Here is a 72,089-nt window from a genome sequence, read left to right as displayed (position 1 = left end):
ACACGTCGCACGCGCGAGGAGAAAGAATGATAAATGCAAGTGAATTGGCGTATAAAAATGCAAGTAATGAGCATAACAATGCGAGATAGATGTGCATAATCAATGCAATGAATGGGTATAATAATGCTAGTGAAGTGGGTGCATAACAACGCAACTGGAACGTGCATCACAATGCAAGCATGAGAAGTGCATAACAATGCGGGTGGAAGGATGCATAACAATGCAAGTGGAATGTGCGTGACAACGCATATTTGAGACAAAATGCCGAATAAGGGCATACAAGCCTTAACGAGACCAGATAAAAACGCGACCTCCGATTTACCTTTCGGAGGGGTTTGTAACACATTCAGCTCAAAAACGGGCACACCCTGTTCATATTAGAGAGAGATAACATCTGTTGCTGCTTTAATTGCCATTCTGACTTGAAGCAGGCTTAAGCTTAGGGTCGAGATACACTCATACTTCGGAGTAGTGACAAGGCCTGAAGAGGTACATCCGGAGTACAATCACAGAATCCGCTGAAGGTGAAATACACTCAGGTGCTTCGATTTTCCCTCTTTTCTTTTGCTTTGCAGTCCAGAACCTATATAGCTTCAGATAGGCCCTGATTTCACTGTTCTCACATGACCTAGGTTAAACCCTGCAGTTTTCGAAAGAACAAATCTCGTTTTGCACAGATGTGGAGAACGGCACGGCACTCTGAGCACAAGATGATTTTTTTGAAATTGAGAAATGAGTTCTCGACCGAGTATTGAGCCTACAATTGAACACAGCAAAACGACTCAACAAGGAAATAAAAGGCACACAACCTAGACACATCGAGTAACACTCGAAACGACTCAAAACAAGAATCGAGATAAAACAAAAAGACACGACACTCAGACGTGCACAAGGAGCCTGTTTCACCGGGTAGTGTTTCCACCCTTTCTCATTTGTGGTTCTCACATCACTCGGCCCTCAAGCTCTGTTTTTCTGAAAAAGCCCTCTTCTCACTTTTCCTCTCATCGCACGTCTCTTTATTCTTCAATCTCTCATTTTTCATCCCTCCCCTGGGTGGTTGATGGATAAACAGCAAATTGTGGGCTCGTGCCCCTAGCATTCTACTAGATTCTCTTTCTTCCACTCATAGCTAGTGAATTCCTCCCACGAAAGGTTGCGCTACAACTGGATGTGTAGCAAATCTGCAGCTAACATCAGTTGATGATGCTTTGCTGGGGAGTTTGGACGTGATAAGATCTATCCAGATGATGGAGTGGAATATCTTGCCCCATTCTAGTTTGTGCTTCGCACTTTGCTTGATACCTCGTTGCTTGGAGGATGTGAGAGCTTTCTGCCCTTTGTTGTGCCCTTTTCTGGCGAATACGGTGCCCTTTCCGACAAGTAGAGTGCCCTTTCTGGCAAGTATTTTGACAAAAGGGAAAAGACAGAACACCTGACTCAACTGTGCCCCTAGTTCATCATTTTGACCATTTTTTGTTTTTGCTTTCTGCTAAAACAGTTTTGACCAACATGAGAGTTAGATTAACGCGCTTGTTCGATTATCTAATTTAAAATCATGCAAGTTGGGCTATGAGCACTGAGAGTTTTCCTTTTTTGGGTCCGAGAAATGGTCCAGTTTTGAAAAATGGAGTACTTTTCGAGAAGATTAGTCAACCTCAGTAAAAATTCTCAAAAACTATTTTTGCAAACAACCACTGCTCAACGAGCACGGAACCTACTCTCGAGATGCACAACCTCGGATTCGAAGGAAAATTGCCCCTTGCTTGAGGGGAACTGCATGGCAATGGAAAGTTGCTCCTTGTTTGAACGGCACCGCGGCGCGTCGAATGGTAACGGAAAGTTGCCCCTTGTTTGAACAGCGCCACGGTGCATTGAATGGCGACGGAAAGTTGCCCCTTGTCTGAATGGCCCCGCAGCGCATCGAATGGCAACGGAAAGTTGCCCCTTGTTTGGATGGCACTGCAGCGCATTGTAGGCAGTCCTCAGAGCGACGAACACAACCAAATCCTCAGATACAGAGAAGACAAAGATGACTAGAACCATCACATGGACACAATCGAATTGTTTTACGATTGGACTTCAGAATGAAATTGCCTACGTATCCCAAAAATGGGAATCAAGCCTTACGTAGTTCAGGGTTAAGGTACACTCGGGTATTAACCTCTCCTTTTTAGGCTCTAATTTTGCCAAGGCGCCCGCTGCGGGTTTTCGACCTTGCGAGCTTTGTTCTTCTTTTTTTGTTTCAATTTTTGTATCTTTTCATTCTTTTTTTTTTTGATTTTCTTTTTTTTTGTTCTTTTCTTTGCATCTTTCTTTTTTGTTCTTTTTCTTCTTTTCTTGCTCTAACTTTTGCCTGGGCCGCCCTTCCGGGTTTTCGGCCCAGCGAGCCTCTCAAAGGGTAAAAGTGTAGCTTTGTCCATGTCAAATGGTTTTGAGATCCTTAAGTCGTCTGAATCTAGGAGAATGGCTGTTATATCGATTTGCAGAAGGATCCATCTTCGGCTCTTCGAGCACATCGGACGTTTTCGCCCCTAGTTCGAGGGGTGTTTCTGTTCTAGCTTCGCAAGCTTCTTCTGATGAGGTCTGATCTTCTTGATCTGACTTTGGTGCCTCTTGTTCGAGGGCTGTTTCAAATCTGGCCACACAGGCCTCATAGTGCGGTTGACCGTTGAACACTCTGAATCCAAGGTCAAGGTTTGAAAGCAAGGGCTCAAGTCTCAAGGCTGAGAGCAATCCTAAGCTGCACAATCTCAAGAGCGATTCCACACAAGTCTTCGCAGGACCGCACAAAACATTTTGTTTTTGAAAATTTTTAAGAAAGTGACAAATCGCTCGCGCTGAAGATAGTGTGAAACCAGTCTGGATCAAGCCAGGGTCCTTCTCAGTACTCACGCTAACAAGTATGATTTCATTCATTAAGGGGATTAGCACGCCTCTCTTTCTCTCAATTGATCAAAATTTTGCAAAACCCGAGGAATTCCTTCCTCTTCGTTTTCACCGCAGTGTTCAAAAAGTTTTCGAAAACTTAGGTCGATGCAATGAATTCAAGGCACAGAAAAGACACAGCTTCTAGTCAGATACTGCCATCTCATTTGGGATTTCTGGCACAACTGGCATAAGGCAGAAGCGAACATAAGAATGTGAAAATTACTGCTGTTTCATTTCAGATCTGTTGGCACAACTGGCTCTGTAGCAGAAACAGACTCAAGACAAAACAAAAAGACAAACACAAAACAAGATAGTGATGACCGAGGTAACACCCCCGGAGTCACCTGACTCCTACATAACAAGACTGACCCGATACAACAAGACAGACTCAACAGGACTGACTCGACACAACGAGACAGACTCAACAGGATTGACTCGACACAACGAGACAGACTCGACAGGACTGACCCGATATAACAAGATAGACTCAACAGGACTGACTCGATACAACAAGACAGACTCAAAAAGACTGACTTGATACAACAAGACAGACTCAATACCCAAGTCAGAAAGCAGAATAAACAGCATTCACAAATGCTCAAAATAGTGCGTGCCATCCATCACATCTGGAGTAAACTGAGCACCGCCAGCAAGTGGTTCATCCCCCGATCACATAACAACACAAGTCCAGAGTACCCGGGGGATATCAGACCCTTCTGATGCTATGGTTCCAAGACTACTTAGCAAAAGGGAAAACAGACAGCATCTCAGCCCGATTTCACCAAAACAGATACGAGTGTAACAGGATGACTGTGCCCTCTACTGAATTCTGCCCCAAATCTCTGCCCCTACAAACTGATACCCTCAAGTAAACTGACTTCCAAAATCCTGAACTGGTGCCCGCAGGCCTGATGCCCAAACTACTAAACTGGTGCCCGCAGGCCTGATGCCCAAACTTGTAGACTGATACATGCATTCCTATAGAGACGCACTCTAAAAGCACATAACAAGCAAGTGAGAGCCAAAACACCCCTATGTTGGGGTAGGGTTTCCCTGTCCTATTTTGTCAGGAGCTAGGGTTTTACTACGCACGCAGCGGTTTCAAACAACCTACAATCGGGTAAGCAACCTGTCCTAGTTTGGAATGGTCACTATGGATTCCGAATTTGCACTAGGTCGAATGGTCAAAAGGGTGCCCCGGTAAAACCGGGGCTTGTGTTCCCATACTGGCAGAGCCCACAACCGGTCAGCCTTATGGTCATGTCTTGACAAGACAAGCCTCCGGCAAACCGTTCAGGAATAGCAGATGGCAAACACGGTGTCCTAGGCGCACCAATGCAAATGCAATGCAAAGAAACACATAAGTGTAGTCAAAACAAGATATCATGAGTTCGAGTCAAGTTCTCTAAATCCCCAGCAGAGTCGCCAGAAACTGTAGACGTCCCCCGAACGCCCCGGGAGGGTAAGTCCCGTTCTGTTCATTTAGGGTCACTACAGCTCAGGACTCTCAAATTGTCACGGTTCTAAATCTGAACCAAAGAGTCCAAATCCGGCAAATTGTTTTGAGAAAACAGATTTTGAAAGAAGTTCCAAACATGGACTGCTTTGCCAGATACAGAGTCGCCACCTAAATATTTTATTTTGGGAAATTTAGGAAACCCCGGCTTGTTTGCCTAAGGCCACGTGTCCGTCATCACCAAAGTTGCCTCGGCTCGGGAACTTGGGTACGATTGGGGAAGGTCACTTCGTGAGCACCCCCGCTCGCCCGATCAAAGATCGGCCTCTACTAACCATGATATCTAGTTTTGAAAACTTTATGTGTTCTTATTCCGGTTATTAGCCTAGATTACTATGTGATGCGCACAGCATACAAGTATAGACTGGATCGCCTGAATTGGAACAAAACATTTCATGTTTGTTTATTTGAAAATGGTTTGATAGTGCTACTCGCAAGTAGGCTAAGACGTGGATTTGCCACCCTCGGGTGGGCTTAGAAAAACATGATTTTGCCACTATCTAGTGGGCTTAAAACACACATTTGATGAATTGTTCCAATTCAAATAACCCAACCTTCACCCACAGGCATTCAGGCAGATATATCACATAAGCAAATAGCCTCATGGTAAGCATGCTATTCATAGCAGTCACTCACACGCATGCAAGGATGCTAAAGCATAAAACTCACCGAGTACTCCAAGCCAAAACAAAAACTCATTAGAAATCATGCATGAATCCTAAGTATACAGAAATGCCTAATGCAACACATGCAAAAATGCAAACTATAGCAGGCTCGACTATTCTAAACATGGCATATGGAATGCTACAGCTAACAAGTATTCAACTTTGAAATTGAAATATAAATGCAGTTAGTATGATGCGCCGAGCCTGGTGCATGCAAAACAGATGAATGAATGCAAACATGCTATCATACTGTATGCTAATTGAAATATGCCCTAATCTAACCATCATAAGCAAGTAAATAAAAGGGAAGAAAGACGTGGGGTTGGAAGACATACATCACACTCACGCACACTTATTACAACGTTGCCCTCGCGCAGAGGGTCCGAATAAATATACAGTCCCAAATAAAAGAATATTACAGTCCAAATAATACAGTCCAAATAATGTACAAATTCCTAACTAATTAACAAATTAACTAAGAAAATAAATAAACTGGCATGCAAGCCAGGGACTGCCTTGATTCCATTCCGGATGATGAATGATGCATGCCCGGGTTGCCTTTGTGCGGAAATCCATGACGATGCCCCAATTAGTGTAGACGCGCCCGTGTGGGGCCCTTCGCTACAGTTTGGACTCGATTTGTGTCACGGTTCTTAATCTTGAACCAAAGAGTTCAAATCCGGCAAATTGTTTTGAGAAACAGATTTTTTGAAAAGAAGTGCCAAACATGGACTGCTTTGCCAGATACAGAGTCGCCACCTAAATATTTTTTAATGGGGAAATTTAGGAAACCCTGACTCGGTGCCGAAGGCCACATGTCCGTCATCACCGGAGTTGTCTCGGCTCGGGAGCTTGGGTACGATCGGGGAAGGTCAGTTATGAGCACCCCCTTTCGCCCGGTCCGAAGACCGGCCTCTACTAACCATGATATCCGTTTTTGAAAGCTTTACGTGTTCTTATTCCGGTTATTAGCCTAGAATTACTATGTTATGCGCGCAGCAAACAAGTATAGACTAGATTGCTTAATTTGGAAATAAGCATTGCATATCCGTTTGATTTTGAAAAGCGCTTTGGAATTTGCTACTCGCGAGTAGGCTAAAATACGGATTTCAACGAGTTTTTCCAACTCAAACAATCCAACCTCCACCCACAGGCATTAAAACAATTTAACACATAAGCACTTAGCCGCATGGCAGGCATACTGTCATGGCAACACTCACACGCATGCGGGATGCTAAAGCATAAATACTTACATCGTACTCCGTGCCAAAACAACAAACTAGTTAGCAAACACGCATGTCCTAGTTCATGTTAAAAATGGCTAATGCATCACATGCAAAACTGCAATCTAGGCAGGCTCGGCTAACCCTAAACATGGCATGTGAAATACGATTAATCGATGCACGTATTCAATTTGGGATTGAAGTGCAAATGCAGTTAGCATGATGTACCGAGCCTAATGTATGCAATACAAATGCATGAATGCACGCATGCATAGCATAAAGTATGCTAAATTAAACGTGCCCTAATACTAACCATCAAAGCAGGTAAGTAAAAGGGAAGAAAGAAGTGGGGATTGGAAGACATACACACCACTTACGCACACTTATTACAGATTTGCCCTCACTCGGAGGGACCGAATAAATATAACAAATAATTAACTACGTAAGCTAATTAAAGATTACAAATTGCCTAATCAACTAAGCAAATTAATTAATCTAGGAAAAGCAATAAACCGCCTCGAGAGGAGAGCCAAATGCAGCGCATGCCCGGATCTTGCTCGGAAATGCACCGCCATGCATAGGCTGCCTCTGTTTTCCTTCCTTTACTCCTCTGGAGGCTGCCAAAATCCCAGGACTGCTTCCTTGGACAATGGGGATCACCACCGGCTGAATGGAATTGCCACCGGCAGTGTGGTGTTGTCACCGGCACAAAACAAAGCTATCGGCTGGTGATTTACTGCCGGTCGTCAATATATATTGCCGGTCGGCAAGGAAAGTCTGCAGAACCTGCAACTCACAGCAACAGAGGGCAAGACAAAGCATGGCAGCACAATTCAAGGCATATATGCACCAACTATGTCCCTTATCATGGTAATGACTCAAAGGGGCATGTGCCTCGATTCTCGGACCACCAATCACGCATTTCCATGCATGATGGCCCAAGGAATCAAGTATGCATCTTTCATGTCAAATGAAATGCAAACCAATCAAACAAACTAAGACCCAATTCCTATCATCAAGTCAAGGAACAGGGCATGCATGCAAGATGCAATGCAACCTAGGCATGCAAGCTAAGGATGCAACATGGCATGGCAACAAACTTATGCAAGCATACAAGCAAACATGGGGCCATGCAAATGGATGCGAAGATGGACTTAAACATGATTTAGGCAGCTCTAATTAGGCCTAAAACAAGGGCCAAAGTGCTATAAAATGAGGGCTAAATGGCATGCAAACACACATGCACACAAGGACCAACACTTAAGCATGAAAAGGCAACTCTCAAACACATTTGAAAGGAGGTAATCATGGACAACTAACATGCAACATAAGCATTGAAAACCATGTTAGGATGGTGCCAAACCAAGCAACAAATCATGCTAAACATGCAACAAATGGTCCAAACATTCAAAGCAAACCAATGGAACATTGAACTACACTTAGCAAGACGAAACATGGGATGAACTAAATGACTAAAAATAGAGTTTTAGCACATAAAATAAAGCCCAAAAGACCACTTAGATGGCATCTAAATGACTCAAATTCAAAGGCATGCACAAGTGCCAAAACAAGGAGCATGCAAGACAAGCTTTCAAAGCATTAAAGATGCGTCCAAGGTAAACATATAGGCATGCAAATGGGACTGAAATGACATGGTATATGGTTCCAAATCACCAAATCAATGCAAAAATGTCATGCTATACATTCACACACTTAAGGCCAACAAGCCAAAATGCAAAGGGGCTATATGATGCATGCCAAATCTGACCCAAACAACCATGGACAGACCTAAAACATGGCAAAATATGCACAAATGCTTCACAAGACTAAGCCTAAAACATGCTCTAACAAGGGCTAACAACCTAAGGCACATTGAGGCAATAACATGGCATTACGTGGTAGTTATGCTAAGCATGCATGGTGTACCAAAACCAACGAAAAACAGAGGCATAACATGACATATTAAGAACAAAAAACAACTAAGGCATGGTCAACACACACTTTAACATGATGCTCTCTCAAGAGGCCAAAAATGGTCCTTTTCAAGGACAACAAGGAGAGGAGGTGGCCCTCTCCTTTTGGGGACTTCAAGGAACCATCTCCACCACTGAAATCCCTCAAGATTTCAGTGGTGAAGAGGCCCAAACACCAAAGTCCCGAAACTAGCACAAAATAGCACAAAATGAGGCCTTTCAAGGCCTAAGAGGGGTCAAACACCCTCAAACCATAAAACACTCTTAATAAACAATCAAGAGGGCTAAAAAACAGAACTTTTTTGTATTATACACTAAGCACAAAAACAGTTCTAAGATAGGTAGAAATAAGGTACAAAAATGGGGAATAAAGGGGTGAGATTCTTACCCTTGAAGACCTCTTCAACAATAGTACTCCAATGGCCCTCCTTAGCTTGAATCCAACACCAAAACTTCAAAACCAGTCCCTTAGACCCTCAAGAGCCAAAGGAAGGTGAAACACTAGGTGTTTGTGTGCAATAGTAAGACACAAGTGCACTAAAACACACACAAGAGGGGGAAATAGAGATAGAAAGTGTATGGTTTCTAACCCTAGAACTCAAAACCCTAAAAATGGCTGTCTAATAATATCCTAAGTCTCTCCAGTCTCTAACCTTAAGGCCAAGAGACAAGGCTCTCTCTTATAGAGGCTTATTGTCTTGTAAAGCTTACAAGACAAGCTTCCAAGAGAGAGATCCCTCCATACATGGAGGGGAGCCAAAAGCAAGACAGCTGTCTTAAAATATCTGCAAAAGCAGATGCACAGTAGTCGGCCGGCCAAAAATGCTATTTTGGCAAAAAAGAGTGCCGACCGGCACTAAATAGTGCTGACCGGCAACAAATAGTGCCGGATTGCCGGTGGCAGCAAAAACCAGCCGGTGGCCTCTAGCCACTGCCGGTGATGAGTGGGGATGTCTCACAAGGCATTCCCTGCCCCTCCAAGGCAAAACACAAGTGTTTGGTGCAAAACCAGACACTAAACGGTCAAGTTCGGAGATCCTGAGGCAAGGCGCGCGAGCCGAGGCCTCCGGGAACTCCAAACGAACACAAACATGGATAATCACCGAGTGTTCAAACGGTGACGTCCAAGTCTTGAGGACGGTCAAAAATGGGGTGTCTACAATTAGCCTCTGTTTGCACCTGTTCTTGAAATGCGTGCCAAGTCTCGGGAGACCGCTGATTCTTGATTTGCTGCAACAGAGAGCAGGAAAGGGGCATAGCAATGTATTTTCACAAATGTATGCATATCTTGATCCTCGTGCCACCAATCACGCATCTCGATGCATGATGGCCGAGGAGTCGACTTGCACAATTTAATATGAAATGAATGCACATGAAAACACAACAAGACCTAACTCTATCATGGACGATCCGGAGTGTCGGTGACTAGGGAATTGAGACACGTTCCGTCACTCGGAGCATGGAACGTACCTCGTTTGCCGTGCTCAGGCTAACTCCTATCCCAAGCACAATGCAATATGCATGACATGCATGAAATGCAACTAAGATACAATCCTAACATACACAATGTTATGGAATGGCATACAAGCTGCACGAGATAATACACAACCGAGCATACACAATGCTATGGATGAAATGGCATACGCAATGCAATAATGGGCTTACACCAACATGAGAGAGCCTCAGCTACACTCACATAGGAGGCCATCAGATGAAAACAAGACAACTGGAAATGCGTGCACGCGTGTACGCAAACCGAGGACCGAACTTACGGCACGGAATGCCACTCTAACCAGACATGGCAAGGCATGGAATATGATATGCTAGCATGCAAATTTCAGCGCTGAAATATGACCCAAAACAGTCCCGAATCATAAAAGCATGGCTCCCGATGCATGAAATGAAACCGAAATGCAAAACTAGGCCTATGCATTGGCCTATAGCTATACAAAACATGTATTATTTGATCATGACATGTGAATACAGATTCAAGGCAGCCCCAAAAAAAGCATGTTTTCAGTTCTAAGCGAGGTCAAACAGCAAACACAAATAGGGCAAAACTAGCATGCAAAAATGGCCCTAAATGTGAGATTATGAAGCAAGTCACAGCTGCTGGCCACAAACAGCTTAGGGTCCTTCTACAATGTTGAAGAGGGACCCAAAATATGATATTTTACAGTTCTGAAAAGAGCCCAAAAACAAACACAAGTATGGCTAAGCTCTCATGCAAGAAATGGGCCAAAAGATGGACAAAGAAGCAAGTAGTGGTTTTTGGCCTTCAACACAAAGAGGCCCTTGAACAATGTTGAAGAGGGGCCAAAAATATTTCACTTTACAGTTGATGGCCGGACCCAAAACAGTATGCAAGAATGCTCAAAATGCTATGCAAAATAGGGCCAAAATGAGAGATATAACACAAAGTGTATAAAGGATGCCTCAAACCATGAAAGACCCTCAATGAAACATGAAGAGGTGGTCAAAATAAGACTGTTTTTAGTTCTGAAAAGAGCCCAAAAATAGAAGCATCCGAGGCTAACAAATCATGCAAAAATATGGCCAAAAGAGAGATATAATGGCAAGTAGTAAATGGAGGCCACAAAAAGCAATGAGCCCTTCAACAATATTGAAGAAGGGCCCAAAATAAGAAACTCTTCAGTTTATGACATGCCTCAAAACAGATTATACATAAGCCAAAATACTACGCAAGAAATAGGCATACAAGAGGGATAATGAAGCAAGTGCAAGATGGGGACCTCAAATGACAAAACTCCCTTAATGAAACATGAAATAGAGCTCAAAAAAAAACTACTTTCAGTTATGGCCGGAGCTCAGATATACAAGAAAGAGATGCTAAGAAATGTTGCAAAAAATGAGCTAGAAAGAGGAAAATGGTAACTCACCCTTGTAGACCAATCTTTAGCAACTTCTTGGACCAAATTTGCTGCCTCCTAGCCTCTGAGAAGACCTCCAAGCTGCTGGAAATGGAAGTGGTGGTGTGGTGCTAGGTGATGGTGTGTAAAAATGGTTAAGAACTTAAGGGGTTTTGAGGTTTAGAGTAGAGAGAGAGAGAGAAATTTAATGTGAGAGGCTTATACAAAAATCTATATCCCTCAAACACAGCTAGGAGCTGCTGGTTTTATAAGCAAAAAAGTTGGAAAAGAGGGGGGAAAAAAAGGGGGGGAAAACAATTCAAGTTTCCCCCCAAAAAGGCCAAAAAGTGGGATATAAAGGCAAGTGGTAGCTTCTGGATCCAAATGGCCGAGAGCCCTTCAACAAAGTTGAAGAGGGGCTCAAAACAAGACACTTTATAGTTTATGACCAAGTCTGAAACAGCTCACAAGTAAGCCTAAAATACTGTGCAAAAATAGGCCTAAAAGAGCGTTAAAGAAGTAAGTGATAGAAGGAGACCTCAAACAGCAAAAGGTCCTTAATCAAATATGAAAAGGACCTCAAAATATGACTATCTCAAGTTCGGGTCGGAGCCCAAAAATGTAGAATGAAGGTTCGGGAGCCAAAACACGCAGTTCGGGGCCCCGAAAGTGGGCTGTTAGGCACCGGAAGTGGTGTCCGACCACGAAGTTGGTCTCTCAGACCGCAGTGTCCCTCAAAAGGGAGTATATAAGATGCATGCCAAAAATTGGAGCAAACGGAGGTGGTTAAGCGGTCCCGAACCGAGGCACACGGCCAACGGCTCCGAAAAACCGGAAACCGGACTCCAAACGGGCAAAACGGCCTACGACCACGAAACGTAGCCTACGGCCACTGAGAGATGATCTACGAGACCTCTCCCCCCCTTTGGGAAGAGAAAACAGAGAAAACGGAGCCTGGTTCGCAAACCGAGGCAAAGCACAAAAGAGTCCGGAAGTCCGGAGGCAAGGCTCGCAGCCGAGACTCTAAAACTTCTGAACGAGCACAATATGCAATATCACCGAGCGTTCAACTGGTGACGTCTGAGTCTTAAGGTCGGTCAAAAATGGGGTGTCTACAGTAGCCCCTTTACCTTACTTTAACTACATGACATTAGCAATTATTAGGAGAAGAATGATGAAAAAACCACATAAGTACAATCTGAATTCAAATTTCAAATTCCAATCTAAATAGCATGCCCTTTATGAAAAAACTCACTTATAGCATTGTCATCATAACTTAGTACTTGATATGAATCAACGAACTAAACTTCTATAGAATTACAATTGTCAACATTGAAAGAACTTTCTTAGAACCAAAGAGAGTATTAAAAGTCAACTCTAGAAAAGATTTATAATCTTTTATTTTCTGTTTATCCTATAATGGCAACAGAAAAATAATACATCTTAGATGCCAGTTTTAATAATTACGTGTAAGAATAACATATAGTCTTCAGAAGTTTATCTGAATATAAGGTGAGCTAGAAAAGAAAACAAATAAACAAAGTTAGTGGCACTACTTTAGCAACCCTTTAACTTAAAATAGAAACAAATGTGACAATACAAGGTTTGTAATGAAGTCAATTCACTTAATTCAAAATGATAGCATGAACTAACTACGAATAACTAATGCAATTAAATGGGAAGGGGAGGGAAGATATAGACCAAGGAAGAATAATTAATTTCAATTAACTTTGTTAAAATGGAAATTCTTAACTAAAAAATATAGTATATCATTTCATAGAGTTTTAATTAAGGAAAAGATTAGCCTTTAAGAAAGACTTAATTACACTTGTGATTATGTGCTTAATATGAATTTGGATGCTAAGTAAGTGATTATATGCTTTTTTGAATTTATATCAGTTCATCATAGGAAAATCTGTTATGTGTTTTGTAATAAACTGAAATTGAGGACTGTAAAGGCGACAGAAACCAAAATTGACCACTGTTACGATTAGCATAATTTTTAGAGCCTACGGTGAAATTTGATTAAAAATTTATTCGAATCAAAATAATTAGAATAAAGTGATTAACATAAGTGTAATTGCTTAACCTTAATCAAGATTAATTAGTCTAAGCTAATCACCTACTATATATAGGACTAATTAATGTTTGAGCTCATATATTTGAGCTCATCTTCAAGTCTTGGTTGAGATTATACCATTTAGAGAGAGAGAGAGAGAGAGAGAGAGAGAGAGAGTGCGTGTGTGTGAGAAATGAAGGGAAATGAGGGGAAAGCTTGAGAGATTGAACTCAAAGCTTGGAGATTAGGAAGATTCACTCAAGTTCTAGCTAACTTTGGTATAGTTGAAGGCTCTAGGTTAGTAATTGAACCTCAAATTGTAAATTGAAACCATATAATGTGAGAATTCAAGAAGAATTGGTGACTTAGTGTGAGATATGAACTTAACACGAAGAATTTGGTACTGAATCACACAAGCATGCGTAATTATGGCGAGTCTCATGAATATGAGTATCATTTATACCATTTGAGATGAAATTAGAGACTACCTTTCATATGCATGCATGATTGACAAAGCTTTGGAGCTCAATTGCATGAATTAGATGTCTTGAAAAAGAATATGAAACAAAATGAGTCTTGCATGATGAATTCATAATGTTTTGAGCATCAATCTTGTAAATTGGCTCTTGTATTCATATTAGTAGTTGTATGGTTGAAATGTAGAAAATAACATGCAAGTTGTATCTTTTAAAAACATGTTTTGAAACTCAAACAACATTTTGGAAATTTCAAAATTCGAGCCGTTTGCTCGAGCAATGGAACTGTGGCTCGAGCGTACATTTCGAGCTCCCAGTACTTTTACAAACATTGGAGGTTAGCTTGAGCGACCAAAAGACCGCTCGAGCGACGACCGTTTATTTTTAGTCTTGGCTCGAGTGACTAAAAAGTTGGCTTGACCATAAAATGAGAGCATTCAACACTTTTGCAAACCAAGGGGTTTTCTCGAGCGACCAATATTGCGCTCGAGTGAAGTGCCCTATTTTAGGAAACTTTGAAAAGTTGTTTTGTGTCTCAGTTTCCATTCTTTTGCATTTCTAAGCACTCTTAGACATACATTGAGCATGATAAATGAACTAAAGAGTTAAAAAGAAGCCTAAGAAAGAGAAATAAATTAAAGAACGGATTGAATTATATTGTGTGACCCGATTTTCGTATGTGTTATGAATTGTGTAGGGTCAATCGCGAGGACGAATCAACCATCTTAGCACTGTGAGTAATATCTTAGTAAAGATATTTTCAGTTATGTTATTTTCTAAATACTACCTATGTGATAAGTTTTTTTGAACTCATGAATTTGTATTATGAATGAGTATTATACCTGTATGATTTGTAAAAGACTTGAAACGTAACTGATGTACACAAAATTATAAGATTGGACCATAGGTCATTTTGTACGAATACAGAATGGGCCCATGGTCGTTTTCTATGTTTGATGAGAATATGAAATGGGCCCAAGGCCGTTTGGTATACTTGATAAGGACACAGAATGGGCCTAAGAACATTTAGAATGTTTGACAAGATAGACGTAAGGTCATCTTGTATATGTATTTGACCGAAAGTCAATTTGTATGTTTGTTAGATACACCAAAGGTCATTTTGAATAAGGAATTGAGTGGACCAAAGGTAGCTTGAATGTGAATACGAATGTCAACATGATCTTGATTATCAATGAGCGTATGAATATGTTGGACTGAAGGTCGTTTTGATTATGAATGAATGTTTTGGACCGAGGGTTGTTTTAATTATAAATGTATTGGATCGAAGGTCAGTTTGAATATGCATGTATTGGACCAAAGGTCGTTTTGTATATGAATATGTTGTACTCAAAATCGTTTCGTCCTTTTGATACATTCTGAGTATAATGGATTGGAGTCGAGGTCGTTCCGTTATGATTTGTTTAAGTCTGTTATGAATGAGAATTGTGCTTCATACGTATTTAGTACTAGTATTATTTGTGTTTATCCGAATCTCATTTATTAACCTCTTTACTTTGATATTATTCACTGGGAATTAGCTCACTCTATATTTATATGTATGTAGGTGAGCAACGAGATGTCCAGCCTTAGCCCTAGTGAAATTGTGAAAGAGTACTGAGTTTTTGAAGTCAGCCAAGTTTGCCTCATGTATGAGGCTTTTGATTTTCCTTTTTGTTTTCTTTTGTGATCATGTATGACCAAGTTTGTATATAACCTTGATTTTTTCTAAGACTATTTTTTTGGTTTATGACATGACAATTTCTAAATGTTCCTAGTCATGTATGAATTGATTATTATATGATATATGAGTTATTATATATGTGTGAAAGGTTTTTATTTTGCCACGTACGCACAACTTATTGGACAATCTTTGGCTCTGTTTGGTTGTGATTTGTAATCAATTTTCTACACGTGTGTTTCAGTATGATGTTTGGTTATGGTTTTGAAATCAATTTTCCACACTCTCTGCAGAGAACTCTGATGCACAGGCTGCGTTTTTTGTCAAAATTTTGCCTGAGGAAGTCCACCCGGATGACCTTGGGGACGTCCACCCGGATGTCCTCTGAATTCCAGATTTTTTTTTTTTTTTTGGCAATTGATTTACATACTCGGGAAAAATATTTTCTGAATTTTTTTAAATTTTTTATGTGTTTTAAAATAATTTTGAGTTGTATGTTTAGTTATGAGTTGTAAATTTTTGTATCACATATCAAATGTCACATCAACAATTCCCCACTCAAATCAAACCTCTTTTCCAAAACTATTTTCTAAACTCTTTACTAAACAAATTTTCTACACTAAAATCATAATTCTACAACACACAAACTCAAAATAAAACTCATACTCTCAAATTACATTTACAAAACACAACCAAACGCAGGCTTTGTGTTTTTGCTTCCGCTTGATTTTCTGTCTAAGGCCGAAGGTAATCTCTTGATTACTAGTCGGTTATGATCCTAACTTCTAGGGGCAGGTTCGAGTCATGACAATTTTGGATTAATTGAGTTTTGTGCTAACCTTGATTAGTTAAGGCTACTTGTGTTTGATTAAAATGATGAATGATTAGTACCTAATCTAATCATATTCATGATCCACAATGTGATTAAGTGTATGATGTGCTAAGGCATTTTGTAATGTTGGGTGTCGAGGATTAATATCCTTGAGTGAGTACATGCTGAGAAATCTATGTGGGTGCACTAATAAATCTAAGTTGGGGCTGGTTCAATGCCGATGATGAGATCTTCTTTGATAAAGGAAAATGCTAATCAATGTAGAGTATTTGCACTCGTCCCAAAAAATACTCGGAACACTAGGGCTGCTATCCCAGGTACCTTTACTGTTGTGAATGAATACCTATGCGTTAATTGACTTTGGACTTATATATACACCATTGCTCGGAATGATTGTTTTATTACTTGTTCCTATCGATTAGACTATCGAAACCATGATTTTATGATTATGTGATTTGTTTGAATACCTTGGATAGCGAACTCTATATTATGTGTGACTGTGTACCTTACTTATTTAAAGATTGACTAGACTATTTGACTACACTATGGGAACTAGGATTTTATGATTCTATCACTTGTTTGGAACTCTCACATGACGAACCCTATGCTATGTACAACTGAGGAACCATGTATGATGTGTTACTATGTACCTATATACCTACATATGCGACTTATTTGGGAACTACTATATTGAACATGACATGATGCCTCCTGGTATGAACTACCTTAACATGACTTTGAGAACTAATGAACTTAGAACAATTGTGAAATTATTGACTATGTACCTAAGCGAATGGAATGAGACCTGTAGAACCAAATGTGCTTTGTTTGATGATGATGGAGTGGAACCTTTATATGCTTTGATCTGATAGAACCATTATCTGATCTGATTATGTTTATGGGGGGATTATGAATTGCTTACGAATAGCTGATCGGGTTATGTTTGCTAATGGGATTGATAGACCGAGAACTTGAGTCTGATTTGAACACTTACTCTATCTTCAAAACTTTATGTGGGCTATCAACAACAGATTGATTTGATTGTGAACAGTATTAAAACATTTACCTTTGACTGATTGGGAGTATATATTGCTAGTTATTGGTTGCTTAGGTGTTATTAACTTTTGCAATTCGATGTTATGAGATTTGTTAGTAGCGGATTGTTTTGATTATGAACACTATTTGGGAATAAAAATCTCAACCACTTGGAAGTATATAATTAAACTAATATAATTATGATATGCATGATGGGGTTATTACAAGGGCTTTATTCTGTATTCGAGTGTTGAACACTCAGCGGTGTTGTGCGTGTTGTTGGTGGTTGAGGCGTGGTAAACGTTCTTGGGATGCAAGTTATAGTTGTTGTTCGAAAGTCTTTGCGGCTCCGATATGTTTGACCAAGATTCGGGAAGTTATCCCAAATCTGGGTCTAGTTTTGAGTTTATGGTTGTCTTTCTATTGGTGATTGAGTTGTCTTTGTGTTAACTTTTTCTGTAATTTTGGGATCAAAATTGCCTAAGATGGAGAGGTTGTAGCACTCTGGGAAAAAAAATATTTTGTTTCTTCTTTTTCGCTCGATCGATGGATTGTTCGCTCAAGTGGTCTAGCGGGTCATCCAGTACTTTTGCAGGTCTGAGATTCTGCGAGATGTTGAAGTTCGCTAGAGGGCAAGTTTGGTAGCCCGAGTGGTTTTCCTTGTTTGATCTGAAGTTCTAGGAGCGTGCATTTTGCACTCGAGCGAACGTTTTATTGCTCGAGCGATGTGATGTCTTTGATGCTCAAGTGTAAAAATGGTCGCTCGAGCAATCTGTTAGAGATTAGCAAGTATAAAACCCACCTTTTGTTCATTTTCTCACTTTTCTCCCTTTACTCTCCCTCACCTATTTATGTCCAAAACCCTAGACACTAAACCCTTGATTTCACCTCATTACACCAAGGATCCACCATAGATCATGAAAGATTAGTGAAGGAGAAGTGGAGATCTTTCTTTTAACCGATTGAATCGCAGTTTCGTAGGGGTTTTTCTTAGGTCTTCCTATGTAGCTCTCATCTTTGAGATAGGGAGTTCTCTTAACTCTAATTATGTATGATTTTGTTTCATTATGTTGTATTATGGGAAGTATAGGTTAATTTGAGTTTGAAATCTTTGATTAAAAGATGGGTTACATTCAAAACTGGGGTTTTCACTCAAATTTTTGAAGTATTTTGAATGTTTCGAGATATTGATGAGAAATATTTGATGATTACTGGATTTGATGATGAAATGACGAAAATTCCAAATTTTCTTGAAACCCTAGATTTGAGATTTTGATTTTAAATGAGGGTTTGAATTAAATTGGTACTTTATGTTGAAATTTCAATTAATCTTCTTGAGTATCCGTATGTGGAATAAAATTTGTGTTCTGACGATGTTAATGGAGGATTCAAGAAAGTTGTTTTGGGTGGAAATCCGGAAATGTTGAAAGGCTTAATGTGAATTGGTATATAATTAAAATTAATGGTGGGGAATGACTTGGAGATATGGAAATATATATGTATTTCATATCATAATTATTTGTTGATTTTGTGTGTGATTGAATTGGACTTCAGTTAAGTTACAATATTGTGAACTCTTGCATTCTATTGCATCTACAGGGTGATGGATCAAGTGTTGGGTTATGTAATTGGGCGTGTGTAATCTTAGTATATGTTATGTGTGTTGAGGTGCGCAAATGCCCTTACCGTGCTTGGAGGCCAGAGAACTTAGAAAAGTTTCAAGTTAAGTCAAATTTTCGACAGGAACCCTTTTTAATACACTATCTTTATACGAAAAGAAATAGGGGCTAGGTCTTGACCCGAGCTGTTAGAGTAATCTCTTTGTAAAGTTACGTTTGAAAGTATAATTTGAAAATTTCTTTGAGAATGATGTATTAAGAAATTCTTATTTTGTATAATGAATGAATGTCATTTTTGTTAAATGTATTCGTGGCATTTTGTTAAATGAATGAATGTCCATTTCTTATTAAGAAATTCTTATTTTGGATGTACCACGTATCATGTTTTAAGAATGGAATTTGTTCATGATAAATACCATGCTTTGTAAATAAGATATGTGTTTCTAATTATATGTTTGAACTTCATTTATTTAACCACCTTACTTTAATGTTACTCATTGGGCCTTAGCTCACCCCATTCCCCTATATGTACATAGGTATTCAGCAAGAGGTTCCAGCTTGGAGTTTTGCTTGCGTTATCCCTTTGTGAAACTTTTGGAGATGTCACTTTGATCCGAGGCTTTTGTTTGCCTACTATTGGAAAGTTTGAGAAGTCAAGAATTGAGAACTTGTGAATGAGAATGTTTGCCTAATGTAAATAAAGTTACGTGTGTGTAATAATATGTATTTGTCATTTCTATATCATTTATGCACTGCTCATTGGACATGTTTATTTTCTGACAGCTTCCGCTTTATGCCCCATTATAATTAAATATTTTTGTGAATTGTCAGGAAGGTCGTACATAATATATGATTACTGGCTGGTCACCATTCTAACCTCTAAGGGCAGGTTGGGGTCATGATAGTTTTGGTTTGTTTTTAGTATCTTAGAGAGTCCTTTTTTCTCTTTTCTGTTAGTGTTTTTATGTGTGTCTTGATTTCATTGTATTTTTGCATTTATAGAGTTGTTTTCCGTTTGTTGTTTGTTTTGTTGACTTATCATCTTATTCAAAAGCCTGTGAAATGTGAACCCTTTCTTTTTTCAATAAAATCAAAATGCTTTCTATGTTCGTTTGAAGTGATGTGCTAATGAATGCATCACGTGCAAAACTGTTTAAACCCAATCAGTTTTTTCTTTACAAAAAGTTTTGAAAAAGAAGATAAGCAAGTGTTGTACAATGGTTCTCCTAACTGCTAAAGCAACAGAGAGAGAGAGAGAGAGAGAGAGTCCTCTGAAATCACTCTACACCTCTTCGGTGGTGCAGAAGAAGAGTCGGGATGTCAGGAGAAGGCTAGTCTCAGTTGCTTGCATCTCCATTCCCACCATCATCAGTCTTACCATCGTCAACCTTGTCATCGATTGGAGGAGTCTCCTCTCTTATAGGAGTAAGAGGATGTGATGGAGGAACTACTGGAGCCTACAATTACAGTTGTCAAAATTGGGGCATGTCATTTCACTTTCCAATATTATTTTTCATTCTAATCAAATGGGCTATGAATTTCTGAAGGTAAAAACCAAGTACGTAAAAGAAACAAAACTTTAACTCTTATTTTATTGAAAAAAAAGTTATAAAAATTGATAATTAGATCAGATCAGATTTTTTCATATCCGATCCATTTAATAATTAGATTAAACAAATTATCAGATCTTTTCTTTAACGAATTTAGATTTTTAGCGAAAATTCGGATCCGATTCAGATAAAATCAATCCTCTGACAAGTCTAATGCCAATAAGGGTTATCGAAGAAACCAAAGTCCAAGACCATATTCAAAGATCCTAATCTGTCATCATCTTGTATATTTATAAGCAAAATGAACAAGAATTTTGAAGAAAAAAAAGAAGACCATCAATCAAAACAACATTTACAAAAATGTTCTCAACAGCCCTCTCTAGTTTGTTACTTTAGACTTTCTCGAACAACTAATCTTGTCCCAACCTTCTATTGAATTTAGTATGTTCCTGTTAATCCAAGGAAAACACACAAAAAGAAAATACATTATAATTATAATCACATTGTCTATTTGAATTAGGTCCATAGTTTTTCCAAATATATACCTGACAAGTTTTCAGTCATTGATGATGTGCTTGAGTAACTTTTTGAGCTCTCACATCCTGATTGTATAAGCAGAGGGTCGCTCATCACCTCCTGCATATATAAACACTGTTATTATTATGTTAAACCTTCTATATCCCTAACTATCTATATTGTGAACCTCAATCTTAAGAGTTTGGCATGCATGGTTGTTTAGTTTTCTTTCCATTAAGGAAGTCCAAGGATCCAGGTTAAACGCCACTGCAGAATTATGTTGTCAGTTGTGAACCAACAATCAACTGATATGTCTCTAACACTACTGACATCAATGATTCTTTTGATAGGTTCTTTCCTTGTATTTTCAAAGAATTCTAAAAGATTTTTCACTTATGATTTTTAATAATGGAGAAAAATTCCATTAAAGTGCTAAATAAATGACAATATGATATATATATATAGGAAAGTATATATGGACAATGCTGCTTCATATATATGAGATTGTCTACTAAATTTCCAAATTCTAAATAATTATGAACTTTCTTTAGTTGCACTAACACTAACCTGTGCCATGGAAACATCGTTATGTTTGGGGGATAGGATTGCACTAGCAGTCCCACTAGCACCCAACAAGAAATGGCTCATCTGTTCTTCACCAAAGTCTCTTAATCTATCAAGCTCTGGCATAACAACCTTGCCAAGATCTGGTCTGTCTTTCCGCCTTAACTCTGCACATTGAACTGCTATCTTTGCAAAACATAGGACCTCTTTGATAGGCCAATCTGGGACAGTAGGGTCTAACATCTCAACAAATGTTCCATTCTCTATAGACCGTCCAACTTGGTGAGCCAAGCCCATAGCTGGCTTTGCTGTTATCAGTTGTAAAAGCATGACCCCTAGTGAATATACATCAGATTTAATACCAAGCATTCCAGTTTGTTGATACTCTGGATCAATGTAGCAAAAGGTTCCAGCAGTTGATGTCATTCGATACTGTGTTACATCGTCAGCTACAGAGGGAGGAACAAGCCTAGCTAATCCAACATCACTAATCTTACTAACGTAGTTGTGATCCAACAAAATATTGGCAGGTTTGAGGTCACGGTGCACCAATGGCTCTGGCTTGGTCTGGTGGAGAAATAGCATGCCTGTGGCAATCTCTGCTGCAATTCGAAACCTAAGTTGCCAAGACAAAGAAGGGGTGTTCCCCCGTCTGAAGATACGGTCTTCTAAACTACCATTAGCCATGTACTCATAGACTAGACAACCATATTCTGGACAAGCTCCTAGGAGTAGTACCATGTTGGGATGTCGCATGCAGCTTAGTACTTCAACCTACAATATTAATATTAATTTAATTTGACAAGGAAAAAGAAAGAACACATTAATTCTAAAGTAGAGCTTGTTGCTTGATTTTCCACTCATTAATTTAAGCCGTGTTTGGATTTCTATCATGAAAGTATCTGATCAATTTTATTTTGGAGTTCATTTTATGTATAAATTACTAAGTTTTGTTTTTCTTATCATCACCTCTTGTTGAAATTGCTCTCTCCCTTGAGCAGCGTCTGGACGTAAAACCTTTACTGCAACAGGTGTATGATCAAGATAACATTTAAAAACTGGGCCATAGCCTCCTTCCCCAATCTTGCGAGATTCATCAAAAAAATCTGTTGCTACTTCAATCTCCTCAATAGTGTATTTCCTATACCTAACATCATTTGGGACCAATCTATCAAATACATTCTTCTTATACTCTGCTTCCCCAATGATATTCATTTCAACATTTATTCTTCGTTGTGATTCCAATTCTGCAATCCTTTGAGCTGTTTCAGTTGTCTCCATGGCTGCCGTACACTTCGCTTTCTCCTTCTCTACAATTGCCAATGCAGCTTCCTCAGAAAGCCGAGCCTCTTCTAATCTTCGTTCTTCCTCAAGTCGCCAACGTTGGAGCTCCATTGCCTATGTTAGATTCTTATTTCATTAGCATTAACACTAGCAACTGTGATTTTTAAAATTTTAAAATGCATAAAAAATATACATGTATTTTTAGAAATTATCCAGTACTCTTGGGGTACCACTGTGATATGTACACATGGTACTCCTGATCAATAAAGGCACACAAAATAAGATAAATGAAGCCAACCTTTGTCTCTTACCCAACCAACAAGGTGGGTCAGATCGGCTTCACTCATCTTATTACTAGTGCTCTTGTTGATTTAGGAGTACCACATCAACGCGCTTTGTTAGTAATTTGGAAATACTGAATGATTACTTGTGGGTTGTTTTAGTGGCTACCTTTTGTTTTGCACAAAGTGCTTCTTTGCAAGCTGTACTATACATCTCCATTGTTTGTTTAAGCTCTAACTTTAGTCGCCTCATTTCAGCTTCCACCTCATCCTGCATGTTTTTAGTAAGATGAGAGGCAATCATAAGAATAATTTATAGTGGGAAGGAGGGGGACTATTTTGGGAGAAGAATATTGATGCGTTAAGTTGATCCTTGGTTAAACATACCCATCATATTACTACTATGTTCCGTTTTTAAGTTCTTGTGAAAATTTCAAAAGTAAAATGGTGTTTATATTATTACTTACTCAATTAGAAACCCCTCAAGATCATGCATAATAATGTTTGTTTTATGTAATTTATGTATCTTAATTAAGTATGGGTATTGTTGATATCATTGTCAAATGAGGTCTGTGAGTGCCAATGCAACAACCAGTAAGGTAGGTAGTATTAAGTTATATGTAAGGTAAAATAGATTTAGTAAAGTATATATACACATAATCCAAAAATTGATGCTCAAACTTGAAATATTGCATATGAAACAAACAAGATTGGATTGGCGTACATAGTAGTAGTGTAGTACTATACTTAGTATATATGAATAAAAAGAATATTTAATTGTGAGTTGTAGATATTAAGAGTAGTTAGAAGATTTTTACCATGCTTTGTGATGAACATGATGTTCTATTACTCTCTAACTCTATTGAGGATGATGAAAATTCAAGCGGAGAGCAGGTAGATTCAAAACCCCCCTGCAACAGCTTAGATGAGGCTGCTCCTAGTGACCCAAAGCTGCTATGTTCTGAGCTTGTTGAATTTTGATAGGCTCCTTGTCCCGATTCCATGTAAATAGACATGCGATCAGTAGTACTGCTTGTGCTTGGTCTATCAGAAGAGCTTACAAATGATATGTCAGTATCGGATTCTAATAGCTCGCCGCCCAACTTTCCATGGAATAAGTCTTCTCCTCTATCAAATGGTAACCTATTTTCCCACATTAATAAAATAATAACAATGGTGAATGATGGATTAAAATTTGATTTGAATATCTTATCATTATCATCTTTGTCTTCAGTTCCATCAGCAGGTGACAATTAATTAGCTAAAAGTTCAATTTGAATAACCAACAAAGCCACAATTTGAATTTTTTTTTTGTTTTGTTTTGTGAATTTTAATTTATTTTAAGCATGTTACTTGTAGGTAAACAATTTTTTTAGTACATTTTAGTTAATATAAATCTGTACTACTATATAAACTGGTCAAGTCACTTGTATGAACACTCCTTGTCACGATTCTTTTTTTTTTTTGGTAATTAAGTCATAGATTAAAGACGGAAAATGTACAGATTTACAAGGGAAGTACCCCAGGCACCTAACAAACTAAACAAGCAAGACCAAACAAACAAACCAAAATAGAAAACTTGAACCTTAGCAGCAAGAATGGATGAAGCCCTCAAGCCTGTTCAAGCATTCCATGATTATTTTGATCCACATATATTACACTTGTATAATTGCTTCAATTTTAAATTCCAATTATCAAATTTTGATAACTACTTCAATTTCTTCCTCCATCTACATTTTTTTATCTTTTTTCAATGAATGAAATGTCTACCACCTACATTCAATTTGTAGACTTTCATGTCACACTTGTGCACACCTTCACACACACACACACACACACACACACACACACACACACACATGATTATATGTGTGTTTATTTCAATTTCATTCTAGTTTTCATATTAAAACTAACTAAAATTTTCACTTGTATTTCACTTATCATCGGAATCAAATGACAAATACTTACCCAAAAAAGGAATCAATGAAAAATATTCACCACCCAACCCCAAAAATACATATAAAAATAAAAATAAATTAAATTAAACTATGTAAGTAATTGTGACTCACTTGACAGATTCGTAGTCTTCTTGCAAGTTGCGAGGTCTACGTGGTGTCCTTTCTCCTATTGACACAAGTTGAACATCAATTAATTATATCTTTTCTTTTGTTGTTAGCGATTGTTGTCATATCATATTTAATAAAAATATAAACAACATTACATTGAATAGCATAATTTGCATTTGGGAAGTTTACAAACCTTTCATACTACAACTATGCCTGGAGCTGCAGCTTGAGCGTGAATCAACGAAAGATGTAGTAGTAGAACTAGCATTAGAAGTAACATTTTTGTGTGTTTGGAATATTTGGTTGTGAAGAGGAGAAGTGAACGGGGCTGAGCGGCAAGCATTTCGCACAGAAGAGATCTTTCCTTTAGAGATGACATAAACAGTACAGAAATCTGGTGCCCCTTTTGATACATTGCTTGGAATGTCTGAAATCTTGAATCTTCTGTGATAGAAAGTTTATCATCACATGTATTCATATGATATTCATGCCATGATTTACTACTCAAGTTATGTATGTTATAGAATGGGTTGTGCTATTCTAGCCCAAAAATTAAACTCACTTTTCAAACCCATTGATGTGACAATCTATTAGAATGTTGAGGCAACTCTCTTTCTCTCACTACAAGAAAATACACCTTTGGCGACTAAATTTTTAGTCGCCAAAGGTCCGATTTTCACTTTTCCCGACAAAAAATTTTAGTCGCCACTGTTGTCGCGAAATCATGGTCGCCCATTCCTTTGGCGACTAAAAACCTGTTAGTCGCCAATTCACAGGTCTTCAGCGACGAAACAAATTGTCGCCAAATGCAATTTCATTTTTTGAAATTATACATTTAGCGACTAAATTTTTAGTCGCCAATAGTGATTTTTTTTTATTTATTATTTAAACATTTCCCGACTAAGCTTTTCATCACCAAAAGGTATACCTTTCGGCGACCAACTCCTTTAGTCGCCAAAACCATATTTCACAAAAAAAAAAAATTGCCTCTGTTGGATGTCCCAAGGTTCGAACCTCTGTTCCCAACACTTGCACCCCACTATGCCTTTAGCAACACTTGCTCCCCCCACTACGCCACTCCCAAATCACATGAATGTTATTGCAACAAATATTATTTATATACTATATTCACTGGTATTAATACAAAATTGTATATATGAAAATAATTTTTTTTATTTAATAATATTTTATGTAAAAAATAAAATATTTACAAAAAAAATAGGGTAAGCACTTTTGGCGACTAAATCTGAATTTTAGTCGCCAATACTCCATTTTTTGGCTACTAATTTCTTTTCTGTCGCTAAAACAGTTACAACCCGCCTAAGGCTAGCACATTTGGCGACTAAACTCAATTTTGGTCGCCAAAACCTCTACTTTGGGCGACTAAAATTCATTTTAGTCGGCAATTCTTGACCTTTAGCTACTATTTTTTTTTTTTTGTAGCCAAAAAACGTCACTTTCAGTGACTAAATTGTTTTTAGTAGGCAAAACTGCTATAATCAGCGACTAAACCTGTTTTTTGTCACCAAAACCATAACTTTTCGCTACTAAAGTATTTTAGTCGCCAAAAACCGTGACTTTTGGCTACGAAACAAACTTTAGTCGCTAAAAACCCTATATTCGGCGACTAAACTTCATTTTAGTCGCTAAAACCCTGCTTTTCGGCGACTAAACTCTTTTAGTCGCTAAAACCCTGCTTTTCGGCGACTAATTCAATTTTAGTCGCCATTTCATGCACTTTCAGCGACGAATTTTTTTTTTTTAGTCGCCATTTGTGTTTTTTGTTGTAGTGTCTGTTTATCATATCTTCTCTAATTATCAACTAATCATCTCATTTACACATCATTGATTCTAGATAGTGGGTCTAGAAAGTGGGCTTGTATTTCATTTTCTATATAGAATAGATTCATGAATGTTTCATAGCCTCCTTTTTTCTCTCCCTCTCCCTCTCCCTCTCCCTGCATGGGAATGTGCAACAAATTTGCTTCTTATTTGCCCCATTTGTGTTGGTTAGATTCTACATGAACATGTTTTATATATCATCGAATCCAATTCAAATTAGTATTAGTTTTACAAGGAATCATTAATTTTATTCCTTGTAAGGAATTGTGTGTTCTCTTTACCTATTGAATTAATTGTTGAAATCAAGCATACATTCTCATCTTAGCTGAGGAAATTAAAGAAAATAAATGTTTGTACATCTCAATTTATATTATGAAAATATATGGGTCAAACTTTAAATAATCTCTATAACAGAAAGAAAAAAAAAAAGAAAAAAAAAAAAAAACTAGTAATATTATGACCTTCTGAGAAAAAGAAAAAGAGGTTTTAAAAGGATGTGTCCACACTGTAACATTGATATTTTAGTGCATCTCAAATGGGATGGAAACATTTGCCCATTGAAATCAGAAAAGTAAATTCTTTTATAGTTGATTGAGCTTCATGACAAAATGCATTTATTGACGATGAATATTCAACTATGTTGACTTTCGTTATCTTATTTGGAGTTCATTTTCATTTTGTTTGTTGGAAACATTCTTTTGTTTACTAGAGCTAGGGTGTTTTTTTTGAAAAATGATTTGGAGCCCTAAAAAAGTCCCCCCCTAATCCCCCTAATTCCCAAAACGACGTCGTTTTGGAGAACCTTTTTTTTTTTTTTTTTTTTGCCTTGGTTTGAAAATTTGGGGGATTGAGGGGGGGGGGGATTTCGGGGGACATAGCACGACCCATTTTTTTTTTTAAGGTTGGTCCTTACTAACTCTGGAAACTTTTTTTATTATTATGATTTTGATCCTTGCATATGATTTATTCTTGTGCCAAATTGGTTGTGATATATTTTTTAGTCGTGAGTGTTGTAGTTTGGGATCTCATGTGTGTAGATTTTTAATTACATCAATACATATATATATTGTTGACCAAAAAAAAAAAAAAAAAACAAAACTTCCTATTGAAATATTTGAGTTCATGTTGTATATATGTTCTCTGATGTAGCATAACACAAGTGTTGGTAATTAATGAATGAGGACAAGCAATTGATTATTAGAAAGAAAGAACGGAGGACACATTTGTCTCACCTGATAAAGCCATGTCTTGATGAGGCACCAAGAACCAAGTTCTCGATGGCAGTATAAGTAACATACTCTAATAATGCTTTCACTATATCTGTATCTTCAAGTATGACATCAAGACACTGTATCTGTTACATAAAGTCGAATTAATAAACTGCTGTAATTAATTTAACCAGAAAATAAATGTTAATGTAAATGTTTTGTTATGAACTTAGCCTCAAGGGAGGAATTATAGGATGCCTCCTAATTTATATTTTTCACATGAAAAATTGTATTTAGAATGTTTTGAGATAACTCCACAAATATTTTGGATTTTCCATTTAGTTCTCTCTCTCTCTCTCTCTCTCTCTCTCTCTCTTGATTCTCTAATATATAAAAATAGATATATTTTCCATGCAAGGTGCCCGTCTACCGAAGGAACTACTTTTGTTTAATTAAGAATAGAAAATTGAGATTTTTAAAGCCCTTTAATCAAAATTCACAGAAATAGAACCAATAATGTGATGTTCCGAATCCTTTTAAAGCAAATCGAGTGTACTAATCGGTAAATTCTATCTCTTGTGTTGTCTTCGTCAATGTTTTAAAAATCGGACCGGTGAATGAACCGGAAAAATGATCGGGTGGACGGGTCACCGGTTCAACCGTCGGGTTGAACCGGAATCGAACCGTGACGTCATAAATATATTAAAATTATATTTAAATAAAAATATAAGTAATAAAATTATAAATTAAAAATTTTAATAATCTTAAATATTTCTCTTAATACTTTTTTTATTAAAAAATATAAAAATATATTTAAAAATATTATTAATTTTCATTTTGGAAGAAGAAATCAAATATTTAATATTTCTTCCATATGATTTTAATTCAAACACTTTGATTGAAAGAAGAGCAAAATTTTTGGAGAGATATCAAATTTTAAGTTTCCCTCCAATGAATTTGATTGAATCCTACATAGATTTTTTGAGTTTTTTTGGTAGAATTTTTTTCTTATAAATAGATGGAAGCTTTCACAATAATTTCAAGCTCTCAATGGGATTCCTCACAAGAGGAGACCCTTAAAAGAGAGTTTCCAATTAAATTTTTATTATATATATAATATAATATAATATATATATATATATATATATAATAAGAAAGAAAGAAAGAAAATAAAAAAACAGGAAAAAAAAAAGGGCCGGACCGGTTCGATCAACCCGTGACCGGGTCGACCACTTCACCGGTTTAACTGGTGGGTTCACCGGTTTTCAAAAAATAGCCCAGTTTTTTCAATTGGCCGGTTTAAGAGGGTTGACCGGACCCGAACGCCATCCGGTCACCGGTTGAACCGGCCGGTCCGGTCCGATTTTTAAAACCATGGTCTTCGTCATCGTTGAACCTTTTCAGTTTTGTGTGGTTATCCATTCTTCCTTGTTGTTGTTCTAGTAGGTATATTTTTGTGAGTTCCAAGATGTCTTGTTATACTTTTGGGTGTTGGAGTGAAACAGGGGTGGTGGGTTATGTTTTGAGGATGCTTTGTCTCACTTCAAGTTGAGACCGCTCGAGCGGTCTTTTTTGTTGCTCGAGTGGTGAAATGGATCTTCCAGTTCTTGTTTTGCAGTCTGAACTTCTGGGAGCAAGTGTTCTTTGCTCGAGCGAAGCTTCCATAGCTCGAGCGGTCTTTTATAAAGGAGAAGTAGAGATTCTAGGAGTTGGTATTCTTCGTTCGAGCTCAAGTTTGGTCGCTTGAGCGGTATCTCTAATTTGAATTCTTCGCTCGAGCACGGGTTTGATCGTTCAAGTGGTTTGTTTGCAGTCTGTTCTGAAATTGCGTCAAATCACTTTAAAAGTTGACCCATACACACTTTTTCATCACTTTTCACTTCACACTCTCTCTCTACATTAACCCTCACTCTCTTTTCTCTCATCTCCCTCTAGAAAACCCCCCACCCACTCCAATTACTCCTTTATCTCTCATTATCTATTGAGAACTTGACCTTAGTGTCTTCCTTAAATTTGGAGAGCTCATCAAGGGCTATGTTTTGTACAAAGGAGATCGGATTTTAACACCATTGGTTTTGGAGCTTTTCATTTTTTCTTTCCAAGGGCTTGAGGTAGGAATTTTCTTTGAGTTATATATATGATTTTTAGTATATCTTGTTTATTTCACTAAAATTTCTACTTTGGGTTTGGGGTTTTGAGATGTTGAACCTAGAGAATGTTAGAGAAATGATCTTTTTCTCATGATTCAGTCCAAGATAAATTATTTTGTGAACTATGAACCATTTGGGGATGCATACTCGTAATCATTTTGAAAACGAAGAAAAACCCCTCTTTTGATCAAACTCTAGGTTTTGGGGTAATTTGGGGAAATTGAAATGGGTGTAATATTCATGAAATTGATGTTAAATCTCTTGAGAAATCGAAGAAATCTTCCTTAGGTGGTTATGTTGTTGAAGCACACATGAAAGGAATAAGAATTTTGGTTGAACAATTATGGTAATATGTGATGTATAAGTTTGAATTTTGGAAAAAATGAAAATGGATGTTGATTGTGAATATGAGGAAATACCATATGGCACATGGATTCGTACCTTACTATGATTTTCAGAGAACTATTGAATCATGGAAACTTTATTTGAACAAATGTGAAAATTATGGAGATATTGTACAAAGAAGAAATTTATATGTAATTATTTCTCATTTCATTCATTTGCATTATCTTGAATGTTATTCATTCATGATGTCGACTCGGAAATTAATTCATTGTTTTGAAAAAACAACTGTTGTTATTGAAATGTTTTGGGATAAATACGTTTGATAAGTCCAGTTAGGGGGTGTTACTGCTATTGTTAAATTGGCCTAAGTGTTCAGGGTGAAAGACTGATAACATGCGCGGAGGAGATACCACGTGCCTTCCGGTTAGGAGCTGGTAAAGTGGGGGAAATGGTAGTGCTTGTTATGCCTACTTGGAAACACCAGTCTAGAGATTACCTGAGTCATATTTACCACCCTATTGTCTAAATTTGGTTTTTATGAAGAAAATGAAGTTGAATAACATATTGCTTGAACTTCAAAGGAAATGAAGAATTTTGACATTTGAACATGGCATGGCATTGTATTCATATAAATGAGATTGCTTAAAATATATATACTTTTTTAAGATATCTCTACTGGGCCTTGTGCACACCCCTACTGGATTTGTGCACGAAAGGATGCAGTGATCCCGCCTAGTTGAAGGTGTGGAGTGTATTGAGGGCAAGAGGTTCTCTCTTTTTGTATGATTTTGTTGCAAGACCAGGGTTTAATATGTTTGGGTTTGACAACCTTTTTGTGTGACCAGCTTAAGCCTTAGAACTTGTAGCATCAGGGCATCTACTTTGTTATTCATTCCTTTCCCTTTTATATAGTTACACATGCTACGGATTCATCTTTTAGGAGGGTGAATATGTATTGGTTGATCAAGGTAAGATTGTGAGTTGGGTATATATATTTATCTTATCTAATTTATTGTTTAAAATCTTGGGGGCGTTACAAATAAGGTTGACTTACAAAATTCCATTAGAAATAACTTCTCGCGAAGTCGTGCAGTACTTTAATGGCATTCACTTATTCTCTATGCTCATATATGATAACGAATTTCCATTACTGACCTATTAACTTACGAAATTTACATACCCTAGCCTATAAAATATATATTCCGGAACAATATTAGTGATTTTTTATGGAACTTTTTTTCTTTTTTAGTGTTATAATAAAAAAAAAATTCTAAATTTTTGTAAAATTATGTAGGCTAATGATAATATTATCCATAGAAATCTATTTGGTACTACTAAAATGTAACCACCAAATGTATTTTTTTTTTATTTCAAAGGACTTTAAAAAAACATTCACCAAACATCCATCTTTTTTTCAAAGTCCTTCTCTAATAGACATTATAGAGGGCTTCTGGTTGAAGGACATCCTTTTATAGGAAACTATGCCAAACATGTAATTATCTAGCATTTTGAGAATTTGATGATGGTAGTGTGTCCACCCAATAAGAAAGAACTATATAATTACATACCCCCAAAATATAGGCATATATGAAAACAGCAATGCTAGGCATCATGAAAAACCTTTCATGAAAATAATCATGAAAGTTTTGTGACCCTTGAATTATACTTAGAATAAAGCACCATACACTAATCAAGGTAATCGAAAGATCATAAATATTTCATGATCATTTTCATGAAAAAATTTTCATGATTCCTAACTTTTCTCATATGAAAAACTACATAACACTTGGTTGAGCACATAACCACGTGGTTCTCGAAAGACTAAATAATTTCTACTAGCTTGAAGAAGAAACAAGATAGCGTGCACACACACACACATATAGAGAGACACATATAGAGAGAGAACATACATCTTTGCGGGTACAAAAGCAATGGAAGGTAAGGAACAAGTCCTTGGTTTGCTTCTCAAGTTGCTGCCTGTGTGCAGATCCAACCACGCTGTTCACATCACAAACGGAAGAATGGCTCGCAGCTGCAAAATATGTATTTGCACCATCCAAATAAATAAATAAAAATAAAAATAAAAATAATTACAATTGTTAGCTACACTATGCTTGTTTTCATTTTTTAAAAAACAGTTTTCAGAAAATTCTACTTTCTTATTTTTTGTATTTTTTTTATTAATTTTTTTTAATATTTTAAGTAATTTTTTTACTTTTTAGACACACCTAACATAAATATACCTAAAAAGTAAAAAATTTGTAAAAAAAAATCTTTTAAAAATTCACTAAATATCAAAAATACAAAAAAATACAAGAATTCAGTACATTTTTTATATTTTTATGTATTTATTAATTTTTTAAAATATTTTTTCACAAATTTTTTACTTTTTAGATACCTCTAAGTAAGGTGTATCAAAAAAAGTAAAAAAAATGTTTAAAATTTTAAAAATATTTACTAAAAACAAAAAAACACGAAAACCAAAAAATTCAAATTTCAAAAAACTTAATTCAAATAACTCAAACAATCCAGAGAGGACCACAATATAGTGGATTCTAATTGATTTCAAACTCCCTTACTTGGCTTTCATGTGTCATCTAATCCTAATTAAAGATACTTTATATTTCAAATTGTTCAATTTTGATTTAATTAGATTAATCAAATAATGTCTTGTCCAACTCAAATATTCAAATCAATTTAAAAAATTTTCCAAATCTGGTATGTCTAGTTTAAGTGACATTGCAAGGAAGTATGCATGAGGATTTTGTTTCTTCTTCTTTTTTTTTTTTGATCGGCAAAAAAATCTTTATTGATTACAACATATAAAGTATGGAATAGAACATCAATAAAGAGGAGCTTGGAGCATTGGCGAGGAACCAACCAAAAAAGATCAAGAGGAGAAAGAGATGGAAAAAAAAACAGCAGAAAAACAAAACTAGTAACATACACCTAGTTACTCCACACAGCACAACCCTCAGGTGGATTAGCCCCCAGCAGAATCAATTAACTCCGAAATTCTGAAACAACCTCCTCTTCTTTTATCAGGTGGTTTTGCGTATCTAATTTTATATTCAACAAAACGTAACGAACTTTCTATTTTTCATAATAAAAGCCACAAGTTGACCTTCAATACAACCCTTTTAGCAGAAAAAATATTAGGTGTTCCTGAAGCAATACTCCATATTATTTAATAGTTTATGCTTTTTATGTTATATTTGTAAAATTAAATCTTCCCATAAGTATAACTAATTATTTTTGCGAGTCCCATTAGCATATTTTTAAGTATACCATCTATGGTGATTTGGTAGATAGAACAATATTTCTCACTTTTGAGGTGGGTTCATATGAGCATGAGTTTTGGTTAGACCTATTTCACCAATTTTAAGAAGGTAACAAGTTGATAAGTCTTAAATGATTTTACACTAAATAAGTGATAGAGATAAATATTATATGCTGATTTACTCCAAAATTTTTTTTGTTATGTGTTCTATTGTATAAATCAACACATATAGCAAATCAGATGAGGCTGTAAATACGCGAGTAGCAGTAGTAGGAGAGTGTTTTACTCTTCGAATCTCTCTCAATGCGTTCTTTTTTCCTTGTACCTTTAAATTTCATATTTTTAATGAAATTTTTTCTTTGCCAATCAAAAAAAAAAAAATAAAAAGATGACAACTAAATATTTTCACTCTCTCATATATCATTTTCTCTTCTTTTGATATCCTCTCTCTTCTTTTATCATTTTCTCTTCTTTTGATATCCTCTCTCTTCTTTTTCTCTTTATGGAACAATCTTAGAGCTTGAGGTATCCACATAGAGCACTCTAGTAGCCCCTGCGAGAGGGGTTTGCAAAAATCATGTAGAAAAAGGAGCTTGTAAAGCAAGCTTTCGATCCTATGTATGGTTCTTAATCTACATCAGGTGTTCTTAGATATCCCTTATATTTTCTAGCAATGGTAACAGAGTCTATGAATGATTGTTTTGGCGATTTACATGTAATAAAATTTATTAGTATTGAAAGTATTTTTCATAAGCTTAAAAGAGTAAATGAGTTTTAAGTTACAACCTATTTTGCAAGTATGTGTCTTTGTATACTACGATTGATGTTTGGATGATATTTAGTATAGTATGATTTGCGTACATATTTGTTTTATGATATTTTGGTTTCTGAGTCTTCTTGGAATACATTGAACACTACGTCAATTAGCTAGGTATAGAGAGGATTTTAAAAGAAAATGATATTGGAAGTAAATGAACCCAGTAAATGGTTGACGTGTTGGCATGAATTTAATAATGAGAAAGAGAAATTTCATTGAAGTTAAGACAGTTTAATTTTGAGTTTTTACGTTATTACTATTAAAGTTCAAGGGTGTGTGATGACACCAACATGCATATCATTATTGCATTTGTCTTATTATGTGAAATTTGAATGCTTAAAAGTGTGTTATGTGCTTAATTTGAATATATCTATTTGAATTATGGAATATCTGTTAGAATACTTGTTTCGAATCGGAAATTAAAGGCCTTAATGAATTCAGAAACTAAAATTGATAAGTTTAATAGGTTAATTCGAATATTTAGAACCTTTTGAGAATTTAATTAAAATTTTGATTCAGATTAAAATTAATTAGAATAAAGTTAGGTTAATTAACCCTAAGTATACCTAATTAGTCTAAACTAATCCTATGTATATAAGACTAAGCAATGAAGGGGAGCCCATTTTCTATACAACTTTTGTTTTGGAATTTTTGAGAGGAAGAGAGGAAACCTAATCCTAGTGAGAGAGTAGGCTCAAGCTTGTAGTTTGTGAGGGATTTGTAGAACTCAAAGATTTGTGCTAGAAATCTTGAATTCAAACTTTAGGTATGTATTTGATCCTTAATTCTTGTAGACAAATCACCTAGAAGTTGAGTTCATGAAAGAATTAAGATGATATAAAAGGAATTTGAAGGAATTAACTTAAGAAAATGAAAAATTGGCTTAGAATGGGCATGCATTCATAATTCCATCATGTTTTACTATTTTGAGCATGAATTCTATCATCTTTGTTGGATTGGAAGTTAATATGCATCTATATTTTTGATTTTGAGAAGTTTGAATGTTTGAGTTCGTGAATTTAAAGGACCAAGTTCATATTTTGAGAATTTTGAACAAAAGAGTTTGGAACTCCTTATGCATGGAGGTTTTGATTTTAATTTTGACAAATTCATGAAGTTTTGAGTTGTTGACTTCAACTTGGTTATATATTGTAGTGACCCTCATTCCTCACCTTAGCCTCGGGCATGAGCATTTGTATAATCTTGTTTTGCTAAGTTGCAGTAGTGAATTTTCTTGACTTGTCTTAACTAGAATGAGATTTTTATCTTGGTTTGTACTTATGTGAAATTTACTTGTTGAGTCTTGTTCTTTTTGGTGAGTCTAGCCGAGGTCACCTTAAAGCCAGAACCACCTTGAAACCACTTTGGTTGACCTCTACCTTCGTCCTGACATATTGGCCGAGATGTCATTTTCTAGGCCGAGGTGTATCATCAAGGCCGAGAGGTGTACCATCTGGGTCGAGATGTTATCCTTGAACCCAAGTGATCTTGTTCCGGATTGGTGCGACCTAGACCGAGGTGTGGCACATCTAGGCCGAGGTGTGGCACAGCTAGGCCAAGTGTCGTCCGTCCTAGCCGGGATCATTGATACCTCACCTACCGGAGCCGATGTTTTCACCCGATGTCAGTACCTTGTCAGAATGCCATGCCACTTTACTTGTTAAACACCCTTTCGCCATACTCTATCTGGCCTGTCAGCTACCTTTTCGGCGAGAACCAACCAGTCGCTGCCATGTGTCCGAGCTGAGTGTTAAATCAGCCGGCAGTGAGTAGAACCTATCATTTTGTATCATATCTTTGCCTTGAGAGAGAGAAGCTCTAGAAGGAGTTTTAGAGTGAAGGAGTGGATCTTCGAGCTTGATTCTTAGAGATCTAACCGTTAGATTCGTATATTAAGGTTAGATTCTTGACCTACTCTTGTAGTTCTTGTTAATCATCTAGCTGCATTGCATGATCGAACCTGATTTGCAAGCCATGCATTGATTGAAAGTTTGGTTTTAGAAAGAGAAAGTGGTGTTCATGTGTTCTTGAATAAAAGCCTTGTTTGATCCGAAAGTTTGCATTAAGATTCATACTTTTGTGTTTGTTTTCATAAGATCTTCGAGTATGGGTACCTAGGTCCACGTTTTTGAATTCATAGCATGAAATCTTAGACTTTGTAATAGTAAATTATGATCTTAGCATTCATCTTCCTCATGTTCATGTTCTTCATGTTCGTCATGTTCTTCAAGAGAGGGAAACCCAGATTTTCCCGACTTCATTTCCTTGAATATGGCCATCGAGGCAACACCTCGGTGAGGAGGTGTGGGACCTCGGCCTAGACCTGGTAGTCGCCCAGCATGTTTTCCCGAGATGAGAAACAGTGCCTTGTTTTGACTTAGCTTGGTTTTGAAAGATGCCGAGAACGTTTGCATCCATGAAAAGCTTGTTTGAAAGTGCATTCAATAGACCTTGCCATGTGTTTGTAGGACTTAGACTCTCGCTTGACCCCGACGTTGAAGAACTAGGTGAGTTGTATTTTTAATAAAGTTATGTTATAATGTTTTGATAAAACTTGCCTTATTTTGATAAAAGTATTTGTTAAGCATGAATGATATCTCTATTTTATGTACCAAGTTTAAACTCTGTTTTGGATGGAAATGTATCAAGTAAGCCTTGTTTTGTAGCACAATCTTGAAAGTCCGTACGTGCTAGGGGACTATAAGCATTTGTAGCACAATCTTGAAAGTCCGTACGTGCTAGGGGACTATAAGCATTTGTAGCACATTCTAGAAAGTCCGTACATGCTAGGGGACTATAAGCATTTGTAGCACAATCTTGGAAGTCCGTACGTGCTAGGGGACTATAAGCGTTTGTACCACAATCCTTGTTAATGTCACCCATGAAACTTGAAAGACTTTGATTGATGAGGCTCGACAGACTTGTTAAATGAACTCGATTTATCCCACATTTGTCATAAGCTATGATTATGTATTGTTTTGTTAAAGATCTCGGATGTCATACATGCAAACCCTTTATTACTTGTACCATTCACTGAGTATCCAAGCTCACCCTCTCTATATATATATTTGTAGGTGATGAGCAGGAAGGCGGTGATGCTTAGGTGTGACTCGCAAGCTTGTTTTGGGTTTTTGTTATGTCTGCCTAACTTGTATTCATGTCGGCAGTCTTGAAAATTATGCTTCTCGACTTATAATGCTTATAATTTACACATGTCGGCTGGAGAAGCCTTTTGATCAGGATGTAAAAATGTATTTTTGTACTTCATTTCTATTTGTATTCAAGTTGTAAAGCTATGTAAAGATGTATACCATTCCGTTTGACTTATGCACTGCTCTTATGGACCACTTGTATTTTAGATTATTGCTTCCGCACTTGTGAGCCTTACATATTTATACTCTGATTGTGTGTGAATTTTGAAAGTTGGCCTTCGGTAATCTCGGATTACTGGCCATCACGGCACCAAACTGCTAGGGGCGGGTTGGGGTCGTGACAGATTGGTATCAGAGCACAAGTTTCTTATAGTATGTTATTCACACACTTTGAGTCCTAAAAAGCGTAGGACTTTCCGTAGGATTGATATTAGGATTGCATCATTATGCTTGCTACTTGACAATGTGTGCATCATTTCGGCGTGACTATTTGCTGTTGCATGCATATTGTTTGATCATCTTGTTTTAAAGTCACATTTTGCACACTCTTAGCATCATGAGAAGAGGTAGACCACCCGTTGGTCGAGATCATCCTGAGGACAGATTGGATAGATTGGAGAGATTGGTCGAAGGTTTGGTCCGTGAGTTAAGGCAACCTCGGCCACAGGACGCTAGTACTACTTCTACCCAGTCCGAGTAGACAAATGGCCGGCATGCAGTTCCACCTCCGCCTTCTCCAGTGCCGCAAGTGCCACCACAACAAGCTTTATATGGGGACGACACCATAGCCTTGATCAGAGAGTTTAAAAAGATGAAGCCGTCGAGGTTCTCTGGGGGTATTGAACTAATGAAGGCTGAAGCATAGGTCTTGGAAATGGAGTAGCTGTTCGAGATTTTTTCCAGCACCGACGCCCAGAAGGTGTCATTAGCAACATTCACCCTAGACGACGATGCACGAAGATGGTGGATGATGACCCGAGAAAGCAACCCAGGTCTGACTTGGGCCAGATTTTTGGAACTGTTCTACGACAAGCATTTTCCGCTTAGTGTCCGAGATTGCAAGACCACGGAATTTCAGACTCTGACACAGGGTAACAAGACAGTCGCAGAATACGACCGTGCTTTTACCGAGTTGGCGAGATATGCGCCTCACATGGTCGATGATGAATACAAAAAAGCTAGAAAGTTCGAAAGTGGATTGCGTGGACCAATTCAGGATCGAGTTAACATGCTCAATATGCCGACCTACGCCGGAGTGTTGGACAAGGCCATCCTGGCAGAGGCTAACTTGAACCGATATCAGAACTCAGGAGAAAATCAGAAGAAGAGGCAGAACTATGACAATCGCTGAGCTCCGTTTAACGCTAAGAAGAAAGCGAATGTGGGCAGCTCCAGCAACTCGAACCAATAAGGTAATACTAGGCCGACGTGTGCAAGCTGTGGGAAGCCGCATTCCGGAGTTTGTCGTTGGGCATCGGGAGCTTGTTTTGAATGTGGTGAAATGGGTCATCGCGTGAAAGACTACCCAAAGGCAAAGACTGATGATGGTAAGAAGAATGGGAATACCTCGGGCTATGCACAGAGGAATAACATCGGGAGGGCACAAACGAGACAGGGCAGAGTTTTTGCATTGGTGCCAGGAGACACTCAGAATGCTGAGACAGTAGTGTCAGGTATACTCCCAATTTGCTCTCAAGATGCATATATATTAATTGATTCGGGATCTACGCATTCATTTGTATCTGCTAAGTTTGCCGAGAAGTTAAATAGGGAACAAGAATCCCTTGACTATGTGTTATATGTGTCTACTCCATCTGGAAGAACTATGATTGTTGCATCCATTTTTAGGGCGTGTGTTGTTGCAATTGAGGGTGTAGAATTGTTGGTCGATTTAATGTCGTTAACCATGACTCACTTCGATGTCATATTGGGAATAGATTGGTTAACTGGATTCAAAGAGTGTCATATTGAAACCCCCAAACCAAGCCGAGGTTATTTTCCAAGGTAAAGGAGTAGTACCCCCACCTTACTTAATCTCATTCATGAAAGCCTATAAGTTGATCCAAAAAGGGTGTCAGGGTTATTTGTGCAGTATACTAAGTGATTCGAATGGGAGTGTTGAGTTAGCCAACATAGCAGTTGTCAAGGAATTCCCCGACGTCTTTCCAAATGACTTGCCTGGCTGTTTTGTCGATAGAGAAACAGAATTTACGGTTGATATTACGCCGGGAACCCAACCTATCTCCAAAACACCCTACAGAATGGCCCCAGCCGAACTTAAAGAACTGAAACTGCAATTACAAAAATTGTTGGGTAAGGGATTTATCAGACCGAGTACTTCACCATGAGGAGCACCCGTTCTGTTTGTTAAGAAAAAGGATGGCACACTTCGTCTTTGTATCGACTACCGAGAACTGAACAAGGTGACCATTAAGAACAAGTATCTGTTGCCGAGGATCGATGATTTGCTTGACCAACTACAAGGGGCACGAGTCTTTTCTAAGATTGACCTCAGGTCGGGCTACCACCAGCTGAAGGTTAAGGCCGAGGATGTCGAGAAGACTGCTTTCCGGACAAGGTATGGTCACTACGAATTTTTGGTAATGCCTTTCGGAGTGACCAATGCTCCTGCAGCATTCATGGATTTAATGAATAGGGTCTTCAAGCTGTACCTAGACGAGTTCGTGGTTGTTTTCATCGACGACATATTGATCTATTCCAAGAATGAAGTTAAGCATGAGAAGCACTTGGGGCTAGCCTTACAAGTCCTAAGAGACAAGAAATTATATGCCAAGCTTAGCAAGTGTGAATTTTGGCTCTCTAGTATCTCGTTCCTAGGGCATGTGATTAACGAAGAAGGTATTTCAATCGATCCAAGTAAGATTGAAGCCATTGTGAATTGGCCGACACCAAATAATGTATCCGAGGTTCGTAGTTTTCTGGGTTTGGCCGGCTATTACAGGAAATTTGTAAAGGATTTTTCAAGGATTGCAGTACCGCTGACACAACTAACTCAAAAAGGAGTGGCGTATGAATAGGGAGTCCGCTTTCCAAGAGTTAAAGACGAGGTTGGTTACAGTGCCGATACTTGCTTTACCATCAGACAAAGAAGAATTTTAGATTTATAGTGATGCTTCACATAAGGGATTGGGCTGTGTGTTAATGCAAAGAGGTAAGGTTATAACATACGCATCTCATCAGTTAAAACCCAATGAAAAGAATTATCCTACCCATGACTTGGAACTGGCAGCCGTGGTCTTTGCTTTACAGATATGGCACCATTACTTGTATGGAACTTCTTGTCAAGTTTTCACAGACCACAAAAGTCTAAAGTACTTGTTCACTCAAAAAGAATTGAATATGAGACAGAGAAGATGGCTTGAACTATTAAAGGACTACGACATGCAGATTCAGTACCATCCAGGTAAGGCAAACTTCGTAACCGACGCGTTGAGCAGGAACTTAGTTGGAAGTTTGGCGTGCCTGGCAATGATTTCAGTAGAGCCGACCATAATTGAGGAAGTGAAGACCAGACAGATGAAGGATAAGTTCCTCAATAAGGTAATTGATGAATTCGTCACCAAGCCAAGGCCAGGATACACCATTGAAAATCGAGTGCTTAAGTTTGAAGGGAGATTGTGCGTGGCCGACGTCCCAGAGTTGAAAAGGAAGATTTTGCGTGAAGCCCATAGCTCCAAATTTGCCATTCATCCGGGAAGCACCAAGATGTACCAAGATGTGAAACAGACTTTCTGGTGGTCAAATATGAAAAAAGAAATAGCCGAGTTTGTATCCCAATGTCTATGTTGTCAGCAAGTGAAAGCAGAACACCAGAGGCCAGCAGGACTTCTTCAACCCTTGTCAATCCCTGAATGGAAATGGGAACATATCTCCATGGATTTTGTGATTGGTTTGCCGAGGACGCAAAAAGGTATGAACTCAATTTGGGTTATAGTTGACAGATTTACTAAGTCAGCCCACTTTTTGCCTGTCAAGACTACATTCAATGCCGACCGACTTGTTGGACTGTATATGAATGAGATTGTGAAGCTTCATGGAGTGCTGATGTCCATAGTGTCAGACCGAAATTCGAAGTTTGTTTCTAGATTTTGGCAGAGTTTACAAAAGGCTTTGGGAACCGAGTTGAAGTTTAGCACAGCATTTCATCCCCAGACCGATGGACAAACAGAAAGAACGATCCAGACACTCGAAGATATGCTCAGACTATGTGTGCTAGATTTCAAGGAAAAATGGGAAGCACATCTACCGTTAGTAGAATTCGCTTATAACAACAGTTATCAAGCCAGCATTGGCATGGCACCGTACGAAGCTTTGTATGGAAGGAAGTGTAGGTCGCCGATATGTTGGACTGAAGTGGGAGATAAAGCCTTGATTGGTCCCAAACTCGTTCGAGTTACAACCGAGAAAATTAAGCTCATTCAACAAAGGATTAAAACCACAGAGCTGGCAGAAGAGTTATGCCGACCAGAGAATGAGGGAATTAGAATTTGAGACTGGGGATCATGTATTTTTGAAGATCTCGTCGAAGCCAGGGGTTTCAAGATTTGGGAAGAAGGGTAAATTAGCACCTCGATATATTGGCCCATTTGAAATTCTTGAGAAGGTTAACCCTGTTGCCTACAGGCTTGCCCTACCGCTAGAATTAAGCCAAGTTCACAACATGTTTCATGTTTCGATGTTGAGGAAATATATCCGAGATCCACTACATGTGATTGATTATTTTGAGATTGTGGTTAATGAAGATTTAGGCTACGAGGAAAAGCTGCTGAGAATTATTGACAGGCAAGAATGGCAGTTGAGAAACAAATCGATAACAATGGTAAAGATCGAATGGGAGGGGTATTATGGCAAAGAGGCTACTTGGGAAAAGGAAGAGGAAATAAAAACCTGTTATCCGGAGTTATTTGCAGAGCTAGATAACTCAAGTTTGGGGACCAAACTTCTCTAAGGAGGGTAGACTGTAGTGACCCTCATTTCTCACCTTAGCCTCGGGCATGAGCATTTGTATAATCTTGTTTTGCTAAGTTGCAGTAGTGAATTTTCTTGACTTGTCTTAACTAGAATGAGATTTTTATCTTGGTTTGTACTTATGTGAAATTTACTTGTTGAGTCTTGTTCTTTCTGGTGAGTCTAGCCGAGGTCACCTTAAAGCCAGAACTACCTTGAAACCACTTTGGTTGACCTCTACCTTCGTCCTGGCATATTGGCCAAGATGTCATTTTCTAGGCCGAGGTGTATCATCAAGGCCGAGAGGTGTACCATCTGGGTCGAGATGTTATCCTTGAACCCAAGTGATCTTGTTCCGGATTGGTGCGACCTAGACCGAGGTGTGGCACATCTAGGCCGAGGTGTGGCACAGCTAGGCCAAGTGTCATCCGTCCTAGCCGGGATCATTGATACCTCACCTATCGGAGCCGATGTTTTCACCCGATGTCAGTACCTTGTCAGAATGCCATGCCACTTTACTTGTTAAACACCCTTTCGCCATACTCTGTCTGGCCTGTCAGCTACCTTTTCGGCGAGAACCAACCAGCCGTTGCCACGTGTCCGAGCTGAGTGTTAAATCAGCCGGCAGTGAGTAGAACCTATCATTTTGTATCATATCTTTGCCTTGAGAGAGAGAAGCTCTAGAAGGAGTTTTAGAGTGAAGGAGTGGATCTTCGAGCTTGATTCTTAGAGATCTAACCGTTAGATTCGTGTATTAAGGTTAGATTCTTGACCTACTCTTGCAGTTCTTGTTAATCATCTAGCTGCATTGCATGATCGAACCTGTTTTGCAAGCCATGCATTGATTGAAAGTTTGGTTTTAGAAATAGAAAGTGGTGTTCATGTGTTCTTGAATAAAAGCCTTGTTTGATCCGAAAGTTTGCATTAAGATTGTAATAGCAAATTATGATCTTAGCATTCATCTTCCTCATGTTCATGTTCTTCATGTTCGTCATGTTCCTCAAGAGAGGGAAACCCAGATTTTCCCGACTTCATTTCCTTGAATATGGCCATCGAGGCAACACCTCAGTGAGGAGGTGTGGGACCTCGGCCTAGACCTGGTAGTCGCCCAACATGTTTTCCCGAGATGAGAAACAGTGCCTTGTTTTGACTTAGCTTGGTTTTGAAAGATGCCGAGAACGTTTGCATCCATGAAAAGCTTGTTTGAAAGTGCATTCAATAGACCTTGCCATGTGTTTGTAGGACTTGGACTCTCGCTTGACCCCGACGTTGAAGAACTAGGTGAGTGGTATTTTTAATAAAGTTATGCTATAAAGTTTTGATAAAGCTTGCCTTGTTTTGATAAAAGTATTTGTTAAGCATGAATGATATCTCTATTTTATGTACCAAGTTTAAACTCTGTTTTGGATGGCAATGTATCAAGTAAGCCTTGTTTTGTAGCACAATCTTGAAAGTTCGTACGTGCTAGGGGACTATAAGCATTTGTAGCACAATCTTGAAAGTCCGTACGTGCTAGGGGATTATAAGCATTTGTAGCACAATCTTGAAAGTCTGTACGTGCTAAGGGACTATAAGCATTTGTAGCACATTCTTGAAAGTTCGTACGTGCTAGGGGACTATAAGCATTTGTAGCACAATCTTGAAAGTCCGTACGTGCTAGGGGACTATAAGCACTTGTAGCACAATCTTGGAAGTCCGTACGTGCTAGGGGACTATAAGCGTTTGTACCACAATCCTTGTTAATGTCACCCATGAAACTTGAAAGACTTTGATTGATGAGGCTCGACAGACTTGTTAAATGAACTCGATTTATCCCACGTTTGTCATAAGCTATGATTATGTATTGTTTTGTTAAAGATCTCGGATGTCATACATGCAAACCCTTTATTACTTGTACCATTCACTGAGTATCCAAGCTCACTCTCTCTATATATATATATATGTAGGTGATGAGCAGGAAGGCGGTGACGCCTAGGTGTGACTCGCAAGCTTGTTTTGGGTTTTTGTTATGTCAGCCTAACTTGTATTCATGTCGGCAGTCTTGAAAATTATGCTTCTCGGCTTATAATGCTTATAATTTACACATGTCGGCTGGAGAAGCCTTTTGATTAGGATGTAAAAATGTATTTTTGTACTTCGTTTCTATTTGTATTTAAGTTGTAAAGCTATGTAAAGATGTATACCATTCCATTTGACTTATGCACTACTCTTATGGACCACTTGTATTTTAGATTATTGCTTCTGCACTTGTGAGCCCTACATATTTATACTCTGATTGTGTGTGAATTTTGAAAGTTGGCCTTCGGTAATCTCGGATTACTGGCCATCACCGCACCAAACTACTAGGGACGGGTTGGGGTCGTGACATATATTCATGTTTTTCTAAGTATTTTTAAGTGTTTGGACAAGCCATGCAAGCCTTTGAATCATGGACTCTTGTTTTGAAGCTCAAAATTTTGTTTAGAAAATCCAGAATTCGACCTCATCGCTCGAGTGATAAAGTTACTGCTCAAGCGCACTTTGTGATGATCCAGTAGTTTTCTAGAGTTTTGCAGACCGCTCGAGCGAACTCAGTTTTCATTACACTTGTCTCGAGCAGCCGTCGAGCCTTGATTTTGAGCATCCACTACTTTTTCAGACTAACCAGACCACTCAAGCGACCAAACGTGAGCTCGAGCGAACACTTTATTTTCAACAACTTTTAAAATACACTTTAATTTGCATATTTTCACTTCCACATTATTTTAGGCATTCTTAAGCATTGTTTAGGTTTCATTAAAGAAGGAATAAGTTAGAAACCCATTTAAGGAATTGAATTAAGATAGAATGATTGTTTGAATTTTGTGTTTCATGTGTACTGGTTATGTGTTTTGTGTAGGTTGGTCACCCGAAGCCTAACGTTTGTTCAAGCTCATTGGGAGTAATATTTTAATGAAAGATATATTCAAAATGTATTTGAATTGTTCAAAAATAATATTTTGGAATCTTATTTTATTTATCTATAAATGAATGTCCTTTTGAAAATGTATTCGTGACATCCTTTAGTGGGGCACTTGCTTGGGGGACGTAATACCATTGCCCATGGATCAATTGAAACACAGAGATATCTAATGTTAGACCCTAGTAGTCCACGCCTGGGGGATGTAATACCATTGCCTACAGATCAATTGAAACACAGAGATATCTGATGTTAGATCCTAGTAGTCCACATCGAATTACCCATCGTGATTCTACTGTTTGACCTATATGGTCCTATTAAATTGTCTTTAATGGTCCTATTGGCTTTGATAGATTGATATCTTGTTACTCTATTGGATGTGCCACATATAATGTTTTGAATGGATATTGTTAACACAAAGGATTGATATGATTAGATATATGAATTGTTTTTAGAAATTGAAAGATAGGTTTTATGACATGTTGGACTTTATTCATCAACCTTTTATATTGATGTTACTCATTGGATTTTAGCTCACCCCATTCTCTTACATATATGTAGGTGAGCATTTGGAGGATCAAATATAGAGTTGCTTTTGGAGTCCACCCTCTTTTGTGAAGTCAGCTGTGAAGTGCCTCTGTGATGGGGCATTTGCTTGATCTCAAGTGGAGTCAAGCTTTTAAGAAACCTTTTGTTCTTTTGTTAAGTTTTTTATTTTGTTATGTGATGAACGAGTTTGTATGTATGGCAATTAAAGTTTAAACTTTTTGTGTGTAATATAAGTTTGGGATGTAATGGTATATATATTGAAGTTTAACATCTAAGTACGGCTCAATGGACTTGTTTTATTTGATTCTTGCTTCTGCTAAGCCCCGTAATTTATTTGACGATTTGGTTTAGTCATTGAGGCCATAGGTAATCTATAATTACTGGCCGGTCATGGCCTAGACCTTTAGGGATTGGTTCGGGTTGTGACAGGTTGAAGCCTTTTGTTATTTTTGAGTTTGTTTAATCACTTGGACTTGTGAGCCATGTTCAAGTCTACATTTTTAATGTATACATTTTTAATCACTTGGCCTACTCTTCATGTATATATGCAAGTTTACATGTTCAAGTACGCAATATGTCATTTAACCATTTTTAATTCATTCTCTTGTATAATGAAGTGAACATAACTATTTATTTTCTATGAAACTTTAACTCACACAAACTCAAGTATTCAAAATATTCCATAAATCAATGAAGTCATCAAGACTCATTAATTAAAACTCAAGAATAACACGATTCCCAAATCTAGGTCCAAATCTGACTTTGCCGAGCTTTAAAACCACAAGTTGTGTACGAATATGTGGTGGCTTTCATAGTTCTTTAATCAAACCAAATTTATAGGGTAGTAGTCAAAAGACTATGGGTACCAACCCCACATGGGTTTTTACGAGCATATGCCCATGAATAAATTTATTATACTTATACTCTTAATGTATATATGGTATATATTCCTACATATATTAGGTATTGATTTCCTAAATATATTAGGTATTGCCATAATTAGGTCTTTTATAGGATACTCTTTCTCGTAGTTAGATTTCTAGTAGGATACTCTTTCTCAGCCTATATATACATGCCTTCTATTGTATATGACAATTTATTCAATACAATACATTTTTTTTTTCTCTCTCTCTACTATTCTAACAGTAGCCATTAATCAAAACCAGTCAACTAAGTGCAAAATCCCTAGAAACTCCCTCAGCCAAGATCAAAACACCATCAATACTTGAATCAGCCACAAGAATGAGATAACCATTAGAAAAGTTATCCATCTGGTGGAAATCTATAGATTGTAACCAGAGGGAAGCTTTTTCTCTCTAGATTTTAGAGAGAGAATCTCCCGACTTTCATCTCCTTTCTTTTTAACACATCTTGGCCTTTTTGTTTCATGGGATGAATGCCTTTACATTTGATGTCTTAGGTTAATGATCTGATTTCGGAGTGCCTTTCAGACTTATTGTTTTACCTTTGGAACCTTGAGAGTCGCCTTTTGTGTCAATGTTTGAGAAATTGAACTTGATTACCCTTCTTGACTATTAAATGAGATAGACTTTTTAAATTGGAAAATGCTATAGATCTTAAATGAATTATCAAATATTTACCAAACCTCTCACATGGGTGTAGGACCCACACATATGTGATTTGTGTAAATCTCACACCCATGTGAGAGGTTTGGTAGAATATTTGATAATTCATTTGGGATTCCTAGCATGACTCTTTTAAATTTTGAGCGCAAGGATCAAATCGGGAAGAGTGGGAATTCCCTACAGAAAATTTTGAAATAACAACCATTCCTGCACGTGCGGTAAAAGGGTCCACACGTGCGCAGTTTCACGTACAGTGGAGAGTGCTTGCACTTGCGGCCAAAGAGTGAACTTGGGAGTTTTGGATCTTCTCGGAACTGCATGTGCAACCTTCGGTCACCGCATGTGCAAAGAGAGTCGTCGTATGCTCAACCAAGGACCCTGTACATGATGCAACATGCATCCAACCTAAAATTTTGAGCCTCTTTTTATCAAATTTGATGTCTCTTCCTGTTTTCCCTCACAACTCTTTGATCTCTTCTCTCTCTTTTCTTCTTCTTTCTCTAGAACTACCACTAGAACTTTACATCTCTCTCAGTCTAAACAAATAAAGCAATATTTTGACCCTAGTTTTTTAGATTGAAGTGTCGAGCTTGTTGAGAGTTATGTTTTGACCACTAGAAAACCAAAGTGTCGAGCTTGCCGAGGGCTATGTTTTGATCGCTAGAAATCAATTTCCAGCAAATCTGAATTTGGGGTTTTTTGTTCTTGGTTCTCCTCTTCTCATCAAGAGGTAAGGTTTCTTTACTTCTTCTTAATGTAGTTTTTATACATGGATATGTGGTATTTTCATTGCATAAATTTTGGAGACTTGGTAGAGATTTTCAAAGCATGAATCAAAAGAGTTATGGTTTGTGTTGTGTATGGTATTTCTTGAGATTTTCTGTATCTAATTTATGTTTGGACGATTTTAGAGTTCATGGAAATCTTGAAATGGAAAAGTCCTAATTATTCAAAGAAAACCCTAATTTTCTTAACATTATGTGATTTAAAAAAAAAATTGAAATTTTAATCATTTTGGGATATTGGACTTTATTCATTTTTTTTTTTTTTTTATAAAATTTGAGGGATGATAAGTATAGGGAGTACATGTTTTGAACAATTGATGAGATTGGTAATGATTTGAGATATCTTCTATGTTATACATTTACCGAATTCATTAAGAATGATATAACATATTGCTTTTAGTTATGCTATGATATTGCCTAATTAGAATATTTGATAGAGATCGTTGTTATTGTTAATCGTGAAGAATTTCATTGTGGTGGAAAATATGTTAATTTAGGGTGATTTGAAAGCCCCATTAGTAATTGAATAATGGAATGAAGATTAATATGGTATTAGTGATGCTTAAATGATGAGGTTAGTGTTGATGTTGTTGACAGAAATGAGATTGAAAATTTGAGGGAGTGAAATGTATTATTTATAGATATTTGTTTTAGCAATCGGTGAAAAAATGCATTGCTTGTTTTAGAGTTGTAATGGAAATCATCTTACCAAAAAAATCTTAGATTATTATTATTATTATTATTATGATAAAATTTTATTTGATAACTAATTGATTCCATAAAAGGAACGGGGAGGGGGGGGGGAAGAATTTCAAAATAGTGGGACAGATAAAAATAATTACAAAAGTATGTGAGATACAAGTGATTTTGTATGAGGTGCAAGTGAAATGTTGTAGGAGTGCAAGACACTTGCACCGCTCCGTATTTGTGTAAATTTTTTTTTCTCCCACTAAAATATAATTCGCTCTTAAAAAAATAAGAAGCCCCATCATTAGAAACCAGACCTTGTTCTTTTTTTATTGTGTTTATGTTTTCAATGCTTAAACCAAATGAGAGACGAATGGTTAAATAGTTGCTTGATCATCTATATAAAAAGAGGATTTGTTTGACACTATTGAAAATGAAATTATCATCCAATAGTTCAAAAAATGACAACTCGTCAAACATGATTGCAAAAATTTATGCTTTTTTTTTTTTTTTGATTTGTTAAGACGATAATATTTTATTAAAAATGTATTTTACTTGAAGGTGGAGATGGAGAAATTCAAATGTTAATTAACTTAATTTTTTTTAAATAAAATTTATGTAGTTTAAATTCTTTGAGTGAACCCATCTATAAGACCGGTAATTATGTTAATTGACCGTGCGAACTTCATGTGACTCCATCAAGATCTTTCATGAGGTAGATTTTTTCCTCTGTCATGGCTTTGGTGAGTGACTATGAATGTCACAGTTGTGAGGTGCAAGATGCTTAATGGATTCCATGTTTTGTTCGTGGTTATCATAATTTTTATTTGTCTTGCTTGGTGGTTGCTCTAGCTTGTTTACTTCTGTTTTAGTAAGTGTACCTGTTAGGTACTTATGTGTTTTATATCATTTCATTTTACATACTTGTCTTTCCCAAGTTCTTATCTATTATCTTTTATGGTAGGGGTAACTTGGGGAAAAATCAAAGGATATATGGCAAATTTGGGTTATATATGTGGGGTTTTTTTTATTATCTTTGATAGTTTGTTTTTTGTGTTTTCTTTTCCCTTGTTTGGGGGGGGGGGGGGGGTGGCAATGTTAGATTTATTATATTACTTGGGGTATGTCCCTTCTAAATGTGTATATTCTTTACTTATAATTTATGACTCCATCCCATAAAACTAAAAAATAAAAAAATAAAAAAAACTTTATGTGTTATGTAATTTTGTCGATAATTAAGAAAATGGAAATGTTATGGTTTGTATTGAGATATGTGATGAAAATGCTATAAAGAGGTTCCAATGTCCTTCCAATTAGGAGCTGGTAATGTGAATTGTGCTTCGAATGATAGGTACCAATTTCCTTCCAACTATCGCATAGTAAAGTGGATTGTGCTTCAAATGAAAGGTTTCAAGTTCCTTATAGCTAGCACCTGGTAAAGCAAATTGCGCTTCTAATGATAGATCCCAAGTTCCCTTCACGTAGCTCCTAGTAAAGTGGTGGTATTTGGCTTGATGAAACCCGGTTTGTGTTTTGAGATGGTAATGCTTCGGTTGTGTAAATGTCTTGATGTGTTGTAATGGGTGCCCAATTGTTCCGCTATGCTTATGGCTAGAAAATGTGGGAATGTTTTCGAGAGTACTTTGAATCGGAAATAGTTATTGGGAGGTTACATGATGTCATAGGCCATTGGGAGTTGCTTGCAATTTATGTAATATCGTAGTTATCAATTTGTAGTATGGTTATTGGGTTGCTTTAGTTGATTTACTTTAGTGGAATTGAGAGTACTTGCCGAGATTTTTTTTCTTTTTTTTTTTAAATATCTGAAAATGACGAAATCTTTTAAGTCATTAATGATGAAATCGAAAGTTAAAGATTTTTTTTTTGCCTTTTGAAATGTTAAAGAATGATCTTGAGGAAAAGTACATTTATGTACATATATTTTGGATAATGAAAATGAGTACGTCATTTATTTGAGTAGTATACAGAGTATTGATGATTGTATATATGTATAGGCTATATTAATTAGAATTATTAGGATCTCTACTAGACTATATGTTCATCCCACATTGTTGGATATTTTTTAGGTGCAGGCACGAAAGATTTCTTTGGATTAGAGAAGTTTTTCTTGTTTTATAGCCACGAGGGCTTTTATGTATAAGCGGAATGTCATTGTATTATATTAAAGGTCAATCACTTTTATTTATGTAATTGAAAGCCTAAGAGCATTTCCATCAAATGTAATTTTTTATTGCATCGCATGTATGTATAGACAAGCGGGAACTTTTATGGTTTGATGGAGTTAATGATTGTAGCTTTTTTTTTTTTGGGTAATTTAATGATTGTAACTTCCACATGTTTCTTTATGAAAATAATTAATAATAACGGATATGATAATGTGAATTGGATAATAAAACTTGGGGTGTTAAATTGCATTTTATAAGGGTTAATCTCTTTGTAATTGATGTAAGCTTGAGGACATTTTCTTTATTATTGGATGCTTTATTTTGTATAACATGTTGCATATTCCCTCCACCTAGAGTTGAATATAGGGTGCATGTTATGAACCAACTGCATATACTGGATGACATTCACTCACACACATATATATATGCGGGAGGGACTTTTGAGTATATTAATTATTACTCTTTATTAATTGTCTGAGTTTACTTTATTGGTTTTGGGTCTTGGGAATCTGGGGCATGACAAACTGATATAAAATATCTTCTAGAGAGATAAATAAGAAAATCTCATAAAGAGGGTCTCGAGATTTTTTTTTAAAAAATAAATAAATAAAGAAATAGGGCTAAAGTGTAACAATAGAAGAATGATGGAGACATATAATTTAAAGTCCACAATTCACCGGATGAAGAAGTTGGCACATAACCTTTCATGTTATCGTAGGTAAAATTTGGAGATTTTTTTTTATAGGTCTCAATCCTTTTTCTTTGATAATTTATTTATTAAATTAGTAAATAGAATATTTTTATAAAAGAATTTAATGATTTCGAACTTTTCGTAAGGTCACGTATGCCACTTTTATTCTTCAAATTTTATACTTAATAGTAGTTCGAATTCCAATTGTGATATTTATCATGATGTGATTAATGTGCCACAGGCACATTCGTACATATTTCTTATGATTATTTTTGGACCATATATCTGCTTATGGTTATTTTCTATTTTAATGACTAACGTATGCTATGTATGTTATCTAAATGTACGTAACAGTAGTATTTTATATTGTCGATTGTATTGTTATTTTTATTATTCATTTTGGATAAAAAAAAAGAAGTGTGGCATCTCCGTGCGTGCATTTTATTTTATTTTATTTTTTTAAAAAAGTTATTACATATGATGTATTCGGCTTTTGGGGTTGTAATTTTGAATGTATTATTTTTCAAAACTTTGTGAAAGGATGTGCATGACAAATACGAGGACATACACAAAATTCTAACCTTGAGGGAACGTATGTGTCACTAAAAACTTATAATGAATGTGTGAGATGCAATTTTAATTTCTATTCAACACAAAAATACCGAAAATGTCACAAAACTATATCATTAGAGTTTTTATCCAACGCTTATAGTTAAAAAAATAAAATATAAAAAAGAAAAGAAAATATAATCAAAGTACAATATGACATATGACCAAATAACTTGCTAGAAGATCGTCGTACAACATGTTTTCACCAACAGTTGAAATAACTTAGATATTATTGACAACAAATTCGTGATGTTTAAGGACATTAATATCATAGTTTTGCAATTAAAATTTGAAATACAACTTTCTTGCTTTGTGAAGTCATTAGGGTAAAACTTAGGAAAAATTAGCATTCAGTGTACATCTACAAAAATACTCACAGATTCATTGAAAAATCATGACTTTAATTATAAATATTAATAATTTTTACTACTAATCTATAATTAATTTTTTAGAAATACACTATTGTGTAATTTTCCCTAAAATTTATTTGCAAGCCTGTAAATATTTTCAATTTTGAAAGACCGATAACCATCCCTATGATATGAAGGTGACCTAAAAACAAGTAACTCAATCGCAGCTTTCTTAAATTGATTGTTCGATTCTTGCAAATATATTTTATTTTGTAAGGACTGACGAAAAATTGAAAAAAAAAAAATTGAAACAATAAAAAAAACAAGAGAAGAAGAAGAATCAGAACAAGGAAACAGAAGATTGAAACTTGGAAATGGAGATTGGGTTAAAGATCAAAGTTGTCACAAGTTGCTTTCCCAATCTTTTCCCCCCAATGTTTGTCCTAAGTTAATTTTCTCATGGGTAACCATGGGGTTTGGGCTACAACTATGACAAAAATGGATAAAAAAATGTGCGAAAGCCACTTTACTAGTAGAGGCGGAACGGGTAGCGGAGTAAAAACATTTCTTTCCTCTCCTACAAGATCAAGGGGTTTCAAAAAGCTTTGTAGCTATGCTGCTTATACGAAAAGGTTCTCTTTGTCTCTAGCCTTTAATATGATCTTTCAATGACTAAGTAGAGGCATAACAGTAGTCTTATTTTTTTTATTTTTTATTTTTCTGCAGAAGAGAGTGGAGGTTCAATGAAATGTTGGCGACATACTTATAATGAGTCACTTATTTATTTAAGAATATTATGTTCATTGTTTTTTTTTTTTTTTTTAAAACATGAAAAGGTTGAAGTGTCTAAACCAAATGTTACCAGAAAAGTAAAAGGTGCAATAATCTTAATTTTTCATATAAAAAAGGAACCTCTAATACTGTGTTTGGTTGGGGGATTTGAGGAGGGATTTGGAAAGGAAAAGGGAAAAGGAGTGTGAAATTAGGTGAAATGTAGGTATTTTTTATTTACATTTTACCTAACTTTTCCCTTTCCCTTTCTAAATCCCTCCTCAAATCCTGCAACCAAACACAGCGTTAAGGGCAAGTATTCTCAAAAAATATTAGATGGGCAAACTTATATAATTTTTTAAAAAATAATAATTCTGAACTAATACTATTACAAATTTGTTGTGTCCGTGCGTGTGTGCGTGTGGGTGAGAGAGAGAGAGAGAGAATGTTACATGATAATTTGTGCACGACATGGATGAGTATTACAGTTCGGCCTCTGGAGAGAAGGTTTTCAATGGCCCATTTCAAAGCGTGTTGGCTTCCTTTGTCCTTGTCTATAGCAACGGCAACCAACCCATTTCCTCCTGGCTTCCTTTCTGTAGTGCTTGCCTTTGGAAGCCACATCTCTCTCTCTCTCTCTAACTAATCAACAGACTTTTCTCTTTATAAAATTTGAAGATCAAATTAATTAAAAAAAAAAAGAAAAAAAGAAGAAACCCTAATGAAAATCAAACTATAAATCTATTCCAAGGTGGTCTAGAACTCCAAAAATAAATAACTAAATCAAAAAAGAAAAAAAAGTGAACTTTTTTTTGTTTTCTTTTTATTTAAAGGTGAAAATGCTAGAGATGCTCTAAACCTCTGCCTCTGTTGCGGTCAATTCTTCTTCTTCTTCTCTTTCTTTCCGTATATAGAGAAAGAACAAAACTCGTGCCATTGCAATAACTCTCTCCTCCCTCCACGTGTATATAAAATGAAATATATATGTACATAAAACATCCGCTACCACGGGCCACACCTTCATGGTCGTTTCTGTTGGAACTTTGGTGTTTGTTCTATTCTTGGGTTCAAATAGAGGTTCATATCACAGCAAACAATTTGTGGAGGATATGTTATACCAACAATGCTAGGTATCATGAAAATTTTTTCATGAAAATAATCATAAAAGCTTTAGGACCCTTGGATTATACTTAGAATAAAGCACCACACACTAACTAAGGTAATCCAAGGATCATAACTCTTTCATGATCATTTTTATAAAAAAAATTTCATGTTTCCTAACTTTTCTTTATGTTACACTAGAAGTCTTCCAATTTATCTCTTACGTCAATTTGATCCTTTTTTTTTTTTATTTATTTTTTAATTATGACACATTTTGTGTCTCAACTGTAACGAAGAATGAAGGTCAAAATTAAGTTTGATATAGATAGGTTGCTAGATTGACATAATATTTATTGCTCTAAGAAAACGTGAGGTCCACTTATTTCTCAGCTCAAGAATACTCTGAGGAATTCATGCCCTCTTACATACAACTAGAGGGCCTTTATATAGGCACCTTCAGATTTCAATTTCAGATTTCAAAATACTCTAATATAATACAATAATTTACATAACGGATCTAGACTTGAAATGCAGACTTCAATTTTCTTTTGATAGTACTATTAAAGATAAAGGGTGAGAAGCTAGTGATGTGGTCTCATCAGTCTATTGCATTAGCAAGATTTCACTTGCATTCGTCACCCATGACATTAACAAGATCATAATCTCCATCATGTCATCCATGTTGTCTAGATCTTGCTCCAATATATATATTCCAGAAAATAACATCATCTCTATGATAAATACGTTCCAAAGTTTACTATTTCTAAATAATCATATATTGGTTTATAAGGTAATCCTCGTACAAATATTTCCTCAACCCAATGAGGAGTTATCAAAAAAGGTTGTTGTCCTGTAATGAACTAATTTAAATCCAATCCATAGTTATTTGAAAGATCAAGAATAATCCTCGAGCCCTTGCTTCAATTGGCTTTGTTATATGAACTACTCCCAACTCCTTTAAACAATCACTCTTCTAAATGTCTGAATCATGCAAATCTTAAATAATTAATGGTTAGCATTATAAGATGTTTGTTAATTATAATTTGTGAGCAAATTGGGCCGAGCTAGGACAAGTCTTCTTTGGAAGTTAGGCCGCGCAATGGGTCAAGGAGATATTTTGTATTTTGGCTTTGGGCCGAGGTAGGTACCAGGACGGTTGGATGTGTTGCTGGGATTGGGACTTATTTACCTTCTGACCAGGATGATGGCAGGGCGATGGGCCAAGTTAGGTGTAGCTCGGCAGGATACCAACCTGTAGCATGGTCATCACGGCTCACCCATGTTGAACACAGAGCCGAGGTAACATCAATGGCGAGGGCCGAGTTGTGTATAGCTCGGCAGGATGACATTCGATAGATCGGCTTTCGATCACACGGTCCGAATGACAGGGAACCGAGATAAGGCAGTTCGGTCAGGAATGTATAACCGAGGTAAAGGGTTCAGTCATCTCACTTGGCTTGCAGTAATGAGACTCCTAGGAGGACTCTGTTAAGGAGAGTAGAGTCCTACTAAGATTGTGCAAACCATCTCACTTGGTTGGTAGTGAGTAGGGTGCGTGATTCCTAGGAGGACTCTTATAAGGAGAGTTGGAATCCTTTTAGGATTGTTCGAAGCAGAATCTATAAAAAGCTCATGACCAGACCTATGTACAGGTATCCCAATTTTTACTCTAGAATACATAGAGCTTATTGTCTATTGTCTAGTTGCTGACTTAGGCATCGGAGGGCTTTCTGACACACACCCGCCAGTTAGCTCATGTTTGTATTTTCAGGTGGCAAAGCAACGTTGTTTAGAGGAGTGCAGACTTGATCAACAGATTATACGAGAAGATTAAATCGTGCTTGTACAATTGGCGCCGTCTGTGGGAATTACACATAGAGCAAAACCTCATGATCAAGTTTTCCTCTCTAGTTGAAATCAAAGGCGCACAATGAAGACTTGCCGTAATCTGTTATTGATGGGCAAACACCGGAAGGGAGTGGGAGGTGCGAAGGTTTACCTTCTATCCCACCCATGGCGGAATTAGATCCACAGCGAAGGAATCTGCGGAGAAAAGCGAGAGAAAGACGGGGCTCAAGTCCACACCGCTCTTAAAGCCCTGATAGACAGAGACGGAAGATGGATCCTCAGGTTCTCGAAGATCACGTAAGGGAGCAAGACAAAGTAATAAGAAGAATGGCGGCTGACATAGAGTCTATGAAGAGCCAAATAAAAGGCAAAAGGGTGGCAGCAAAAGAGAGGCACAAAGACAACACACACTCTTGCCACTTAGAAGATCGTGACAGACAAGTCATACCATCACAAACTGAAAGTAGAAACCTCAGGTCAGGCGATACACAATCAAAGACTTCCAGGACACGCTACTCTAGGCCTGAGAAAATGAGGACTGAAAGGGCTCGAAGGAGAGAAGACACTCAAGCTCGCGACCCCCACAGAGTCTCCGCACAACAATAATTGGCTCTTAGAACATATGGGAGTGTCGAGGTTGGAATTCTAGAGCCACGCCTTGCCTATGAACTAGCAGACAAAGCGTTAGCAAGGTTGCAGAGCTCACTGTTCATTCCGACAATAGAGAACGCACCACTACCCTCAAGCTTCCACCAGCCCAAATTCACTACTTATGAGGGGAAGTCGGACCCCTACATACACTTGAGCCACTTTTACCAGGTTATGGCCATGTATCGGGGAAACGAGGCTCTAATGTGTATCCTGTTTCCTTCCAACCTTGGTAACCTGAGTTTAACGTGGTTTGAAAGGTCGCCAGAAGGTAGCATAGCTTCGTGGGCGCAACTAGTGGAGACATTTGTGACCAGATTCAGAGCAAACACCAAGACACCAGTGGAGATTGACCAGCTTCTCTCCATAGACATGGACGAAAAAGAAACATTAAGGTCTTACAATAACCGGTATTAGGAGACTTTTAATCAGATTGGAGATTGCCCTACAAACCTAGCTATCGCACAGTACAAACGAGGTTTGCCGGCTGGCAATAAGTTGAGGGATTCAATGACAATGACGTCGCACCTTACTATGGAAGCCCTAATGGGGAGAGTGCACCAATATATCCGGGTAGAGGAAGATAGGGTGCGCACCAAGGAAGAGTCCGGCACAACAGCGATACCAGACAAAAAGCCTTTGGCGAGAGTTAACACGGTTGACAAGTAAGAGCGACCGTGCAAGAGTCTTTGCCCGACTAGGGGGCAATTAAGAAGTTTGGCCGAAATAACCAAACATTTAGCTGTTTTCATCCGAGATCAGGATCTAGGCTGAAGAACATTGGCTGGAATAACCAACTTTGAGCTCTCTTCAGCCGAGATCAGGATCTAGACTGAAGAGGTTGGCCGGAATAACCAACACCTCGCTCTAAGTTGGTAGGAATAACCAACTTTGAGCTCTCTTCAGCCGAGATCAGGATCTAGGCTGGAGAAGTTTGGCAGGAATAACCAAACATTTAGCTCTCTACAGCCAAGATAAGGATCTAGGCTGAAGAGTGGTTGGCTGGAAAAATCAACACTTTCCTAAGCCGAGATAAGGATCTAGGCTGTAGGAAGTTGGTAGGTATGACCAACATTTAGCTCTCTTCAGTCGAGATAAGGATCTAGGTTGAAGAGTGGTTGGCTGGAAAAACCAACACTTTCCTAAGCCGAGATAAGGATCTAGGCTGCAAGAGGTTGGCAGGTATGACCAATAAAACTTTTTTGTACCCTTTAGCCGAGATCAGGATCTAGGCTAAAGGCGGTTGGCAGGTATGACCAACAAAACATTTTCACTCTTTGGCCGGAATGACAGTTACCTCGGCCAAAGTAGATTGGTAGGTTTGACCAACAAGTTTTTTGGATTCTTCAGCCGAGATGCGTATCTCGGCCAAAAAAGGTTGGCGGGATTAGGTAAGGCCAAGCTAATTAGTTTGGCTAGGCATGTAGTCGGAATGATGCAAAACATTGAAAAAGACAGTAACTGAGCAAAGAGATCGAAATTTTTCATTACAAAAGGTGAGACATATAGCCTGGTTACACAAAAAGAACGTCTTCTAGTGCGATTGCAAACTTGAAGGATATAGATGTTGAAGGCAAAAATGCGGGCTGGCTGTTCAAATTTTTGAAGGTTCATAACGGTTGTAGCAGGAGAACGAGAATAATGGGGGCACGTCACGTATCTTGGGAATGACGTCGTATCAAACATGCCAGATTAATGGAAGGACGTGTTGAGCAACTGACAATGCTTATTGGGGTCGAACAAGTTCTGAAACCGAGCAATTTTTTAGCTCGGCAGAGTGGGGTGTTCTTAGCTCGACTGGAGGAAAAATAATCCCAATCATGCTACGCAGATGGAATTAAGGGGAAATTAAGAGAGTAATTTGTGAGCAAATTGGGCCAAGCTAGGACGAGTCTTCTTTGGAAGCTGGGCCGCGCAATGGGCCAATGAGATATTTTGTATTTCGGCTTTGGGTCGGGATAAGTACCAGGACGGTTGGATATGTTACTGGGATTGAGACCTATTTACCTTTTGACCGGGATGATGGCAGGGCAATGGGTCGAGCTAGGTGTAGCTCAACAGGATACCAACCTGTAGCATGGTCATCACAGCTCGCCCATGTTGAGCACGGAGCCGAGGTAACATCAATGGCGAGGGCCGAGCTGTGTATAGCTCGGCAGTGTGGCATTCGATAGATCGGCTTTTGATCACACGGTCCGAATGACAGGGGACCGAGATAAGACAGTTCGGTCAGGAATGTATAACCGAGGTAAAGGGTTCAGCCATCTCACTTGGCTTGCAGTAATGAGACTCCTAAGAGGACTCTGCTAAGGAGAGTAGAGTCCTACTAGGATTGTGCAAAACATCTCACTTGGTTGGTAGTGAGTAGGGTGTGTGATTCCTAGGAGGACTCTTATAAGGAAAGTTGGAATCCTTCTAGGATTGTGCCAAGCAGAATCTATAAAAGCTCATGACCAGACCTATGTACAGGTATCCCAGTTTTTACTCAAGAATACATAGAGCTTATTGTCTATTGTCTAGTTGCTAACTTAGGCATTAGAGGGGTTTCCGGCACACACCTGCCGGTTAGCTCACGTTTGTATTTTCAGGTGGCAAAGCAACGTTGTTTGGAGGAGTGCAAACTTGATCAATAGGATTATACGATAAGATTATTTCGCGCTCATACAGATGGTGTAGTACAGCATCCTATTGGTGGCATATTGCGATGCTTCTTCAAAGCATCATAAATCCTTTTAAACATAAATTATTAATTTTTTTTTATAGATATAAGGAAAATAAGATACTCTATGGGAGTAGAGGGTGGTTGTAACGCCTTGAATTTTATGAAACTCGACTCATCAAAAACAACTCATATTCACTATTACCCACCAAAAAAAAACCCATATTCACTACTCATTTTGTGATGACCTGACATACGTATTATTTTTATATATTATTTTGTGATAACCTTGACATACGTATTATTTTTATATATTATTTTAGTGAGCATAATTACATGATTATATGTTTAATTTGTGTTTATCTGTCTATCTTTGGAATATCTGTTAGAATATCGACTTAGAATTCGAAATTGAAAGCCCAAACAGATTCAAAAATCAAAATTGACTAGTTTAATGAGCTAATTGAAATATTTAGAATCATATGAGAAATTTAATTAAAATTTAATTCGGATCAAAACAATTAGAATAAATTAATTAGACTTGATTAGAACTAAGCTTAATTGATTAGTCTTAATCCTACGTAATTAATCGAACTTAATCTATCTATATATATGTCTTAATTATGTTTATGAGTTCATTTTACATCAATTGAGTTGAAATTTTAGAGTGAGTGTAAGAACAACACTTCTAGAGAGAGAGAGAGAGGAAGAATTGTAGAGAATTGAAGAAGATTTGAAGAACATTATCTATCAACACCAAAAATTCAAACTCTAGGTATGAAATTCACCCATAATTCTTATAGATAATTCATGTAGAGATTTAATTCACTAAATTGTAGGATCATTTGCATGTAATTGGAAAGAAAAATGTTAGAAACAACTTGAATATGGTAGAAATGAGCTAATTGTGTACATGCATGCATAATTCGCCATCTTTGAGCTCAATTTTCTCCAAATTCATACATGCATGGGACTTACACTTGCTTCTTAAAATTCTTCACATTTTTTTTTTACACTCATCATCTTATACATTGGTAATTTGAAAGAAAAGAGTTGAATTCAACACATGCATGGCAAAATTATGTGTTTTGAGTTTTATTTTAAAAAGTAAAAGAGGTTTTGAAGCTTTCGTTTGAAATAAATTATTTATCTAAGAATTATGAAGAAATTCTTCATGTCGTTGTTAGCCATACAAGCTTTTAAGACTCGAAACCACATTTTTTGAACTTGAATTCTGTTATGGACAACCCAAAATTCATCTACTTCGCTCGAGTGAAGGATTTGTGGCTTGAGTGAACTTAGAATGCATCCAGTATTTTTGCAGACATTTGCAGTTGGCTCCAGTAACCAAGTTGTAATAACCCCGACCCATGATCAACATTATTCCATGCTTCATTATGCCTAATAAGTAATTAAAGTGAAATTTTGCATCATATGTTGCCTTATGTGTGTTTGTATCAGTTTAATGTAGAAAGATCTGTTCATGTTTTCGTTTTGGGTAGCAAATTGAAGGTCTTATCGGCATTCGATTCAAAAATTGATTTGATTTATGTGTTAATTGGAATTTTTAGAATTTTATGGTAAGTTTAATTTAAATCCGATTCAGAACGATTAAATTAGAATAATTAATGTTCAATTAAGCTTAACTAATGAAATTTTGATCTAAGCCCATATAAGGCACCTTTTATACCTCCATTCATTCTTTTTCTTTCATTCTATATATATCTTTGAGCGCACAAGCACACAAACGAGAGAGAGAGAGAGAGAGAGAGAGAGAGAGAGAGAGTAGGAAGTTTTGATTCTTAGCTTGAGAATTTTGTGAGACTTGAGCTCAATTAAAAGGAATTGCTAGAAAAGAGAAGGATTTGGAGAGAACTTGGAAAACTAAGCTCTTACACTTGAGAATTCAAGATTTGAGGTAAAAATTCACTCATTTAGTTGTATATTTGTAGCCTTTAATGCATGAATTCAAGAGAGTTAGCTAATTAAGCCAAGAATTAAGCTTAGGAAGAAGAATTAAGAAGATAATCATACTTGCATGCAAATTCTTTGTCATTTAGAGCTTGATTTTGAGGAAGTCTCACATGCATGCATTGATCGTGGCTTGATTTTGGAAGTTCATCACATTTCACATGTTTTTACCTCATCTGATTATGGTTTGGAAGGTTAAAACTCATACCATTGCATGCAAGTCTTATTTTCAACATTTCAAGTTTGGGTTTTGTATAATTGACAAGTTTTCAGGCATAGATTTTACGAAATGATTTAGAATTCTCATGTTTCTCAAGTTTACATATGATTTCTCAAGTTTTTGGCCCAAAAGGAAGAGTTTTGTAGTGTTTGATTGAGTTTGAAAGCTTGGAGGTGAATATGGAAATTCGAGAATTTGACCTCCACGCTCGAGCGACCACCTTTATTTTTACACTTCCATTCGAGCGACCAAAAGTCTGCTTAAGCGTAAAATGCATACTTCCAGAAGTTTGTGTATTTTGCAGACCACTCGAGCGACAAAAGTTGCGCTTGAGCAAGGGTATGAGTCTCACGCTCAAGTGAGCATTGAGCGAGTATTGAGTGAAAAAATCAAGCAACCAGCACTTTTGCAAAGTTTACAGACCGCTCGAGCGAAGGAATGTACGCTCGAGCGACCACTCACATTTTGCGTGTCCACTCGAGCGAGACCCCTGTTTTCAGCAATTTTTGTTAAGTGTTTACACATGCATTTTCGCATCCTCATTCTATCCTAGGCATTCCTAGGCCTATATTAAGACATAATAATGAGGGTAAAATATAGAAACACACTAAGAACAAAAGGTAATGAGTTAAGTATATTTCAACGTGTGTTTCAAATGTGTATTCGTTCTGTGTTAATGTAGGTCATGTGCCGTAAACTGTTTGATTAGTCTGCTCTATCTGTCTGCACCCGGAGCCATCTGTGAGTAATAACTTAGTAAAGTTATGTTCAACTTTATTTATTTTCTGTATGATGAATTAAGATCTATTTTCTAAAATGATGTGTTCTGTACAATAAATGATTGTCTAATTTCTAATAATGTATTTCTGGTATCCTTAGTATCATGTGATATCTGTTAGCTATTACTCGGTATCGGAGGTTCCATTATGGAACTTAATATGTCTGCAATCTGTTACCCGCACCGGAGGCTCCCTCATGGGGTTCAGCATGCTTATTCTCTGTTATCCAGATCTAGAGGTTGCTTTATGGAACTGGTTACGCATAACCACCATATGTTCTGCATTTGTTCTGTATCTATTCTATTAGCACTAATGGATGTACCACATATGATCAAGCATGAACTCTGATTTCTGTATATGATTTGAACAAGAATACGAATACAAATATGAATATGAATATGAATCTGTTTATGAATTCTGATTTCTGAATCTGGTATGAACTTCATTCATTCAAACTCTTTACTCTATTATTATTCACTGGGCTCCTGTTAACTATTTATATTATGTATGTAGGTGATCAGGCACGTGACTAGGCTCAGAGTTGAGGACCTGGCGTCCAAGTTTTTGTCAGCCAGCCTTTGTACCTCCCGAGGAGGTTCCAATTTAAGTCAAGTTTAGTGGCTACGTTTTTGTGAATGTATAACACTTTGTTTGTTTTGATTATGGGCAAATTTCTACTTATATGTATAGTGCATGGAGTGACGTGTATCAACTGTATCTTTTGACGTTATACGCATCTTTATCAAAGTTTAAGAATATCTGTCTCATATATGTCTTCACAGCTCAATGGACTATGTATATTTCTGTTTATAGCTTCCGTAGCTCCTAATTTCTTGTTATTTTGTTAAGAGGCCTTCGGTAATCCAAAGGTTACTAGCCGGTTACGATGTTAAACCTATAAGGGTGGGTTTAGGTCGTGACAGAGTGGTATCAGAGCATGAGTTATACCACACACACAAGTCCATGTGAGCTATAGGATGCCCTAGAAAAGAATTAAGGACATTTCATATGTATGTGCGAATTTGTGTTAATCTTTATACATGTGAAAACTGAATTTGAATTTAAATTTTAAAAAAAATAAAAAATAAAAGAAATGAACAAGACATTTGCTGTTACCTTGTCTCTCTATAGCAAAATGTAGAATGCAAGGAGAAATGATATAAGTGAATCTTCCGAGGCTTGAATGAGTAGAATGAAACAGATGCTTGAGGCTTTGACTGATGCCATGGCGTAGCAATTAAGATGACAACCTTTGCCTCTTCCACCTCCGCCAATACTAGTTAACCAGACAATAGTGACATTATCAATTTGACTCAGAAATTTATGAAAATGAAACCGCCGACCTTCTTGGATGGTATTGAACCATTGAAGGCAGAAACCTGGTTGCTAGAAATGGAAAAGTTATTTGAAGTATTCCCTTGCTCCGTAACCCAGAAAGTACTCTTGACTACCTACACTCTAAAGGATTAAGCCCAAAGATGGTGGCTGTTGGTCCGAAACAACAATGGGGACATGACATGGACTCAATTTAATGAGATATTCTACAACAAATACTTTTCCCAATGCTTCAGAGACCAAAAAGTGTCAGAATTCCAAGAATTCAAACAAGACAGGATGTTAGTGGCCGAATATGAGGCCAAGTTTACTGAATTAGCTCGTTTTGCTCCTCACATGGTGGATACAGACTATAAGAAAGTCCACAAATTTGAAGGAGGATTGGATTTAGACATATTCGATCGAGTAGGCGTATTGAAGTTGCCAACATACGTAGAAGTCCTTGACAGATCCTTAATGGCTAAAGCTATCCTAGCCGTTATGAAACAAAGTAAGGCCCCAACAACAACAACAGAATGGAGAGGAAAAAGGTCTGGGTACGGTTTAAGAAAGGGGCTTTCTTATGTGAGTAAGAAGCAGAACACGGGGTCTACAAGTAGCTCAAGTTAGAGCAATGGGTCTATCCCAGTTTGCCCTGATTGTTGAAGGAGGCATAGAAGCATGTATTACCAAGCATCGGGCGCTTGTTTCCGATGTGGCAAGACAGGTTATGTAGTGAAAGATTGCCCGCTTGGGTCTACCAATGTCAACCACCTTACAATAAGTTCAGCTGGATCTGCTTCTACAACTAAAACAAATGCAAGAGCTAATATCGGGAAATAAACTCTAAGACAAGGTCAAGTATTTGCTTTAGTGCTTGGTGATGTATAGAATACTGAAGCTGTGGTGTCAGGTATAATTTCCATCTATGCTCAAAATGCATACATGCTGATAGATTCTAGTTCTACTCATTCATTTGTGTCACATGCATTTTCTCGGAAACTAACTAGACCATTAGAACCTATGAGCTGTTTACTATCTGTATCTACACCATCTAGGGGTTTTATGATATGTGCTTATGTTTATCCGGCATGTAATATTATGATTGGTGATATGACACTGCATGTTGACTTGTTGCCCTTGAGCATTGATCATTTTGATTGTATTCTGGATATGGACTGGTTGACTAAATATTGTGTCACCATTGATTGTGCAAGTAAATCTGTTGTGTTTAGACCACTTGGTATGCCTGAATTTATTTTTACTGGAAATGGGGTAGTCCTCTACCATAGCAGCTATAGTGCTTGCCTTAAAAATTTGGTGGCACTATTTGTATGGTGTAACTTGTGAAGTATATACCGATCACAAAAGTTTATAATACTTCTTTAGCCAAAAAGAATTGAACATGAGATAGAGAAGGTGGCTAGAATTCATCAAAGACTATGATTACAAATTTTATATCATCCAAGGAAGGCAAATATCATTGCAAATGCATTGAGTCGAAAATCTATTGCTAATTTGTCATGTTTGCACACCGACCAGAGAGAGTTGTTATGTGACTTGGAGAAGAATGAGATTGAAGTTGTGTTACGTGAATAGGGCAGAATCTTAGCCCACATTTCTTCTCAGCCTGCAATCATTAAAGAAATTAAAGGGAAACAACGCGACGATGAGTTTTTGAAGAAAATTGTTGATGAGATTAAATCAAAACCGAAACTGGGATTTATGCTTGACAATGATGTGTTGAAATTTCAGAATTGCTTTTGTGTACCAGACTGTTTTGACTTGAGGAAACGCATCATGACTGAAGCTTACAACTCAAAATTTACTATGCATCTAGGAAATACGAAGATGTGTCACGACTTGAAACAAAATTTCTGGTGGCCGGGAATGAAAAAGTGTATTGTAGATTTTGTGGCTAGATGTTTACACTGCCAACAAGTTAAAGCTGAACATCAACGACCTGCTGGTTTGTTACAGCCGTTTCCAATACCGGAATGGAAATGGGAGCACATTACCATGGACTTGATTGTGGGATTGCCTCGCTCCCCTCGAGGTATGGATTCTATCCGAGTCATTGTTGATTGTTTAACTAAGTTTGCCCATTTTCTGCCTGTCAAATCTTTGTATAATGCGGATAAGTTGGCTAATTTGTATGTCAATGAGGTTGTGAAATTACATGGAGTTCCAATGCCCATAGTATCTGACAGAGGCCCCAAGTTTACTTCGAGATTCTGGCAAAGTTTGCAACAAGCTTTGGAGACGGAATTGAGATTAAGTAGTGCTTATCACCCACAAATAGATGGTCAATCTGAACGGACCATTCAAACGTTGGAGGACATGTTACGGATGTGTGCATTAACTTTCAAGGCAATTGGGAGACTTACCTTACTCTGGCCGAATTTGTGTATAACAACAACTATCATTCAAGTATTGGGATGGCTCTTTATGAAGCTCTGTACGATAGGAAATGTCGTTCTCTGATTTGTTCCGAAGTAGGTGATAGACCTTTATTAGGACCGGAATTGGTACAAGAAACAACTGAAAATGTGAAATTAATTCAATAGACGTTGAAAATTACATAGAGCCACCAAAAGAGTTATGCAGATGTTCGAAGGCGAGATAGAGAATATGAAGTCGGGGATTATGCGTTTATAAAAGTAACTCCAATGAAAGGGCAAACGCGATTTGGGGTGAGAGGCAAGTTGGCACCAAGATATGTTGGGCCATATGAAATTCTCGAGAAGATCAATTCAGTAACATACCAAGTAGCCTTACCTTCGATGATGGAGCATATGCACAATGTTTTTCATGCCTCAATGCTTCAAAATTACTTATGAGATCCGCTCCATGTGATAGAACTGACTCATGTGCTTCTGAAGGATGATTATATGTACGAAGAGAGACCAATACAGATTGGTAACCGACGAATTAAAAAGCTAAGGAACAAGGAAATACCGTTGGTGAAAGTTGATTGGAAAAACCATAGAGGAACCTATGCAACTCGAAAAACGGAGAAAGCTATGATGAGAAGATACCCTGAATTGTTTCCTTTGAATCTAGTATTCTTTCAAAATGAAAGTAACTCGAGTTTGGAGGATCAAACTCTTAAAGGGGGGAAGACTGTAACAACCCCGACCCACGATCAATGTTAATCCATGATTCATTATGCCTAATAAGTAATTAAAGTGAAATTTTGCATCTTATGTTGCCTTATGTGCGTTTATATCTGTTTAACGCAAAAAGATCTGTTCATGTTTTCATTTTGGGTTGCAAATTGAAGGTCTTATCGGCATCTGATTCAGAAATTGATTTGATTTATGTGTTAATTGGAATTTCTAGAATTTTATGGTAGGTTTAATTTAAATTCGATTCGGAACGATTAAATTAGAATAATTAATGCCCAATTAAGCTTAACTAATGAAATTTTGATCTAAGCCTATATAAGGCACTTTTTATACATCTACTAATTCTTTTTCTTTCATTCTATATATATGTTTGAGCTCACAAACACACAAACGCGAGAGAGAGAGAGAGAGAGAGAGAGAGAGAGAGAGAGTAGGAAGTTTTGGTACTAAGCTTGAGAATTTTGTCAGACTTGAGCTCAATTAAAAGGAATTGCTAGAAAAGAAAAGGCTTTGGAGAGAACTTGGAAAACTAAACTCTTACACTTGAGAATTCAAGACTTGAGGTAGAAATTCACTCATTTAGTTGTATATTTGTAGTCTTTAATGCATGAATTCAAGAGAGTTAGCTAATTAAGCTAAGAATTAAGCTTAGGGAGAAGAATTAAGAAGATAATCATACTTGCATGCAAATTCTTTGTCATTTAGAGCTTGATTTTGAGGAAGTCTCACATGCATGCATTGATCGTGGCTTGATTTTGGAAGTTCATCACATTTCACATGTTTTTACCTCATTTGATTATGGTTTGGAAGTCTTATTTTCAACATTTCAAGTTTGGGTTTTGTATAATTGACAAGTTTTCAGGAATAGATTTTACCAAATGATTTAGAATTCTCATGTTTCTTAAGTTTACATATAATTTCTCAAGTTTTTGGCCCAAAAGGAAGAGTTTTGTAGTGTTTGAATTGAGTTTGGAAGCTTGGAGGTGAATCTGGAAATTCCACAATTCAACCTCTACGGTCGAGCGACAAATCCTGCGCTCGAGCAACCACCTTTATTTTTACACTTCCACTCGAGCGACCAAAAGCCTGCTCGAGCATAAAATGCATACTCCCAGAAGTCTGCGTGTTTTGCAGACCGCTTGAGCGACAAAAGTTGGGCTCGAGCGAGGGTATGAGTCTCATGCTCAAGCACGAACGAGTGTCGAGCGAGCATCAAGTGAAAAAATCAAGCAACCAGCACTTTTGCAAAGTTTACCGACCGCTTGAGCGAAGAAAGCTGCGCTTGAGCGAGACCCCTGTTTTCAACAATTTTTGTTAAATGTTTACACATGTATTTTCGCATCCTCATTCCATCCTAGGCATTCCTAGGCCTATATTAAGACATAATAATGAGGGTAAAATGTAAAAACACACTAAGAACAAAATTTAATGAGTCAAGTATATTCCAATGTGTGTTTTATATGTGTATTCGTTATGTGTTAATGTATGTCACGTGCTGTAAACCGTTTGATTGGTCTGCTTACTTTATCTGCATCAGGAGTCATCTGTGAGTAATAACTTAGTAAAATTATGTTCAACTTTATTTATTTTTTGCATGATGAATTAAGATCTGTTTTTTGAAATGATATGTTCTGTACAATAAATGATTGTCTAATTTCTAATAATGTATTCGCGGCATCCTTAACATCATGTGATATCTGTTAGCTATTACCCGATATCGGAGGTTCCATCGTAGAACTTAATATGTCTGCAAACTGTTACCCATACTGGAGGCTCCATGATGGGGTTCAGCATGCTTATTCTCTATTACCTGAATCTGGAGGTTCTTTTATGGAATTGGTTACTCATAGCCACCATATGTTCTGCATCTGTTCTGTATCTGTTCTGTTAACGCTAATGGATACACCATGTATGATCAAGCATGAACTCTGATTTCTGTATATGATTTGAACAAGAATACAAATACGAATACTGTAAACGTCCCCGAACGTCCCGGGAGGGAAATCCCGTTTTGTTCATATGGGCTCACTATAGTTCAAACTCAAAAGTCACGGTCTTGTATCTAATCTCGCAGAGTGTAATGCAAGACCAATGAATCATCAAAGTGTCCAAACCCGGCAAATCGTTTTTGAAAACAGATTTTTTGAAAGAAGTGCCAAACATGGACTGCTTTGCCAGATACAGAGTCGCCACCTAAATATTTTATTTGAGGGAATTTAGGAAACCCTGACTCGTTGCCTAAGGCCACGTGTCCGTCATCACCAAAGTTGCCTCGACTTGGGAACTTAGGTACGATTAGAGAAGGTCACTTCGTGAGCACCCCCGCTTGCCCGATCAAAGATCGGCCTCTACTAACCATGATATCTAGTTTTGAAAACATTATGCGTTCTTATTCCGGTTATTAGCCTAGATTTACTATGTGATGCGTACAGCATACAAGTATAGACTGATCGCCTGAATTGGAACAAAACATCTCATGTTTGTTTATTTGAAAATGGTTTGATGGTGCTACTCGTAAGTAGGCTAAGACACGGATTTGCCACCCTCGGGTGGGCTTAGAAAAAATGATTTTGCCACTCTCAAGTGGGCTTAGAACTCGCATTTAATGAATTGTTCCAATCCAAATAACCTAACCTTCACCCACAGGCATTCAGGCAGTTATATCACATAAGCAATTAGCCTCATGGTAAGTATGCTATCATGGCAGTCACTCACAAACATGCGGGGATGCTAAAGCATAAACACTTACCGAGTACTCCAAGCCAAAACAGAAACTAGTTAAAAATCAATGCATGATCCTAACTATACAGAAATGCCTAATGCAACACATGCAAAATGCTGCTACAATAGGCTCGGCTATTCTACAATGGCATGTGAAATGCTACAATTAACACGTATTCAACTCGGAATTGAAATACAATGCAGTTAGCATGATGCGCCGAGCCCGGTGCATGCAAGACAGATGAATGGTGCAAATATGCAAGCATAGGTATGCTAATTGAAACATGCCCTAATCTAACCATCATAAGCTGGTAAATAAAAGGGAGAAAGATGTGGGGTTGGAAGACATACATCGCACGCACGCACACTTATTACAATTGTGCCCTCACTCGGATGGTCCGAATAAATAATACAGTTCGAATAAGTACAAATCCCTAATTAATTAACAATTTAACTAGGAAGGCAAGTAAATTAGCATGCAAGCTCATGGACCGCCTCAGCTCTGTTCCGAATGATAAAAGATGCATGCTCGAGTTGCCTAGCGCGGAAATCCATTGCGATGCCCTGATTCACCCCTGTTTGCAATTAATCCCAGAATGCTATGCAAGGCTTTAGAAAGCTGCTGATTTCTGATTTGCTGCAATAGAGAGCAAGAAAGGGGCACAACAAAGTATTTTCACATATATATGCACACCTCGATCCTCGTGCCACCAATCATGCATCTCGATGCATGATGGCCGAGGAGTTGAATTGCACGACTCAATGTGAAATGAATGCACATGAAAACACAACAAGGCCTAAACTCCATCATGGGTAATCTGGAGTGTCGGCGACCGGAAATTGAGACACGTTTGTCACTTGGAGTACGAAACGTTCCTCGTTTCCCGTGTTTGGACTAAACCCTCCTCCAAACACAATGCAATGAGATGGCATACACAATGCGACTAATCATGCAACCTAGCATACGCAATGCTGTGGACTAAAATGGCATACACAATGCACGTGACATAATATGGCATACACAATGCACTTACGAAGACTATCATGTGCACATGAACTAAATGGCATATACAAATGCAAGATGGACTTAAACCAAAGTGGGTGAACCTTAGCCACACCTAAATCAGTGGCCATTAGATGAAAATGAGACAACCGAAATGCGTGTACACATGCACGAATACCAAGGATCGAACCTAAGGCATCAAATGCCACTCTACTAAGGCATGGAAAAGGATGAAATATGGCATACAAACATGCAATTTTCAGCACTGAAACATGATACAGAATGGTCCTGAAACATGCAAACATTGCACACAATGCAAGCTAGGGGGGGCTGGGTACCGAAACTAGTGAAGTGCATTACACTAGAGGTACCCGAAGCAATGCACCAAAAGCAAAACCAACCCCAAATAGACCCTAGGCAGGTCTGAAATGGTGGGAAATTGACCTAAAATGATGGCTCGGAATGCGACGAAATGGAGCTCATTCAATGGTCGGTAAATGGGGCATACAAGCCCGACTCTCAAACGCACTTAAAGAGATGAAAACATGACAAAATGGCATGAAAACAAGCTCTGAAATGTGATGAATAATAGGCTCAAAACATGAACACACCTTAGTATATGCATGCAATGAAACTCAAAACTCGAAG

General features: G+C 37.4%; 1 protein-coding gene across 1 annotated transcript; it reads right to left on the bottom strand.

The window, feature by feature from the left end:
• Positions 1–20,211: 20,211 nt before the first annotated feature.
• Positions 20,212–54,673, bottom strand: LOC114303428 (U-box domain-containing protein 35). The gene is made up of 12 exons (XM_082923417.1): positions 54,502–54,673; positions 32,591–32,712; positions 28,210–28,331; positions 25,329–25,579; positions 25,139–25,193; positions 23,888–24,212; positions 23,239–23,340; positions 22,474–22,902; positions 21,508–22,278; positions 20,975–21,060; positions 20,816–20,873; positions 20,212–20,331 (listed from the first exon to the last, which is right to left on the bottom strand). Exons 1-12 carry the CDS (start codon positions 54,671–54,673, stop codon positions 20,212–20,214), a joined length of 2,613 nt encoding a protein of 870 aa, XP_082779543.1.
• Between the last annotated feature and the right edge of the window lie 17,416 nt (positions 54,674–72,089).

Source organism: Camellia sinensis, chromosome 4 (assembly GCF_055761805.1).
Source record: "Camellia sinensis isolate YWXY chromosome 4, ASM5576180v1, whole genome shotgun sequence".
Classification (NCBI taxonomy): Eukaryota; Viridiplantae; Streptophyta; class Magnoliopsida; order Ericales; family Theaceae; genus Camellia; species Camellia sinensis.
Note: the sequence above shows the minus strand (reverse complement) of the source record. Positions and strands in the feature narration are given on the sequence as shown.

Excerpts from the sequence above, each read along its gene's own strand:
- LOC114303428 (XM_082923417.1), bottom strand. The coding sequence starts at position 54,673 with ATGTGGCTTCCAAAGGCAAGCACTACAGAAAGGAAGCCAGGAGGAAAT. Across the intron at positions 28,332-32,590 it reads GCTTTTGTACCCGCAAAGAT|ATACAGTGTCTTGATGTCAT; the intron begins GTATGTTCTCTC and ends TTTATGTAACAG. Across the intron at positions 21,061-21,507 it reads ACGATGTTTCCATGGCACAG|GAGGTGATGAGCGACCCTCT; the intron begins GTTAGTGTTAGT and ends TTATATATGCAG.